At 35.7% G+C, this 72,089-nt stretch overlaps 1 protein-coding gene and 1 long non-coding RNA gene across 4 annotated transcripts; both read right to left on the reverse strand.

The window, feature by feature from the left end:
• Window positions 1–8,074: 8,074 nt before the first annotated feature.
• On the reverse strand, window positions 8,075–41,710 carry LOC141480182 (uncharacterized). Of its 3 annotated transcripts, XR_012464220.1 has the most exons (4): window positions 41,556–41,710; window positions 30,044–30,225; window positions 20,566–20,765; window positions 8,075–8,331 (listed from the first exon to the last, which is right to left on the reverse strand). It is a non-coding gene; the product is annotated as an uncharacterized lncRNA (long non-coding RNA). The 3 variants fall into 3 exon arrangements; XR_012464221.1 differs by lacking the exon at window positions 20,566–20,765 and having other exon boundaries at window positions 41,556–41,705; XR_012464222.1 differs by lacking the exons at window positions 8,075–8,331; window positions 20,566–20,765 and adding an exon at window positions 23,327–23,944 and having other exon boundaries at window positions 41,556–41,705.
• On the reverse strand, window positions 37,415–38,710 carry LOC111510519 (uncharacterized). Its single transcript, XM_023166442.2, has 2 exons — window positions 38,514–38,710; window positions 37,415–38,329 (listed from the first exon to the last, which is right to left on the reverse strand). The coding sequence occupies exon 2, from the start codon at window positions 38,285–38,287 to the stop codon at window positions 37,415–37,417; it is 873 nt and encodes a 290-aa protein (XP_023022210.2). The 5' UTR covers window positions 38,288–38,329; window positions 38,514–38,710.
• Window positions 41,711–72,089: the final 30,379 nt, after the last annotated feature.

Below are 72,089 nucleotides of genomic sequence, written 5' to 3' on the forward strand. Positions count from 1 at the left end.
ACGGGATGATCCGGAATCGAGTAGTCCTACTAAATTGATTCCCAGAATGTTTACATTAGGATAAGGTCTTTCATCTCCCTGAACATTAATCAACACGTAATCTAAAATGCATTTGACGTGAGAGGGACTCTCTGAATTGACCGACTGATTGATTCGCGAGTCTACGACGCGGTCTGTTCGCGACCCGATTCCTCGTTTCCCGATTCCTTTTTACATTTGTCACACGTACTGGCAGTTTTGTCTAACGTTCCGCAGCGATAACACCTCAGAATTTCAGGTGAATCGCAATCTTTTGCCATGTGACCAAAATGGCCACAATTGAAACACTTTACATTCTGGAATCTCGTACTATGGATTGCTGCCAGCGCTACTGAACCACTCGCTTCTTCTTGAAACTTCCCGCAGTGGTGATCTCTGTCGTATTCTACATGCACAGCGTCTGTTCGGTATCTTCTAGGATTGTACATAAATTCGGTTTCAGTAACAAGGTTTCTGTTCGTTGGAGGAGGTCTCCAGCGTTGAGTTCGCACATACAACTCTTCTGCCCTTCTGCCTAACTCCAATAATTCGGAAAAATGTAAAATTGGATCCAATGGCAGCCTAGACTGAATGTGGGGCAGCATGCGTTCTCGCATTAACTCGACTCTCTCAGCCTCTCTTGGTTTGGCTGTGAGTTTCCCAAATAAACTTTCCATATTTATCAGGTAGGTTGAGACATCCTCACGTTGACCCTGGGTACGACTTCGTATGTCATTCCAGATATCCTCATCGTAACTGGCAGACCTATGAAGCCGTTTCAAAATGTACGTAACATCATCCCAATAATTCAGTACTTCAGATGTATTTCTGTACTAGTGTAACGAGGTACCCTTCAGAAGGATAGGTATATATTTGAGTAACTGAGATTTTGGGATATTACAAGCCACTCTCAGTTCCTCTACACGCTCTATGAAATTGGAAATACTCATATTTTGATCATCAAAACTGAGGTTCCATTTGGAGATCGTGTTAAAATGTCGAGCTGACCCATCATCCCCATAAAAGCGGTCATGCTCCAGGTTTTCTTCCGAAAATCTGGGATAACGAAGATGACTCTCGTTTCTTATCCGAAAGTTGTTACCCCAGTCCCCATTGACTCTATTACCTAAATAAAGATTATCTGGCGTCGATCCAGATATATATGGGGACTTGTTATTCTCGTTTCTGTTCAAAAACAGTTGAGGATTGATATCCTTTGTAGACAGATGAGATGCCGAGAACGATACACGACGGTGTAGAGGAAATCTCAATAATGTATCAACCCTGACCCTGACCCAACAATGACCGTTGCGACATGTTAACAATATTATCGCCTTCGCCAGCATTATTGTGTTCCTTGTGTTGCGGATTGGTTTCTATATCGATGATTTCCTGATCAATCGTATCTAACTTTTCACATAACTCCACGCATCGAGCTATAAGCTCATTTTTCCGCTCCTGAACACCCTCAGCAGCTATCCTACTAAGTCTACCCGAAACGTGTAACAGTCTTGATAGAATGCGCGAACGTTCATTTCTCGCGTTTTCATGATCAAAGTTATCAAGTTGTATCTGTAGCTCATCTAATTTCTCAACACATTTCGCGATTTCTGTATCAGCATCTAAGTCATAGGAAAAAGAAGGCGTGTAACTGCCCCGTTTTTCTAGATAAATTCGTTGCCTTAACCGCATACGCAATTGAACGACCGTTCCCGATTCTGGTAACGCCCCTCTAACGCGAAGCTCATAGGCTAGTTCATCCGCTCGAAGTCTATTCACTTCCATGTCGATAAAGAAATGACGACAAGAAAAAAAACTCTTAAAGTTATCCTCTTATTCGCTTTTCAGAAGCGACTCTCCCCCTTCCCGAAAGAGAGAAGACAAACAAAAAGAAAAGACAACTCGACGCGAAACACCAACGGAGTCTATTGCTTTTCGATTAAAGTAATATAAAGAATTCAAAAATGAGAAAAAAAATCTTCCCTTAGTATTTATATTACCTTCTAGATGACCTTGTATATGCGTTAGTCTGAGTACTTACTTGTGGACCATCTGTAAGGGTCCGTACCCAAACAAAAAATAAATGCAATGTATAATGTAGAGGGATAGGTTTACCAATATGAAATTCCACCCTGTATATTCACCTATTACAAAGTAAACAAAATCTATCAATTTGCCAAAGAAAAGTAAAAGACAAGTTATGATCCACAATAACCGACAAACCTGAAAAAAACGTAGAATTAAAAAAACATTTAAATAAAAAAAAACAGACCACGATAAAAAACAATCTTCGCAAAATGTAACGTAGAATGCTTGCCTACACACTGATTTATATGAATAAACATTTGTCAGATACCATTACTCAACCGCACTAACAAGTAATAAAAAAAACACCCTTCCACTGTGGAGCTGTATGGGCTAGCCTTCTCTCCTCTTTTATCCCCCTCCTCTCATAACCTATTTCCGCCTTTCGAATTCCTATTTATTGAAATTCCTCATACAACACTCTTTCTTGCCTTTAGACTTTTTATAATTGATCAAGGTGATTGTTTGGATGTTCATAACGGTCACCTTTTACGTAACACAGCTGCAGCTATTTTATAATTCGCCTGAATCAAATTTTACCGCCAGGAAGTAAACCTGACTAGTTCGGTAGTCGATCTTTCTCGACCGGCTTGCGAACTACGACGGCAGCAAATGACACCTATGACAAAGGCAACATCTAGGTTTTGTTTACTTTTCCAAATGCGCCAATTGAATATCAAAACAGGAATGCCAAGTAAGTATTGACAATTGTAACATATTGGCCTTCCCTCTACACTCATTATTTTCATCTCTTTATATAAATGAATGAAGATATTTTGACTTTTCTTCCTTTTCTGGAGTACCAAGTTTGTTTATAATAATAAATTCCTATAAAATGTTCTTTATCAAAGGTAGACAACCAACCCTACTTGGCAGTTGTAGTGTGGGCTGCCTATCTGAACTGATATTCTATGTAAATACACTAATGTGTATTTACATAGAATAAAATAGCCCAATGTTACTTGGCGGGAAACCGGCACGTAACAATGGTTCAAAAATGAAATTAGGAGACCAAAACAAAAAAAAATATATTTTTGGGATTTTTTCTGTAATGTTTGCAACTGGAAGTGAAGTAAATATGAAATGAAATAATATGAAACTTAGATCGGATACACTGTCCAGTTCGAATTTCAACATCCTATTCATTCAAGTGTCCCCGAATGTGATAATCATTGCAAATATAAATTTCAGAGGTGAACTAGAAAAATGGCATTTCTGGCTGGAAATTTTCCTAAGGTGAACCTGATGTACTATTTTTACCTCTTCCAATACTTTTTGTAGCCCTGACGGCTACTACAATTATGATTAGTTTTGTTTGGCATGATAGAAACACTGTTTGAAAAACTCAAAAAACTTTGGTTTCTTGCTTGATTCATAATTCATTTGTCAATTCACAAAAATTCATGAAAATAATCGAAGATGCAAGGTTGCGAGATGGTGAGATTAATTTATCTTTCTCACTTTCAAGTGTTTCCATACTGAAAACAATCGAATATCTGTAGAATATTCGAGAGAGAAATGAACTGTGTGGTGAAGGAGTCGAGGAGAATATTCAGCTCACACAAATTTTTATGGGACAGAATTGCTTACAGTTCACTAATTGTTTTTACAAGCAGCATCTGGGTACGACTATGTACAACATATTGTCCGCTTCCATGCCTAATCTGTTCAAGAGCAGATTTGAAATTGAAGCAAAAGATGAGTTAGATTAAATTGATGGATGTAGCCGTAACTACGTGGTAGGAAATCATAATGAAGAGAAGAGAAATGAAACTTTCTATGTTTTTTACCACTTTCATTTGTATCTGATACAATATAAGTGCAAGTTTGAAAATGTCCGTATAGGACGAAACTGCAGTAACGTTAGTTACAAATAAAAGTGGTAATAACATAACATAAAAAACATTTCATTTCTCTTTTCTTCATGATGAGTTAGATTACTTTCCACGAACTTGGATCCGAAACGTGAATCACGTATTTGCTATTTTCGATAGGAATAGGAGTGACGTGAAGGATTTTGTGATTTGACTCAACAACAGATCCCCAAATATGAAGATCGAGTATGAAATTGGTAGTAACGAAGAGTTACCATTCTTGGATGTTCAAGTTATAAGAAACGTCGATAAGGGTTAGGAACTTTATGTATATAGAAAGTATACTAGCACTTTCAGATATTTCCCTCATAGCTCCCACCATTACCCATAACACAAATGGTGGGACTAAAATTTCTTGTCTATAGGTTGATCACGTTTCCCTTCTGCAAAGAAATATTTGATATCGAAAATTAGTATTTTTTGAACAGAGTGGATAAGTTGATTGAGAAGAGAAAATTTCAAGATTGTCTTCGTGAATCCTTAGCTTTTCAAAAAGACAAATAATGTTCTTTCATACGAACCATGATACACTAGTGAATTGGTTCAATATAAAAACATAGACACGACTATGGCCACGGCCAGAGTCATGATTGAAGAGAACTAAATCATGCTTGTTGGACTTGGTCAAAAGGAACCTGTAGCGCCAGACGTTTTTGTCTGCTACTACGGCAGACATCATCAGTTATATGTTCATTGACTGTGAAAATGAAAGTTATATTTAGAAATCAACGCACATACCAATGATGATGTCTATCGCATTGCTACTTCCATTTGACCATGGCCTTCAAGCCTGCAATTTGTTCGGATTGGTTAAATTTTTTGGAAAATGATATATAAAAGTGGTTTTAAAAACTGCTAGTATACTTCAAGGAGTATTGGGCAACGAAAAAAATAAGACGACGGAGAAAGCAGTCTGGCATTTACGAAATAAGCTGTTAGGATTGACATAAAAATATGTCGATGAAACTAAGCGGACTATAATAGCTTGCTACAGGAAACATGTGTCGCATATTCGGTTTCATATACCAAAGAAGCACAATGTTGCTAATATGCCGTAAAGAATGACCACAGAAAATAATCCTTGAAATTGTTGGGACAGTTGATGTTGACAACCCATTTTTAGATGCCTAGGAAAATGTGGAATAAGTTGTATAAACGGTAACGAAGGTTTCATACCTTTCAGACTGCATTTCGCACTCTCACGTAATCATAGGTAGAAAACAAGTACCTAAATAGTCAAGTAGTGAATAACAATAGGTAGTAGGAATAGGAAGTAGCAGTCCTAATCATCTCCCGATTATGCTTACTTGAGTAGAGAAACGCGTCAAAAGGCAGTATTTTTATTCTGGTGAGGATGCAGTGATTTCAATGAAATCAGAACGTTCATTAGTGAATTTCTGAAACTTACAGTTTGCTTTCTAGTAAAATATAATAAATAGTGACAGAAATAAAATAATAGATTTTCATAGAGAATCAACTTATGGTGCACTGTTTGGAACCTTTGGTGTAGTAATGAATATTACTGGAGTTTTTTTCCAACACCAAATCGTTATTTTTAACAACTCGACACGTGTTTCGATCACCAAGTGATCATCTTCAGAGAGGAAGATTAAGAGTTTTAGTCTTCCCAACACCAAATCGTTATTTTTAACACCTCGACACGTGTTTCGATCACCAAGTGATCATCTTCAGAGAGGAAGATTAAGAGTTTTAATCTTTCTCTTTGAAGATGATCACTTGGTGATCAAAACACGCGTCGAGGTGTAGAAAATAACGGTTTAGTGTTGGGAAAAAACTCCAGTAATATTCATTACTACACCAAAGGTTCCAAACAGTGCACCATAAGTACATAATGACGGCCAGGTCAACGGAACTGAATCTGTATCGTAAGTATTCAACTCAGTTTTAATCTTCCTCTTTGAAGATGATCACTTGGTGATCGAAACACGTGTCGAGGTGTTGAAAAATAACGATTTGGTGTTGGGAAAAAAACTCCAGTAATATTCATAGAGAATCAACATAATAATGATAACAATTTGTTTTATATCAGGGAAAAAACAATAATTCAAAAAAACATAACTAAGTACGAACAGAGCACACAAATAAAGATAAATTAGAACTGAAACTTGGAAAAAATATGAATATACATACATATACACACATATATACATACATATATGTTTGAATGTGATGAACATGATATGTCTATGCGAACAATAAATATTTTTTCAAATTAATCCGGAATTTTCGTTCATTAGATTTTTTTAAAGCATTCGGTAGTTCATTGTGAAATTTGATACCTTTATAATAAATTGAACTTTGCCCAATATTTATTTTTATTTTCATTAATATCAGATTGCCTGAATATCATGTCAAATGGTTGTGTTGGTCACCAATGATTTTGAAAGTCAAATTTGAATGTTTGAGCTTATTTTTGGCCAAATCAATGCAGGTACATAATGTTGAATTCATGTAAGGATGACGAATCTAATAGTTTTTTGGTTTATACAAGTTGACTATAGGCTCCTTGTAGTTGAATTTGTATGTACACGTTATAATTTTGTTCTGAAGTTTTTTAATTGGTTTCAATAAGGAATTTGTTGCCATTCCCTATACTGATATGAGATATTGAATTTTGGAATATACTATTGAAAAATAAATCAATTTAAGGTATTTTAGGGGTACATTTCTTATTTTGAATAAAATTCCAATTATTTCTTATTGTTTCAATATTTTTTCTCATGATACATTTTCATCTAGAATAAGAACAAGACATTCATCACTAGGAGAATGTGATATTTGCATTATTAAATTCAACTAGATCTTTTGAATCAATTGATATAGACCTTTTTGATATATTGACATATATTTGAAGATTTCTGAAAATTCAGTGTCATTTTATAGCATTGAAGCCACAAACATATTTAATTAAGCTCTTTTGAAATTTGTGATATACTGTTTGTAACCTTTGGTGTAGTAATGAATATTACTGGAGTTTTTTCCCAACACCAAATCGTTATTTTAAGACCTCGACACGTGTTTCGATCACCAAGTGATCATCTTCAAGAGGAAGATAAAACTGTTTCATCTTCCTCTTGAAGATGATCACTTGGGAAGATAAAACTGTTTTATCTTCCTCTTGAAGATGATCACTTGATGATCGAAACACGTGTCGAGGTGTAAAAATAACGATTTGGTGTTGGGAAAAAACTCCAGTAATATTCTTTTGAAATGAATAAATGAATGTATTCGAAACAAAACAGGTCCAAGTATTGATCCTTGCAGTACCCCACATTATTTTTCGCACTAATTATGTCGACGATATAGACGTTTTCATTAAACAATTTTAAAACCACTTATAAACTTAACCTCTGATACCAATATTATGCATTATTTTCAGGAGCATTTTATGGTCCATAGTATCAAATGCTTTTTTCAGGTCAAATGAAAGAACGCCATATTTTTTGTTTGAATCTAAATCTAGCTGTAATCACAATTTTTTTTAATCCGTATTGCCCATCATATAATAATTTTGTCTTTTTCAAATATTCAAACAATCTAGAGTGTACTGATTCATCAATAATTTAAGATAAAACTGGTTAAACTGAAATTGGTCTATATTTCGTCATTTGGTCTTTTTCACCTGTTTTAAATAAAGGTTTCACTTTGGCAATTTTAGCATTATCAGTGGTGCTAATTCTGATTCAACTTCTTGAACAATTTTTATTCCATCGAATCCTGGATTGAACATACTAATTTACTGGTGCGGTAGGCTTGAGATACATAGACGATAATTTTGATTGACTGCTGAACAATCTTGAGTAGAAATAGGAACACAAGATGATAAATATGCACCAACAGTAACAAAATTTTAAACTTTCACAAATATCTTGTAGATTTTCAATTTTTTCCATCATTGGATATATATTTGACTTCATCATTTCCATGATTTTTTTTATTATAAAGGATTTCGTTTATTGATTTCCATACGCACTTTGGAGCGAAGTTACTGAATTTTTATTCATAATAATATTTATTTTTGGAAATGAAAGAGGAATATTTCTGGGATCCTTCTGTAGTAATAATAAAAATAACAGTAAGCTATTTACTATAATATTTTAATAGAAATATCCCGCAACCACAATCAATATATATTAAACGCATTCTGTACGATCGACCATACCACACTCTCCAATTCCACTTGTCGCCTCGTAGCCTTTTTTCTCAGTTGTTATCAGTTCGTACTCGTGAATCAGCTACTTTTTATCCTTTGATATGCATTAGCGTAACAGGCAACTCTCCCAAAGGGTAGAAACACGGAATCGATCTACTAACACTTCATAGATTGATTATTCTGAAAATTTCGAAGTATAATGAGTTTAAAAAATGTTTTTATCGAACTGAAGCAAGTATCATAGGAACATCAGGAAAAGGCTTCTGTATGAAGAGGATAATGCTTGATATGTATGATGAATTCAAAAAATCACAGAGGGATCTGAAACATCAATCGTTTCTACAGACAGAATAACGACCCTTTTGAAATTTTGTGGGATAAAATGCATAAACAGTGTCCATATGATTCGACTCTATAGAAAATAAGGAAAATATGAACAATAACTACTGGGGGATATGAAAATTGTTATTCTACTGACAAATGAAAAACAAAATAGATTTTCTGTCATCAGTCTAGCGATACGCTTATCCTTTTCCACAAAAGACATAAAGCAATTTCCAACTGCCACTGAAACGAATATGTGCCAATGAATAATAGATGTTTGTGAATAAATAAACCGATGTGTTTCAACGAAACTTGAAATGGAAAATGCTCTTTTTCTAGCTGCAAAAAGGATGTGGCAATATATCGAAATTACTCTTTTCCCAGCTACAAAAAGGATGTGACATTATATCGACTATTTGATATTTGTATTCCATTCCCTTCCGTTGGAAGTTTACTGTTCAATCTTTCAACATTTTCAAATATTATTCTGGTGCCAACCAAAGCAAATTATATTTTTCCGCGGTATGTGTTTGTAGTTTATATATAGTATCGGAATGTCAAAATGACAATTGCTGTTGAGATTTTTTGAATTGAATTGGATTCATGGATTCATCAGATGCTTGAAAAAATCTTCAACACACAAACACAGGCATGAATTCTCAATTGGATATTAATTAATGCTTAATACCGTAACTGTATTTAGCATACCGTAACTGTATTCAGCATTACTAGTATATATGCCAGTTTTAATAAAACAGTTCCTTTTCAGAAAATGTGTAACCGATTCACAAAGAACAGAAGTGTATCAGAAAGTGTATCGAGCGGCTAAACAAGAAATTCAAATAATAGTCGAAATGAATTAAGCGTTAGTTGCTAAGTTTTGTAATAAATAAATCAGGTCGTAATTAGTAAAATATTGTTGCAAATAAATTTGGATTCATTAATTTGTCACAGTACAAACAATTTCAGGAAGCTAATTACTCACTCATGTAACAATTACTTCAGCAAACGTCATGGAATAACGTGTTGGAGTGTACTAATGTCAATAGGGCTGTTAATGAGTTAGGAAGGAACTTGTTTATTATTTTTGAAAAATCTCTCCCTCATAAAATAATTGATATGCGTAGGTACCCATCATGGTTTACAGATGATACCATAAGGACTTTTTCACATGGAGAGCTTCACGTCTCTCGCTTCTATACGAAAGCGTTCATCACCTACCTATTACCCATTCACACCGGGAGCTTTTTCAGTTCCTAGCCCCTTGAGGTCAGAAGTAGAATGGATCGCACGTGAGCTGTTGTTCTCTACCGTCGACACAAACTTCGATGACAGAAACGTCAATGATCAAGAATGGGATGGATAAAGTTGTGGAATCTACATTGGGCATCTTGCAGACTTCCACCCATCTTTGTACGACTTAATTCCTTACAAATGTCGAAACTTTTATCCAAAATATGTTTCTATTGATGTTTCCATGTGATCAACTATATTATTGGTGAATATTACTGAAAGTATGAATGAATATCTCAGAGACTTCCATATTGAAACAGTTAAAGTGAAAATACTAGTGTAGATATCAAAATACTTCACAGTAACAAAAGGAGCGTGAATAAGAATCTTGACCAAATGGAAGTATTACTAGAAAAAACCAAACATTTCTACTCTGTTTAAAAAAAATCTGTTTTTCCGTCAACCTGCTGTCGCACCCCTACGAATGACAACCCTCAGAAGTCGAAACTTGTGCGAGCTAAGGATTAACGAGGTCTTACCTTTCAACGTGTCATTTCTAACACGGGTTGGACGATAGCAAGTGAAGATCGATCGTTCAGACTAGGGCTTGAACCACCGACCAACACGGCAGTCAATTCGAGTGAGTGAACAAATCACCCACGCCGAACCGCTTGGCTACCGACCGACTACTCCATCTTGATACAAAAAAAAGGGATGAGGGAATTTTCCAATTTGAAAATAAGTAACTCTATACATGAATGTGTAGATCATGCAAAGAAGTAACTTCCAGACACAAACTGAAAGAAAGTCCTCCTGAAACAGCTACTTTCATATAAACATTGAATTACACGAAAGAAAAAAATTCTTTCGAAACAAATACTTCTATATGAACACTGAATTATACAGAAGATACTTTTTTCTACTCAGTTTGTATTTCAAACATTCGTTGTGGAATAAAAATCAGATATTCATATGAGTTCTACTTTGAATGAATGGTAATAAATTGCACTCACATGGAACACTGTCATCCTCACTGGTATACAACGATGTTTCGCCTTGAGACACTTGCCCCAAGGCTCTTCAGTACCAAATTGGATGACATTATAGAAAATACACACGATTCATTCATGAATTACGATTTTTTAATGTCACGAAATAAGCTTGATCTGCTTATGTCATCGATGACATCGTAATGACATTCATTCACCTATTTGATTTAATCCCAGCCAATAGGAATCTTATTTGAATTGAAGGGGTTATATTTTAAGGAGTGATTAATTTTTGGGAAGATTCCCTCATCCCTTTTTTTTGTATCAAGATGGAGTAGTAGAAAGCCAAAAACTTTCTTTCCCAAAAATTAATCACTCCTGAAAATATAACCCCTTCAATTCAAATAAGATTCCTCTTGGCTGGGATTAAATCGAATAGGTGAATGAATGTCATTACGATGTCATCGATGACATAAGCAGATCAAGCTTATTCCGTGACATTAAAAAATCGTAATTCATGAATGAATTGTGTGTATTTTCTATAATGTTATCTAATTTGGCACTGAAAAGCCTTGAAGTGTCTTGAGGCGAAACATCGGTGTATATCAGTGAGGGTGACAGTGTTCCATGTAAGTGCAATTTATTACCATTCAGTCAAAGTAGAACTCATATGAATGATATCTGATTTTTATTCCACAACGAATGTTTGAAATACAAACTGAGTAGAGAAAAGTATCTTTTGTATAATTCAGTGTTCATATAGAAGTATTTGTTCCGAAAGAATTTTTTTGTTTCGTGTAATTCATTGTTTATATGAAAGTAGCTGTTTCAGGAGGACTTTCTTCCAGTATACAACAGCGTGGTCAATCTACTACCCTGCATTTTGTGAACTGTACAAGCCTGTTTTCCGAAAGCACAAATGTATGACATGGACATTCCATCAGTCCGTATCGACTTCGGCAAAGGTGGGATCCACGTTATTCAACAGAAATCTGTGCAATTTCCAGCTAAATTTGGCCATGGTACAGCTGAACGTAGAATGTTGCCAATTGTTTTGTACTGGGCAGTTGACAAAATGCAGGGTAGTACGATTGACCACGCTGTTATGTACTTGGGTTCAAAGTTGTTCGTTGCCGGCCAAGCGTACGTGGTCACTTCAATAGAAGAATTAGACCGTTCGAAATTAACGAAGACGGCCATGTAATGATGACGCCATCAATGAAATTGATAGACTAAGAAATATAACAAGCTAATTCTTCTATTAGGTATGCCGGAGGAGTAGGTACCTACCTATTTCTGTAGAATATAGTTTATCCTAATTATAATATTTCCCCATTCCTTAAGTTTTTCAGTTGAAGGACTCTCCGTTTTACAGATGGAAGTAGATGTATACAGCCGAATTCCGGCCTCTCAGACCACTATGACGTATTAATTGCTTTTTTTGTTGTTGATTACTGAAGTCAAGGCGATCTGACCTTGAAGTGTCTGGTGCATGGATCGTTCAGAATTTTTTTTCATATGAGATTTTGTGTTTGTGTGTGTGAGAATGCACGGTACAGGATTTCATCATGTAATTGTCTATGTACAAACATACGTCTGCATACTTCGAAGATCCTCCAAGTAATGAATGCTCCATCGGTGTGAGGCCACCAAGTTAGTAGTGGTGTGACGTCACAGCAGCAGCAACCGTTCAACGGTAAGAGAGCAAGTTCACTGCACGACGTGTGGCTGAGTAATGCGTATTCATCGGTGTACCCTCACCTCTCTCGATGCAGTGAAGGCTGTGACGTAACGCATCGCTCTAGCCTCGCTATCGATGGTGACACGCAGGCGGTCGAGGATTGTGCTAACGTCTGCCCTCTCCGAACAACGACCACTGCCTGTTCGTATCGACATCTGTTATCGCATCCAGTTGGGAGGTGGGCTTGGCTGTGACGTCAGGCATCTCTAGTGGGTAGCAACTAGCAATGTGAACCTTTCACGGTTTCATGGTGGGGGTGACTCGCGCTGTTCAACATAAAAGAAATGCCTGGCACACTATGAAATCAGTAGACGAATATATCTGCAGCAGTAAGCAATTGGTAGAGTGTTATTCAGTTCGTAATAGAAGGAAGACGGTGAAAGTATTTTGCTGTTGGAATTTGTTTATATTTTCATACATATTTTCATCATGTCCGTTTCAAAAGTAGACTTAAATAAAATCAATAATTCAATTGTACAGGAGGTTGGAATACTAGAGCAGAAGACTTTATCATCATTATCAATTGATGAAGTATATATAATTAAGAATATGTCAACTTATTCTACAAGGTTTGGAAAATCAATTTTATTAACTTTGGAAGATGTGAGCAATGATAAATTATTTGAAACATGGCTACCAAAACGTATTTCGTTGCAATTCAGTGATGACGATATAACTTGTATCAACTCATCGGGAGGTAAATATACGATGGTGTATTCAGGTTAGAGTCCGCAAAGTTTTGCAGGTATGAAAACGCGATCTCTAGTCAAATTCAATATGATTGAATAATAATAGTAATTATGTATAGTGAATTTCTTTTTGTTTTAATAATATTCATATATTAGATAATTTAGATGATGATTATATGGAAATATAAACATTACTAACTTAGTTGAATACACTCACTTTATAAGTACAAATAGAATGTGGGTATTATATCATGGAAACAAGTTGGAGGTTGCTAATTGTTTTTTTTTATTTGATTTCAGTTCCACCATTCAAAGATGTGGATGCAATATGTAAGTCAAGATTGGGTCAATGTTGTAGATCTCAAATCATCGGTTCAACATTCCTCGTCTAAATTGAAAGTGTTGGGTGATGGAGCCGAACATGCAAGCGTTAATGATATGAGTTCATGCTATGATGAAAAACAAATTGAATTATGTCTTCGTGATGTTGAGAACTATCGGAGTGGTGCAGAAGTTTGTAACAAATGTTTGGATAATGAATTGGAACTATGGCAACTTTGTGACGTTATGATTGAACTGAACCTGAGAAGATTCCTGTATAGCCTCCAACCATACTTGCCAGAATGGATTATTCATCACTTTGAATTGAATGATGAAAATCGAGAGGAAATTGAAGATGGTCGCGAAAATGATAACTATGAGGAAGAAGTTATTTTAGATAGTCTGTATGTTCCTGTAAATCATAAATAATGTCAAATAAAAAACTTTGTATTATTTTTCATATTTTATTTATTCAAATCTTATTATATACAATGGAAAATGATTACAAAACAATAAATATGATATATATGGATTAGGAAAACATTACAATACATGATATAAGTCAGTTACAAATGAAAAAAAAATCATAAAACAGTACATGATAGAGTGGAAAAATGAAATAGTATCAATAATTTAAAGAGTGTCAATATCAGCTGTGAACTGAACCATCCAATGCATTGTATGTTAAAACTGTATCATGCAAAATTAATGCATATACTTTAGTGTTGTCTGGAAACTTGGTCTTTCTCGTCTCAAACTCAATCTTCATATCAATAGTTGATGATTTTGTTGCATTCGGTTGATGGGAACAATCGATGACGAATAGTGGATTCTCTCTAAATTGTCCAATGTCCATCAGAAGTTCACTCATATCTTCATCATAATAACTTCGCTGGAAACTCTCAAAAGCATAATAAGCAGAAGCATCAAGTTTTTTAACGAAATTCAAATTCCAACGCTCATATGGATAAACTTCAGAATTCAAGTATACTCGAATACTATTGATATCAGCAGTTGTGAATTTTGTAATATCCTGTGTTCTATCTTCAGATGTGGTAGTACTTTGGAATACGATGATGACAAAACGAGGAGTTTCCAGAGCGTTAGTTGTTTTGATGGCCCCTATGTCTGAAGAAGTCCCACGTAATGATGGTAGTTCAAAGAGGTCTCACATGCGATAAGCCAACTTGAATTTGGCATTCAGACCGCTTTTGTTTATTCTACTCATAAGTTTGAGCTTGTGTTTATCATCTGGTACAATATGTCTTATTTTCCATTCGATTTTATTTATTTCCAAATCAGCATCAACCTCACCTATATAAGAGTTTTTGAATGATCGAGCAATAATCAATTCCTGTTTGGCATTCAAGATGATTTTTTTGTAATCTCCAGCACTAAAATCGTGACTATTTGTATCCAAGATATCTTGTTTCAATTGTAAAAATCCCCAGCCAGGTGTCAATAATGTGTTAGCATGTGATTTTCCAAATGATATCAAGGTTTTCATTGTAGATGTTATCCCAGGTTTTTTAACAACAGCTACTTGTTCACCACCCATTTCGTATCGAATTTCATCAAAGAGAAATGCAATTGCATTATTCGAGAGATAGCATGTTTTCGCTACATCTTTCGGTGTGAATTCACCTTCTATGTAAATGAAGCTCTCGGCAATATCTAGTATAACATCTTGATTATTGATTGCAATTCTAATTTCATCCGAATTCCTGAATAGCGGTGATCCGTAGGGCTTATATATGTGTTAATGTGAACGTATGAGAGAATGATCGAGCACTGGTTCATCGAATATATTCAACTTTTCACTGTTTGTTTCGAGCACCATTGTTATTTTCACACTTTCAACCCAATCGATTCCAAAAATTTAAGATCACTCACAGACAGAGCGTTATGTGCTAACTGTTTAGCATACACTTGTGGAATGAGCTCCTTTTTATGCACACTTTTCTTTTTGATAGTGCAGCTTGTTTTGGTTTGGTTCAATACGATTTTGTCTATTGTAAATGAAACCCATAACAATAGTTATTCGATTTTCGTCAATTCCAAAATAATGAAAATCTCTTCTTCACTTCCAAAATCGATAGGGTTATTTTTTTCATCCAAAATACGCACCGTAATGTTGTGAATCAATTGACGACCTTCTGGACTGACAGGCATATATATAATACTGTGTGGTTCTTTAGTAAGATTGTAGCCAGGTTCAACATCAATATCGAATGAGAAAAGAATGTGGGATTCTTCACCATTTATATATGAACCAGATATTATATTGCAATGTAAGCGGATAAGTCTCACAGTTGTAATGTTTATTGGTAATGAGGATTCATGTATCTGATTTGGTGGAAATATGCCATGAGCGAACCCCATCATTTCTGCTATAGAATTTGGATGTGTCAGATCAATTGCATATTTGGATCGCATTTCACATTTGAATGTATTATTATTGGCGTGTAGATAGAAAATATCATCTGCAACGATATCAGTTGGTTTTTTATCATGAAATGATCTGAACATGATATGTTTCTGTATGACAGTATCGATCTCTTCTATTTCTTAAGCAACACATGGAATTTCAATTGTAAACTTTTGGGGTATCGATGAGTTGTCATTACTGATTCTAAAACTCACTGAATTATTAGCTTCAGTTATATTATTGATTGTATTGCATCCATAGAATCCCAAAAGTCCTAGTCCATAACGACTGTTCCTATCCAATTCAATTGGTGGAAAAAAATCCGCACTCAAGACACTTGTCCCGACAGCTCGAACTTTCGTGACATGACTGATGAATATTTTGAAGCACATTTCAATTTATTGTTGTACACAGCAACAGCACATTTGAGACAATTTACACTTTTTGGAAGGTGTTGAATTGTAATAAGTATCATTTTTATTGATACCAATATTCATATTCTCTATATTATAAATACAACACATAGATTTTCGAAGTATAGGATCATCATTAATATCCGAATCTGAATTTTGATCAGGGTGGTGTTCATAACAATATCTATGTTTCATTATATCGATGTCATCTTGTAGATGTTCAGGTAACTTTTCCCAAACATATGCAATCTCATGTGCAACACATGCAAGTATCACTTCCTTGAACATATGTGCAAGGATCACTTTATCCATTTTTTTCAAGGTACCATATTTTGAAAACATTCTAAGTGAAAACCCCATTCCCTTGATAGCCTCCCGATCCAGTTTTGGTGTTGTATCCATTTTTATTTAAAAAATTATTCAGAGTGAAACTGTCAGCAAAAGTGACAGAACTGTATTAAATTTCTGTTGACGATCATAGTTATATATGATTTTTACATTCGAACATTTTCGAAAGAATCGAGTCAATTCCAATGGTGGGGGTAGATCTCCAAAACTATCGAAATATGCGACTTCTTTCCCACATTTTTTATATGCCACCCAATGTGTTCCTGGTCCACTTATTCCATCTAAATTAACAATATCTGTCTCGTTTTGTTTTGGACCTGAAGATGGTAATCTGTCACGCATAAAAACACCACGAAAATGTGGAATTTTCATTTTTTGTGCATAATAACTGAGATCGAGATCAGTAAGAGGCCTCTGAGGTAGGGGTTCAATTAGTATTTTGTTTTGTTTGTGGCTTTGTATGGTTTTAAATATAGTCCTAAACCTTTATGGTATGGTTTGAGATATATTCCACTTCCGCGTTTGCCTAATGCTACCTAATGGTTTTATTGTGACGATTGGCTTCCATTAAATCCGCTCTGCTGGCTCTTGCCGAATTCACGGCCTTGGTAATACCAGCTGCGGCTCCCGCCAAACTTCCTAGTGCGGATAATCCAGCAAAAATTGGTATCAATGGCAAAAGTACACCGATTTTGGGAATAGGAATTATGCGTGGTGTGCGGATTTTCTTCTTTCCACCGGCAGCTTTGAGGTATCTACGTGCCGCCTGCAATGCCACAGTGATAGCTTTTTTGCTATTATTCGTCACAAATTGATTCCCAACAGCTTTCTTCAATACATTTCGCACTTTATGGACTATCCCAGCACCAAATGCAACTTTTCTAATTTTATTTTTCTTCGTTTGTTTCCTCTTACATTTTTTCTTATTGGTACTACAACCCATGCCCATATGTCTTTTTGCTTTCATAATGTTGGTGACAAGTAATGCAGCTGCTCTTTCCCCAATACTCGCGTCCTTCGATTTAACCCTATCCCAAGCGCTGTATTCAAGTTCTTAGTCGGCTAAATGTCTTACTGCAAGATCGGATGGATGCTTAGAATATTGAATATCGTGTTTTTTGCATTCAATATCTAATTTATTGATTTCAGGATCGTTGCGAGCTAAACGTTGTTTCAATTTTGTACCCGGTCCACAGTAATGATAACCTCCGGGTAGATGTAATTCTAAAAGAAGTTTGTTTATTAAATCATTAACAAAACCACAACCTCTTTCAATTTTACGATCACTTTCAATACGTCCGTATCGTTTGATGGTACACATTGAAATGAATAAGCTAATAACATTTATATAGTCTCCAACCACGGCACGATGCGCATTGTAAAACAAAAAAAAAGTTTGCTGTAGATAATCTAGATGAGAAATTTGGGTGTGGATTGAATGGACAAAGGGTATTCAGACATGGTCCACTACTTCCATCATCAGTTCGAGGACTCATTATAGGACCTTCAAATTGTGGAAAGACAAATGCAATAATATGACTATTAAAACATCCAGAAGTACTGAGATTTAGAAATGTGTATCTCTATTCGAAATCACTCAATCAACCTAAATATCAGTACTTGCGAAAGGTTTTGGAACCTATAAAAGGATTAGGTTTTTATACATTCAGCAATAATGCAGAAATAGTGGAACCCTCCGACGATAAGCCTAATTCTGTTTTCATTTTCGATGATGTGATATGTGAAAAGCAGGATATTATTAGATCATATGTCTGTGTGGGACGTCATAAGGACGTTGATTGTTTTTATCTCGCACATACATATTCACGGGTACTCGACCAATTAGTGCGTGACAATACCAATTTCATCATAATGTTCAAACAAGATGAGACGAATTTACATCATATTTATTCAGATCATGTATCATCCAATGTAACATTCAAACAATTCCAATTGATGTGTGTTAAATGCTGGGAAGACCAATATGGATTTCTAGTCATTGATAAGGACAGAAAAATAGATGAAGGTAGATATCGCAAAGGATTTGATAATAGTTTTATATATCCATGATCTTGTTATTCAAAATTATTCGATCACTGAATATTGTAGAGGTCACTTCATCAGCGAACTGAGCTATAATTTAAAAAGGGCAATGAATACAAAAAATGTCAACTAGTAGACACAACAGAAGCTGTCAGGCAGAAATTCGATTCTATCAAGAATGATAATATTGAAAATCGTACGACACTTGAAAGATTGTATGAGCCCATAATGAAACCATTGAATGTTGTATCATCAAACGCTACTTCTAAATCAGCAGTGTTATCATCAAACCGTGGAAATGTTCAATCTACTTCAAATTATCCCATGAGTACTCCAATAGGAAGAAATCAATCTTTTGATAGTGTATCATCTGTGAATAGTGACACGAGCACACTTCAAGACGATATGAAAACAACTCTATTCGAAACACCATCATCGTCCCACATCGATTCCTTGGATCCTGACACCTCACCTGATATGAATGAAAGTGGTGAAGATGTTTTGGTGAAACATTTGAATAATATAAAATCTAGAAATCCAGCATATGATGGAACATTTGGTGTACGTATGGATCCTATTACACAAAAGCTGAAAATGGAAAGTCTAGTGGTACATTTCAAAGATGGAAACATTTCATAGATGGAAACATTTCATTTTGGGATGCTAATAAAGTGAAAAATATGAATGCGCAGGTAGTCCAGAATTGTATGATATGATCTTTTTAAAGAATCCCCAATATGTTGATAATGAAGAAATTCGTCAAGTATATTCCAAAATATTGAAAATAATGAATGCTCCATATATACAATATCATCTGAAGAATGGTTTTAAAAATACAAGTTCTAAAAAATTTCGTGAAGTTATCAAACCTCCATTAGACTCACGACAATATTCAATAAGAAGTTAAAGTAAAACTGGTGGAGCACTCAAACGAGTGAAAATGGAGAAAACATATAATTCTAAACCTGTGAATTATGTGTACTGGAATTCACCGAAAGAGTTTGTTGCTCGCCTACGACTATTGGTATCTTCAAAGTCAGCTGGACATACCGGACATGATAATGGAATAATTTCAATAATTGAAGAATTACGTGAAGAAGGTATAATATATTGATATATCCACAAGTAATGATCTATGTCACATCATCATTCAGTGCAGTAACATTATCAATTTTTTTTCTCTTTTATCATATTGAAATAGAATGACTAATGAAATGAGTGATATCAAACGACAAGTTGTTAGTGAATTACATAGACCTGCAAGACGTAATTTCCGCAGAAGAATAAGCACCATCAAAGGTTTTGCAGATCTATGGCAAATAGATCTAGCTGATCTACAACCTTATGCAAAAAAAGTAATAAAGGATACCAATATATACTTGTAGTGATTGATTGTTACTCAAAATATCTGTGGACTGTGCCAGTTGAAGATAAAACAGGTAGTACAATAACTAATGCAATGAAATATGTACTGAAGGAAGCCAAATTTTCCCCCAAACATATACAAAGCGATCAAGAGAAAGAATTTTTTAATAGAAGCTTCTCATCTCTCATGCGAGAATATAATATCAATCATTATTCAACATTTAGCACAAAGAAGGCGGCCATAGCAGAAAGAGTGATTCGTACAATGAAGGCATGGCTCTACAAGGAATTTTCGATGAGAGGTCACCACAAATGGCTTGATATTCTTCCAATTATAACTAGTAGATATAAGAATAAAGTTCATCGTACAATAGGTATGGCACCCATCAATGTTGATTCAACAACAAAATTGAAATTCAAAGGTATCAATGGAATTGAAGGAAAACAAAGTATACCCAAATTCCAATTGAATGATATTGTAAGTATAAGCAAGTACAAAAATATTTTTGGAAAGTCTTACACTGCGAACTTCGTAGACTCGGCCCCGATTGAGCGAGACAGACAGCCAGGCATCCAACCGTGGTGTACCAGTGAAGAACAGTGACGTCACCAGCCAGGCTTACAACTAAATTGTCACGCGAGACAGGTTGTCAGGCATCCAATAGAGCGGCGAACCATTGTCACGCGCAGAGCGTGCATCATAGTGGCGGGAGATTTGATCTGTGGAATAATTCAGAATAAGCGGGTAGGTAAAACGTTATAAAAAAAAGATTTGTTAAGGAGTTGAACGCGGGACGTTTGGTATCGTAGCTTTTGAGTATAATCTCATCGCTAGCGAGGTATATTGAAAGTGAATGCGAATAGTTGGTAGATATGGGTTGTGGTTGATAAGCGCGTTCTGATGAGTTGGAAGAGTGTCTGTTATAAAAACAATGACATACTCACGAATCGGATTAAAGAAAAAAAACATGAGGCGGAAAAAACATGTCATACAGGGTGCAAATCAATGTTTATAGGGTGTAAAATGTCAGAGGGTGTATCGGTTCAGCGAACGATTCCCGTGTGTACAGGGTGTCTCAAATACGTCACAAGGTAGGGGGACTCTATCGTTTTTGCGTGCGACCGTATTTTTCGTGTGTTTTGACCGTTTTTGTGCGTTTTCGACCGTTTTCAACCGTTTTTCGTGCGTTTTCGATCGTTTTCCGTATTTTTCGGTCGTTTTTCGTTCGTTTTTGACCGTTTTTCGTGTTACCGTTTTCCGTACGTTTTTCGTGCGTTTTTGACTATTTCCCCAACATGTGTGTGTGTGTGTGTGTGTGTACAGGGTGTTTTATTTAAGGAACATGGTAGGGGGCTCTATCGTTTTAGCGTATTTCAATGTTTACAGGTTGTAAAATGTCAGGGAGTGTATCGTTTCAGCAAACGATTCCCGTGTGTACAGGGTATCTCAAATACGTCACAAGGCTGTATCGTTTTTGTGTGCGACCGTTTTTTTCGCGACCTTTTCGCGTGCGATTCCCCAACATATGTGTGTATAGGGTGTTTTATTTAAGGAACATGGCAATGGGGCTCTATCGTTTTAGCCTGTGATTCTTCAATGTGTACAGAGTGTCTCATCATTTAATAAAAAACTCCGTTTCTGACTCATTTATGCTTTGGAGCTTCAGACCTCATAGCGGAACCTTGTGGAATACCCCTGACTCTAGGAAGATGTGTGTAAAAGATGTAATATGAGAGGAAGGTGATGACATCAGTGTAGGTTAGAGAAAAAAGCAGTGCTTTTTGGGGAAAAAATAACGAATTAGCATTACATATGATTGACCCGCTGGGCACCGAATCAGGTTTTTAGAGTTAAGCATATCCATTCGAACATGTGAGCCACAATAAGTCCTTGCGGGTTGCGATGGGGACTCACTGTGGACTTAAACTAGTAGAGTGGAAGGGAGGTAACGATTCCATGTGTGTCAGAAAGACACAGAGTCTCGTCAACTAAGGTACCGTCAACAGCTTGAATAACTGTAGGTAAAAATGTATATAGGGTGTCGTTTGAGACAGAATGGTATTTAGCATACCCTTCGTATACGCTGTGTGTGCAGAAATTTAGTGGACGGCATAATGTTTTAAGTCGATTTGAGCCCCAAAAAAAAGATTTTGAAAAAATAAGACTCCCCCACTTCGTCATAAAAAAAAATATGGAATGTGTGTATGTGTAGAACCTGATATGGAAGCGAATTGTTGACCGTTGAAATGGAAAGTGAGTGACCGCAAAATATTATCGCAAACAACGAACGCTATCAGAATTTATAAATCGACTCGAATTGTAATTGACAGCAAAGAAGAATAACTATTCAGATAGCATTTGTCTGACATTTGCGAAAACAAAAATTTCGTACTCAAAAATACAAGGTGATATTTTTGCAAAAAAAAAAATTGATATAGAGTTTGGTTTTTTTTTGCAAAATGTTACAAAAAAAATTACGTGTGATAAATATTTATACAAAAGAAATTTTCCATAAAAATTTGTACGTAATTGTTTGAACTTTTGATATATTTGAAATACTTGGATTCATGGATGTGGTAGATACAGTTTTGAGCAAATTTTCCAGCATGTAATCGCTATATTTGAATACACTTATGAGTCATGGGATGTGGTAGATACAATTTCGCACCATTTTTTTTTTCAGCTGGGTGTGACACTTGTGGTGTCATTTCACATGATTGTCTATATAGAGGTCACTGACGGCTGTGAAAAGCCGGCCCAAAAACAAGGTTTTCACTAAAAACACAATCATAAAATGAAACGCGTGAACGAATTTTGATTTATTTCGTTCAGGAGCATAATTTTTGTTGATGTATGACAAATAAACTCGCTTTTATTTTTGATCGTATGATTCAGATGTCTAGGAAGGAATCCCAGCGGAAGTTTCTTTCTGTGATAATAATCGATAAACAGAAATGTGGTTACAGATAATTGTATTATTTGAGTGAACGCAAACTAGGAGTCATATCATTTTGATAAATCGATATTGAACGTTTCGGCAACGATTTGTCAAAGGGATTGAAAGAACTCACCGATTTGGTAAAAAACATCATTGAAAACAAACATGACGTCGAAGTGTACAGGGTACGTCAAAATATATCTGAGAAAACATGTCAGTTCAACAGAAGTCTAGCATTCCGCACAGTTGCCGGTTTTATGATACCTGTCAATACGGATCGGTGTTTGTGCAACTGTCAAATGTCAATGAGGGTGTGGAAAAATATTACAGAATAATGAGGTTGAATCGTTTCAAAGTGCTATAGACCACATCGAATTACATAAGATGACATGGGGAATGTCATCAATAGTAATTGGTATTCGTTTCGAGCAGGCATTTCGTACTGCATCAATGCTCTGTCTATTGCACCCAGAGTTTCGTTATAATCTTCACCATCACTATCACACATTACTTCGACTTCACTACCATAACCACTATCGAGAGACATTTTTCAAACTGAATATCCATGTGTATTTATATGTGTTCTTATACCTTCAGATCACGTGGTCGTATTCAGATATTGTGTTTGTTGAATACCATCTCTTCACAAAAGGCCCTCCCAATACCATGTCACTGTGCTTGTTTTCCATAATATTCTATACAAAATCAACATTTTCGATCCAACTGTTGTGTTTGTTATCCAAACCCAACCATTTAACATACATTCTTTTGCCTTTTTTCCTCAATACTCTCTCCACGAGATATATATCTGGATTTGCAGTTTTTTGCAATTCTTCCCCATAGAAAGCACTCTTGATAGGTGCACCCTGCAAATCTTCTAGCACAAAGGTGGCGGGGTTGGTAATGTTGACTTTGATAATTTTGAATAATTCCGTAGTCCAATTGGGTATGTAATTTCAACTGCAATAATAAACAAGGTTTGTATGTGAACGTACCAAAGGGTGTGAAATACATGACAATATGTGTGAAGCCTAATAATTTCGGTAATGGATGCAATAGAACACAATGGAAATTGATGAGTTCAACATTTGTCAATGACAACCAGTTGGCAGTTTTTGTAAGCAAAGTGCCAAAGAATACTCCATTCAAATATAAACTGAGGCTGACATTCCAAGATCTTCGTGAAGTTGATACGAAAACGGTGGAATTTGCTTCAGAGCATACAACGTTAAAGAAGTTTCATTATAGTGTGTACGATATTAGCATGTATTTTGATTAGAGTTGTACAAGAAATAATTATGGAATTTAATAAGAAATGGTCGATTTTGTTCAAATAATAAACATTTGAATATTCACGTTTTCATTTTATTACAAGTCGATGAAAATATATTAAACAGTTTCGCATATTCTCATTTTTAGCACGTATTATTGATAAAGTAGGAAATGTGATAAGCTACTTGACACCGTCGATACCAAGCACCAAAAATATGTTTGCCATCGAGATATACAGTGTGTCTCATCATTTAAAAACATCACTTCAATGTGTACAGGGTGTCTCCAAATTCATCAATAAAGAAAAACAAATATTGTTATCAATTAAGTTGCAGCTAAGTGCTTCATGTTTTTTCTGTAACCCCATGCTGGCGTCATTACCATCTCACCCACACATACTCACAACTACCATACATAAAAGTGAAAAAATGACTTTGGAATTCAGTATTGTTTCAAAATGTTGTGGTGGCCACTCATATTTTTTCCGTACCTCACTACTTGTGAAAATGTAACGAATAAAGAAGAAATGTTGCAGGATCTATTTCGATATGGTTACATCGAAAGCAATAATTCTCTCACAGATTTTGAATCGACTATGATTAGTTTTCAAGAGAAATATAATCTTCTCATAGATGGTACATTGAATTCTGATACTCTGAGTTTGCTTCAAAGACCGAGATGTGTAATTGCTGAAAACGCTTTCACGATTCAAGGTAAATGGAACAAAACATATATCAAATGGTCTTTCCCGCAAGCATCTGTCAAAATGAGGCTTGATGCTGAAAAAGCCTTCAGTTTATGGGAGAATATTTCTAATTTAAAATTCAAGTATGTTCGTTTGACGAATACCGAAAAACCTGATATAACTATATCAGTGGTGAAAAGAAGGCATTCATTCTGCCGAGACTGCATGGGTAATGGAATGTGTCAATCTGAATTTGATGGTCCCGGGAGAATTTTAGCTCATGCTTACCCACCTTCGAATGATGCATGTTCTGAAATTCATTTAGACAAGGACGAATCGTGGGATCTTGATGGAAACGAAGGTACAAATTTTCTCATGACCCTAACTCACGAAATTGGGCATGTACTTGGATTGGGGCATAGCAGCCAAGAAACTTCCATTATGTTTCCTTGGTACCAACAAAAAACAATTCAATTAGGAATAGATGATGGAAATGCCATTGAATCTTTATATGGTCGACGTAATACCACCACAGTAAAAACAACTCAGCTTTCTACTTCAAGAAAAAAAACTCCAACGACAAATAACCCCCAAATAATGAAAAAAACGTCAACGACAAATACTCCCCAAATAACGAAGAAAACATCAACGACAAATACTCCGCAAATAACGAAGAAAACATCCAACACTCTTGAGACTGAAATAAAAAACCTTTGCAATGTGAAAATCCCCGATTTTATGTTTTTGGCAAAAGCTCCAGAATTTCCAAATCATAGACTATATGTAGGTTACAACAAATATTTATGGAAGCTGGATTTGAATGAGATGTTGATACCTGCGAAACCAGAGAACATTGCTGATTATATGAGTGAAAACGTTTCTGTTAACCAAATTTTTCAAAATTCAGCAGGCGACATAATTGCACTCAATAAAAATAAACGTAAATATTATGTGGCACTATTTCCTAGCCTAGAAATCAAAGAAAATCTTTCAATTCGTGTTACATCCGATATAAATGTGATATTCCAAAGTAATAGTGGAAAAGGTTACATACTGTATGACAATGAATCATACGTGGAATTTTTTGAAACGCCTAGTGTAATAACAACCAGAGGACGGATTTCCGATATATTTCCGGGAATTCCAGGAGACATCACAGGTGCTTTTCGATACATTGATGGACACATGTACTTTTATAGAGAGAACACGTATTTTAAATACAACGAGTTCACAAGACGTATTGTTGAAGCAGGAAAATTCAATTGGAATATGTTTGGTGTTCCATGCCCTGCAGAAGGACTTTTACACCAGCTAAAAGAACTCCTGAAGAAAATTACATCTATTTATTATTAATATTTTACTTAACGTAATCAATAAATACTTATGTAACAGCTCGAAGTTTTTTCTATTTCACAACAATTACACCACCGAGCTTTTTATTGTTGTATCTTGGAGGCAGAGAGATTTTGGATAAAGAAAAAAACAAATATATTTTTATGTGTTTTATTTATGAAGTATGTGATTGTATTCGTACAAATGAGGATTGTTGCGACAAGGATTGTTGAGCGACAAAAAAGTAAATATTTTCTCATCTATTACATAAATCATACACTAGTTTTTGTTTATAATAAAATGGATATTCACGTGAAGCATTAGCATACAGACTATCTAAAGATGAGGCCTGACAGAAACCTTCTGTAATTTCTTCCAAAGTTAAATTAGTTTTCGGTAGAAACTACATTGACTTTGATAAACGTGGTAATATTACAACTGAAGGACTCGCATTCAAAGGAACTCCAGGGCTATATAATTTGATCTTTCTCGATGAACCTGAAGACTTCAATAAGGAGGATCAAGCCTCTAATAAATGTTTGTTGGAAGTAACACAATCCCACCTGAATGCCAGAGGATTCATGAAGGGAACTCAAAAATGGAAATGGTTCGGCATAATGAGACCTATGTTTCGAACTCTACAAACGAAAGCCATCGATACTCATCGTTGGATATATAATGAGAAGCCCTTCGAGTATGTGTATTGGGATGATCCGAACGAGTTATGCGATAGATTAAAGCTGCTTATAGCTTCGAAAGATGCCGGAAATACGCCACATGACAATGAAATTACAGCTATATTAGATGAACTCAGAGAAGTCGACATTATTCAGTAATAAATCATACATAAATGACATGTATTTTATTTCAAAAATATAATGCGATGAATGAAGCAGAATTGACGTGAAAATCGCATAAAAAATGTCAGAAATTTGATACGTTTAAATGTACAGTTTTGTCAAAGCAATCGCAATGAAAAAAACGTATTCTTCAAACCATCATTTCGTGCAAAAACCCATATGATTTGCATTGTAACACGCTATGAAAAATAATGCAGAAACGACGCGAAAATCGTGTCAGAAAAATGCCAAAAATTTGATGCGATAAAACGCTCATTTTCTTCCCAAAAAACGTATCAAAAAAATGACAAAAATTTGATGCGATAAAACGTTCATTTTTGAACACCTTGATCACGTTGAAAAAAAGCACATATTATTGAAATCATATTGATGTGTGTCATATTTGCATCATGACTATTGGCAAGTTCGAACGTTGCTCAAATAGGAAGCGAAAGCATTCTACGACATCAGCTGTAGGCAGAAGTGGAGGTTTGATACATACACCCGAAGGCAACATTGATTTTGATTATTTAAAATTGTTTAATGTGAAGAGACCTATAAATGCATCAGATGCGGTCAACAAAGAGTACATGGATGAAGTTGAGAAAAAATTGATGCAACTATACAGAATCAAAGCGGCCGACATCGAAAACAAATGGCCCAAGTAAATGAAAATCTGGCAAAAATGCGAAAACAAATTGAACAATATCAACATCAAATAACTCAAGTTAATGATAAAGTAACAAAAATGAGTAATGACATTCAAAAAAACAGGAGAATGTAAACAAACGATTCGACACTGAATTTCAAACACTCAATACCAATTTAGATTAAATGGTACAAACAAATATGGTACGCAATAACGAGGTGGTGGCGCGTTTCAAAAAATTCAATCAGCAATTTGTAAGAAATATTGAAAATATTCGAGCAAATTTGATAGGGAAAATTTGCTAGAGAAAATAACAGAAATCACCGATTTGGTTTATTCGCATAACGAAATGTTGAAAATTGAACAAAACGACATGATGGAGCATTTTCACGGTGATATTTCCAAACAAATTTCCAAAATAAATTCGGATTTAGCGAAGATACAAGCTGATATCATGAAAATCAACAAGATGTAGTTTTCGCATCACCATAATAAAATAACAAGTTTGATAATCTCATCCATCAGTCTTCATATGGCTTCCAAAGACAAGATTCAACTTGTCCGTGAGCTGCAGTTGGCTTCCAAAGACAAGATTCAACTTTGTCCGTGAACTGCATAAACCAATTAGAAAAAAATTTCCTCGACGTCGTACAATTATCAAAGGACTGGATGATCTGTGGCAGATGGACTTGGCTGAGATGGGATCTTACTCTCACCAAAATCGAAATTTCAAATTCATTCTCCCGTTTTCGATTTCAACGGTCGTGTCCAAGCGAGAAAACAATCGATTGGACAATTTTTTACAGCATCATGAAGGCTTCAATGGCTGAACGTGTCATGATACGTGACACTATTTATTTCCACAAATCCTCACACATTTTCTACCACGCCACCATCTCCCACGCTGACTACGTCACTTTCAAAGTTTTAATGTTTTATCACTATCATTATTATTTTTCGACCCACATTCCCCAGTTCAATATCATCTAACACAATTATTCGACCGATATTTGATTCCTCCATTCTGATTGGCTGACCGACACCACTCTGTAACACAATTTGAGTTTTAATGTTTTATCACTATTATTATTATTATTCGACCCACATTCTTCACATCAATTTCATCCAGCACCATCATTCTACTGATATTTGATTTCTCCATTCTGATTGGCTGACGACACCACTCTGTAACACAAGTTAGGCTGATTGTTCCACAAGGTTCGGTTCAGGAGTCTGAAAATTCGCAAAACGAACCTTCATATGACAAATCGTGAACTTTAGTCATTTCCTGATGATACATACTTCGTTAGCGAAACGCGTTAAGTGATAAATGACTATCATATTGAAATAGGAAAAAAAAAACGACAATAACGACGAAATGATAACGAATGAAGGCACGTAAAACGGTCGAAAACGCACGCAAAACCGTCGCACGCAAAACTGTTGAATACTTCACTTTCCCCAATTTCGAACGTTAACTCCACAATACGACTCAGCATTATTTCTGCCAAATTTCGAGAGAGAGAGAATGGTTATGAGGGGTTCCAAACGACGTATTTCAAATATTGATTCACTCTGTATATATGCGCTTATATTTCGTAGAATTTTCAATACGATTTTCACCACACTATGGCAAAATTTCCATCATGTGTGGGCTATTATTTCTCCAAACTGAAACTCACTTTCCAAATGTAACTGATATATCAATCGCAAACGTGTTATGATTTCGATATATTTTGAAGTAATAATATTTAATATTGAACGAATAGTCATGAAGAAAATTATTTGCATTGTATTCCGAAAGCTTTGGACACCGAATTCCTCAATACCTGTTGATGATCTTGACCTTCCCTAATATTTATAAACATTCATATTATGCTGAAGTTGTAACTTTGCCCACGGTCACCGTACTACGACAAAATGCTTGATGTGCATTCATGCAACTGTATTTGAAGATAGTTTTATATTCCTATATATATTATAATCGTATCAATTTTGATGACTATGAACTTGGAATAACGAAAGATGGAATTGTGAAAACTGTGTGTCAACTTTCGATGTGACCACGCCCTACTTGATAAATTCGTCCTGAATGTAGTTTTAGTTTCTGAAATTTATAATCGAGATAAAAGACCCAATATTATTCATGAGAATATTTATCGCTTTAAACCACACACGATAACTCGATTCACCGAGTATTGTGAAGTGGTTTCACAACAGATGAAAACTTTGATATGAAAAAATCGAAAAAATAGGTCACACAGAAATAGCAAAATATTTACCTTGAACTTGTCAAAACCTGTAATCCGTGTCGTCATATCCAACTTTTTGATGCGACCACACCTCGTGTAAAATGAATTCGTCGTATTTACTGGAACTTTGACAGAAACCCCCCTCATAATGGACTAAGCCAACGCTCAACTTTCGATGTGGCCACACCCTGCGTAATAAACTCGTCCAGAATCTAAAAACCACAACACAAAATGAATTTCTGAAATTTATAATCAAGTACACATAACATGCATAATATTTTTCCGGAATGAATTCTAAAGGATATTTATAGCTGTAAAACGACAAGTGATAACTCGAACAAAGTTGCCTGTCTACACCCGAGAATCATTTTAAGAGAGCGATAATATATATATATATATATATATATATATATATATATATATATATATATATATATATATATATATATATATATATATACATATATATATATATATATATATACAGGGTGTTCCTGGACTTCCTCTTTTCCTCTCGGGAATGTATAGATGGGGTCAAAATATCACCAGTACTTCATATAACTTTTTTTCCTGAAATCCTTCGTTACCAAGTAACGGGCCCTCGAAGTTACAAAATGAAAAATGTTTTTCTTTGATAACTTTTCAAGTGAATATTCAAATTCATCCAAATTTTGGTAATTGACTAAACAAATGAATTCCTTCGATGAGCTTTCATGCAGGAGTCAGTTGTTTTGCTACAAAATCAGGAACGGACTACCCCCGATGGTCCACACCCCAAAACTTTGAAATGACAGATATTTTTCAATATTTTTCAACAAATTAAGGTTACTTGGACAATTTTATGAATAAAAGTACTCGTGTGGAAAGTCGATCGGAGCAACGAGCCTTGATAAAAATGTAGTTTCACTCGACGACATCAAACCCGCTCGTCCACCATTATTTGAAATGAATAATTATCAAAGCAGAAATAATAATGATAACGTTAATTCAACAACATTTATCCTGAGATGTCTACCATTATTCGAAAATATTAGTTTTTAAGGAAAATGGAAATGATAGGTAAAATGTTCATAACGAATTTTTATAATGCAAACACGTTTAACTAACGAAACTCAAGAGCCTCAAGAGCAAACAGAAATGAAAAATCCGCTACAGAAACTGCTCGATATGACCACCTTCTCTCTCTATACATTTTCTTAGTCTGCGAAGACACCCTCTCTGTACTTGAAATAGCATTCCAGGGTCGTTTCGTATGGCTTCACAATGTAATGTTATTCTATTCAACAATGCATCTCTTGTGTGAATAGGTGTAGCGTAAACAAGGCTTTTTAGATGCCCCCACAGAAAGAAATCCAATGGATTTAAATCCGGAGACCGCGATGGCCATGAATATGGCCCACCTCTACCAATCCATCTATTGTGGAAAATATGGTTCAGATGGTCACGCACAATCAAACTAAAATGAGGAGGAGCGCCATTATGCATAAACCACATATCTCTTCGGGTTTGCAATGGAACATGTTCCAAAAGTCCATTCAAATCGTTCTGAATGAACTCCAAATAACGTTCTCCATTCAATCGGTCCTGTAGAACGAATGGTCCTATAAGATGGTTTTCTATGATACCAGCCCAAACATTCACGTTGAATTTCCGTTGGTGTTTGGTTTGCAATATCCCATGGGGATTTTCTTCGGCCCATATATGGAGATTATGAGAGTTGATAACTCCATCTCTACTGAAACCTGCTTCATCAGTGAATAAAACTCGATTAATAAAAGTCATATCCTCTCTTTGCCTATCCATGAACCAATTGGCATATTCCAGTCGTGCTGGAAAATCTTGAGGTGTCATGGCATGTACCTTCTGGATGTGAAATGGGTGGAGCAGTTGTTCCCTAATTATTCTATGAATAGTGGACTTGGATGTATGGAACTGTTCTGATAGATTTCTGATGCTCATTGAAGGATCATCAGCGACGGCTTCCAAAATATTTTCCTCCAATACAACGGTACGTACAGTCCTAGGAGCGCCCTCACCACCTCGTTTTGGCAAAACTGTACCTACAATAATATCGAAATAAAACAACGTGCTCAAATTAATTATCAATTATTACATACCTATCTCCCTCAAGCTGCGATCGACACGCTCGAATGTTTCTCTTGACGGTACCGTTCGATTGGGAAAATGCTCGGAATACAGACGACGAGCTTCTGCAGCATTACAAAATGCTCGTCCATAAAATACATGCATATCTGCATATTCATTGAATGTAAACTGTTCGGCCATATCAAAAAAATTCAAAATATCCTATAGAATATTGACAATACAATGATAGTCATATGACAACGCACCACTCAACAAAACAAAATCGCATTCCAGTTTCTCATTTTTTATCAAAACTTTCTAAAAGGTTTTTTTGTCAACATCTGTGAAAGAAATGGAACATAATTATTCCCTGGATATTTTTCACCTGATCATGTTCAGCCGTTTTTGTAGTTCATTCGTATGCTTTTTATTAGTATAGTAAATATTTTTTCCGATGTGCGTTTTTTCAGCTAAATTTAGAGTCGTGTTAAAGAATTTCTCCCATAAAATTATAATTATCAGTGAAACTCCTCAACAGTTTAGCTGTGAAGAAGAATTTGAAACATTCGAATGTTGAGTTTCATGAGATTCAGATTACTGATCAACACGAAACGTGATTATTCCACACGTATTATGTACATACAAAATATGGAATGAATTCGATATTTCATAGTAGAGTAGCTTGTTAGTTTAAAAACACCACGAATCTACAGAACTAGATATTTCTTTTGAAAAAATATCTGCTATCACAATTGTGACTTAAACTTCCATATAGGTACTGTACTTTTTGTTTACGACTTCATTTTAGCATACTTTGTATTATTCCTGTTATAAATGTTGTTGAATTAACGTTATCATTATTATTTCTGCTTTGATAATTATTCATTTCAAATAATGGTGGACGAGCGGGTTTGATGTCGTCGAGTAGAACTACATTTTTATCAAGACTCGTTGCTCCGATCGACTTTCCACACGAGTACTTTTATTCATAAAATTTTCCAAGTAACCTTATTTTGTTGAAAAATATTGAAAAATATCTGTCATTTCAAAGTTTTGGGGTGTGGACCATCGGGGGTAGTCCGTTCCTGACTTTGTAGCAAAACAACTGACTCCTGCATGAAAGCTCATCGACGGAATTCATTTGTTTAGTCAATTACCAAAATTTGGATGATTTTGAATATTCACTTGAAAAGTTATCAAAGAAAAACATTTTTCATTTTGTAACTTCGAGGGCCCGTAACTTGGTTACGAAGACTTTTAGGAAAAAAAGTTATATGAAGTACTGGTGATATTTTGACCCCATCTATATATATACATATATATATATATATATATATATATATATATATATATATATATATATATATATATATATATATATATATATATATATATATATATATATATATATATATATACTAATATTCGGTAATTTAGGTTAAAACACTTTCGAGAAAATAATCACATGACATCTTTAGACCACGCCCACTTTTTATCTTCATGAAAATGATAGCGCGCTAGGGATGAGCTCATTGTGCTCTTACAGTATCTTCTGATAAGATCGCGCTTCGAGTAGAATTTTAAATTTCTCAAAAATTTTCAAAAATGGAGAAATTTTTAATTGTTAAAGATACGGTGAAGAAAATTCGTAAATTCAATTTGGTTGGTAGAACTTTAGAGTTCAAACTCAAACCCGCACCCAAGGGTGTAGACCCTCTTATTTGTACGAAAAATAGCATAAAAGAGATTGTACAAGAAGTAACACAAGATGCAGAAGTTACGGACCAAGTCGGTTTTACATTTTGCTCGAAAGAGTTTAGCCGTGGTGAAGGATGGTTACAATTCAAGCCCGTTTCCGAAGTATCGTATGAGGACATATGGAATATGATATGCTCTGTTTATCAGTCGAACTCGACAGGTTTAGACACTGAGACTTTTTGTCTTGGGGCTACTACTATGAAAATACCCAAAGGTCAAGGAAAATATAATACATTCGACGAAGAATGTGCCAAACGCCAGGGAATTATAGTGATTAAAAATAATGACCATCTTTGTCTTGCTAGAGCTTTGGTGGTTGCTAAAGCATATGCAGACAAAGCCACAGATAAGAAAAAAATCCGAGAGGTCATGAATGTGCAAACGTGTCTTACCCTAGATTTGTTGAAGAAGAGTGGTGTGGATATACCTAAAGAGGGTGGCGGCATAAGCGAACTCAAAAAATTCCAGGATTATTTGTCAGATTACACAATCACAGTATATGAATATGGAAATAAAGGTCGCACTGTTATTTACGAGGGTGTTGGCGGGACTAAAAAAATCAACCTCTTACATCACAATAACCACTACAATGTAATAGTTTCGCTGACTGCTGCATTCTGTTGTAAGAATTACTGTGAAGCATGCCACGTACCCTTCGATCATAAGGAGAAACACAAGTGTAACCAAACTTGTCCAGCATGTCAGCAAAGCCCACCCTGCCACAACGAAAAGAAAATATTATGTACCGCTTGTAACAGAGGTTTTAGGGGCCAAGAATGTTTTGACAATCATAAAACTGCCAAGATCTGTGAACAGATAAGGTGTTGTGAAAAGTGCCTTAAAACTGTTCCTAAAAACAGACAACATGTTTGTGGGGAAGTTTTTTGTAAACTATGTAAAGAATTCAAAGCTACTCCACACAAATGCTTCATGTCTGTGGATAATGGCAAACCATCAATGTCAAGAGTACTTTTCATATTTTACGACCTGGAAAGTACTCAAGAAGAAATATTATCAGATGGATCTTTACGACATAAACCCAATCTGTGTGTATATCAACAACACTGTGAAAATTGTCTGGGTACAAACATAAAAGTATGCTGTTGTGGTGTCAGGAAACAAGTTTTGAAGATACAACCTGTGGACCGGTTCATGGAGTACGTAATGAATCAACGTGTACAATTCAAACAAATTATTGTTGTTGGACATGCTTCAGGTCTATATGACAACCAATTCCTTCTGAACTATTTCCTGACATCAACAAATCTGAAACCAGAGTTGATAACCCAGGGAACGAAACTGTTGTTGATGTCTGTAGAAAATGTGAGATTTATCGACTCGCTCAATTATTTCCCGATGCCTTTAGCTAAATTACCCAAGGCTTTTGGGCTGGATGGTGTAAAGAAGGGTTACTTCCCACACCTTTTCAATAAAGCTGAAAACTGGATTTATGTTGGACCACTACCTGCTCTAGGATATTATGACCCAGAATCAATCAAATATACAACCAATCTCGGAGAAGACAAGGACACTAAAAAACAACTCATTGAATGGCATAAACAATTATCTGAACTAGGCTATGTCTTTGACTTTCAGAAAGAACTGGTGGAATATTGTCAAAGTTATGTGGATATATTGTCTCGAGCATGTGTCAAGTTCAGAGAACTGATGACACAAGAAGGCGGCGTAGATCCTTTCACAGAGGCCATTACATTACCAGGGACGTGTAACAAAATATTCAGGAGAAACTTTTTGAAACCCAATACCATAGGTCTTATACCTAAAAATGGATAAAGATGGTGTAACAATCAGTCGAAAATAGCCGTCCAATGGCTGCTGTGGGAAGAAAGACAAAGAGGTATTAAGATTCAGCATGCTGGTCGAGGGTCTGAAGCATCCATATTCAATATGAAAGTGGATGGTTTCTGTGAGAAAACAAAACAAATTTTCGAGTTTCATGGTTGTTATTTCCACGGATGTCCTAAATGTATGAAATACAAACGCAATGACCATACTTTCGAAGACCCTACTGTTACTATAGAAATGCGTTTTGAGGCAACCTTGGCGAAAACTGCACGTTTGCGACAACTTGACTATGAAGTCATAGAAAAATGGGAGTGTTCTTTTCGAAAAGAGCTTTTGGAAAATCCAGAATTGTGTATTTTCACCGAAAAACACCCCCTACTCGCTCAATTACCTTTGAATCCCCGTGATGCTTTCTATGTTGGCCGAACTGATGCTACGAAATTATATTACAAATGCAAAGAAGGTGAAAAAATCAAGTACGTCGATGTGTGCAGCCTATATGGGGCCATCCATAAAGTACGTCACACGAATTTTAGGACTTTTGAACCCCTTCCCCCGTCCTTGTCACAGGTTGTCACATTTTTATAACCCCCCCCCTCCTGATGTGACGTCACACATTTTTTAAATTTATGTATGTATTTAAAAATAATCGAGAGAAAACAGCTATTTTCATTTTTTACTTATTTTTATTAAATAATAATCTAATAAAATCAATATAAAGTCCAACATTTCATAAAACCGAAAAAACAAACGACTAGTGAGAAAATGATAAACGATTAATTATATTAATTAAAGATAAAAAATTTAATTATCGAGTGTCCATGGACTTTGGATCCACTCTTTTATATCATATTACTGGTAAATCATTTTCGTTCTGAATTTGAACGTCAGGAACATCCTTAGTGTCGACATCATTCTCTTCCATCCATAAAGCATCATCATCATTCATTAAACAGAGAATTTCTCGGGCACGTCTAGCCGCAATTCTTTGAGGACGAATTTTCGCTATAGGTAACATTTCTTGTTTTTTATGTGATTGTTTGTGTTGATTAGCGGCTTTATATGAGGAAAAATATAAACTACATACGCTACACGATCTTTTAAATATGTATGACTCGACACTAGGGCAATAACTATCGTATGGAACTTGTTTCAGATAGGATGATGCTCGGAGATTTAATGACAATTGTAGTAATAATGGAGCAAACTTAGCCTCGTTGTCATCACTTCCTGCGACTACATAACCATTTGATTTTTGTTTAATCAACACAGGTGGTGGTAAGAATCCTCCTTTTAATAATTGCCAAAGACTAGAACGTCGTACTGGGCAACATGTGATAGTCTCGCATTTTACAATTTGTAAAAAATATTGTGACTCACGTACGTGATTAGCATACCAAGTAGCATTATTTTTCAACGTCATAGCAAGATTAGCTTCGAGTCTGGTATCAGTTGGTACAACATATTCGGCAACTACAGGAAATTCATCAATGACTAATTTGCTCCAAATATCAGCTAACACATTTCCTGCACTTTCAAAGTTCCGTTTTTCTAGCTCCAAATCAATAGTTCGATTACTTGAATCGAGATGTGACCCAAAATCATCATGATTTAATATTACACCAGTAAGTTCACGACTAAGAGGTGCCATGCGTCGTTCGACTCTGTTAAATGCACTTCTTCCTGGGGCATTTGTAGCTATAAAAATTGCATCTAAATCAAAATCTTTAAAATGTTTTATAGCTGAAATTTTTATTCTTTTTTCATTAGAATGCCCGCATAAACAGATGGAATAAGTTTATGTTTCTCGGCGACTACAAAATCATGATCTGGCAATTGGACACGGTAATCAAGATGCATTAACATTGGTGCTTGAGCGTTAGCTGCTGTAATGCCTAAAGGTACACGTGCTTTATCATCCATCGATAAAAAAAAAACTTGATCTGGACCCAAAATTGAAGCTACAGATTCAAGATTTCGTATAGTAGCGGTACAAAATTTGCCATCTTTATGCTTTGAATGTATCGTAGAGTCTGGTTTACAAAGCTTGACAGGAACGGTTACGACATGTTTTTTACCTTCCTCTGAATTTACTCGCTTGGGAAAAAGTCTCAAATACAATCCTGAGCGACTGATAGTATAGCCTTGCTTAAATAGTTCAGCTTGCAAGTCGTCTAATGTCTTACAACATCTTATAACTTCAGTACGACGGCGATCATCAGCTGCGCCACCAAAAAGAGCAATTGATTTTATTACTTCAAGTAAACCGGATTGATTTTCCTCAACTCTAGGCCGACCAAAAGTATTTCGAAGTTTAAGAGCAGTTGCTACATCAGGATTATTTTCACACAGTTCTAAAATTTTTTGTTTTTTAGTATCACGACTTTTTTTTTGGCGTTTCGCTGCGTCGATTTTTCTTTTCAATGAGGTCTTTTCTGCTTGAATATCTTTTCGTAATGTTGTTATTTTTTTGGTAGCATCATCTGTCGCTATACCAGCATCACGTGCTAATACTAAGCTATTGAGCTCAGATTCGAGTACAATAATTTTATTCTTCGAAGCGTGTTGACTAGGTGTTGGTTTAGCTACTATTTGAAGTGATTGACATCTACTTGGTTCTGTCATAACATTTTTAATTTCTTCTGAATTACTCAGTTCAGTGTCCTCCTGTAATTAAAAGTAAACATGTAATATATTAAATAAAATGAACAACCGCGAGTATTAAATGTCAAGCGAAATTCCGAACAAACAGAGATAGAAAGATGTAATTACGGACTATTTTATAATAATCTAAATTAAAGATGTTTAACTGATTTAGCCTAATTAGTTGTATTATAAATTTTGAACTTACTTTACTGTCTTGTGGCTTTACTAGTGCTAATGCCTTTGATGAAGAAGGATTCTTTGAGAAAAAACTCAAAAGTGTCCCCCTTTTTTTGGTCAATTTCACTTGTAATTCTTTAATTTTTGATTCTGTCTCATCTTCAATGTTATCATTATTTTTTAAATTTTTCCATAAGGCGTTAACTTCTTCTTGTATGATTTGTTTTTTTTGTCAGCATAAGCTGCACTATAGGCATCGAATAATCTGCGGTAAAGACTACCTAAATCAATCTTTTTGTTCATTTTAAAATAATTTAATAAATTAAAATTGTTAAAACAATTAAACTGAGAAAACTATCACTGTCACTCGGCAAAAGTCAATCGCGAAATAAACAATAGGAATGTATTGAAGTCACTGCGCCAGAGCGTGAGGTAGCACTTGGTCGAAGGTCTCGCAAACAACCGACGGGCGGAACGATAGAAAAGCGAGCGAGCACTCGCCGACGACTTAAACCTATTTAAATCCTTACCATTCAAAATTCTCGTGAATTTGAGAATCTCACTTGTATTACAACGCCGCTCTAGAAGTTAAATGACGTTGCATGAGAGATTATCTCATAGCAAGAATGCTAACTTATTAATAAATATATATCAAGTTCGTAAATTTTTAAAATTTTCAATTCACATCCAAACTTTGCGTTTTAGTATTTTAAATTTTAACATGTGACGTCACAAAACTATTGACCCCCCATACCCCTTGTCACACGATGTCACACTTCGGTGATACCCTCCCTCCCCATTAACGTGTGACGTACTTTATGGATGGCCCCTATCCATTCATAAATAAATACGGAAAGTACCCTGTAGGACACCCGAAAGTTTTTGTTGGGGAAGAATGTAATACTTTAAATTTAAATAACGTTGATGGAATTATAAAATGTAAAGTTCTTCCTCCTCAAAACCTATATCACCCCGTATTACCGGTGAAAATGAATGGCAAATTGATGTTTCCCCTTTGTCGATCGTGTTGTGAACATATGGCTGTTGAATGTACTCACATATGTGAAGAAGAACGGGCTCCCTCCGGTACTTGGGTGATAGATGAGGTTTTAAAAGCTTTGGAAAAAGGGTACAAACTCATGGAAATCTATGAAATCTGGAAATACAAAGTTGTACAATATGACCCTGCTATCAAGTCAGGCGGTCTATTTTCTGAATATATTTCCAAGTTTTTGAAAATCAAACAACAAGCTTCAGGTTGGCCCTCCGATTGTATATCAGAACAACAAAAAAATAAATATATTCAAGATTACTATGACAAAGAGGGTGTTACCTTGTGTGCCAAAGAAATTGAATTCAATCCAGGACGTCGACAAATTGGCGAAAGTGTTATAACAAGTTTTTGGGGAAAATTAGGTCAAAGGGAAAACCAACAAAAAACTTCCATAGTTTTTGAGGCTGCTGAACTTTTTGACATGTTATCAAAACCATTCATTGAAGTGAACAGCATTTTTCCAATGAATGAAAACACTTTAATTGTCAATTGGACTTTCAAAGATGAAGCTTATAAGCCTTTTCCAACTGTTAACGTTGTGCTGGCTGCATATACTACAGCCCAAGCAAGACTAGAATTATATAAATATTTGGAAAAACTAGATATAAGAGTTTTGTATCACGACACAGATATTTATATTTCACGTCCCGGAATGTATGATGTACCTTCAGGTAGTTTTTTAGATGAAATGACTGATGAATTGTCTGAATATGGAAATGGTAGCTACATAACAGACTTTGTCTCTGGTGGTCCAAAATTATACGCATATTGTGTATATTCCCCAATGCGAAATAAAACATTTGATATAATCAAAGTCGAAGGGATCACCTTGAATTATAACACGTATAAGCAAGTTAATTTTGAAAAACTCAGAGACATGGTTATCAACGAAAACGCTTCCGACGAGTATATAACAACAAAAAATATTTTAAGAAATCCTGATCACTCTGTCATCACAAAAGATGTAACAAAAGTCTTTAGAACCAACTTTACCAAACGAAAACGTGTTAAAAATTTCGATTCTGTACCTTATGGATCAAAAAAATAAAAAATTTTAATTGAAATTACCAATATTTGAATAAAAACTCGCCATGTAGCTGAAAACACTATTTATTATCCATTTAAAGATTGATGGTGGCCAATAAAAACACTATTATGTTTTGTTTTATTCAAATATTATCAATTCTTCATCAAGGTGTACAGTGTTAACAAATACACCCACATATATGCACACCTTTCTTCGTATGACTCAAATATCTACAATATTAACATTTCGAAATCACTCATTCTCAATATGTTGGTGATTTTTTCAATTTTCAGACATAATGGGATTTCCAAAAAAAAAATTTTTACAAACCTATTTTTGTCACTCTGTATAATTTTTATATTGATGTTATGAATTTTATAGTGGAGTTCAAAAACTGATGTACAAGGTTTGTTGTGTCACTCTGTATTATTTTGTTGAGGAGTTATTGAAAAATGTTGTTAATTGTACACTCTAACATTTTTTGTGGTTCTTTAAACTGATTTACAAGACTTGTTGGTGTCATTACGAAACTTGTTGGTGTCACTCTGTATAATTTTGTAGTGAAATTATTGAAAAAAAAATGTACACCTCGACATTTTCGTTGTGTAATTTTTAAAAACCGATTTATAAGACTTGTTGTTGTTGACACTCTGTGTTGAAATTATTGTAACTGGAAATATAAAAAATGTTTTAATTTGTAGTGTGTGATTTTGAATACCTTCACCTTTTATTATTACTATCACCCAAATTCAAATGAACCAATCAAAAAGACTAATTATTATTATCATGAAAACTCCTTTCAGTTGGTTGTTTTTCATAGTTTTTTGTTGTTTTTCAACAACTTTTCAATTATTATCCACTCTTGGAATACAAAAAATGCTACTTATAATTTCAATCAATCAATTTAAATATTTATGTTCAGAATATTCCTATACCTCAATTTATGTCACGAACCTTGGTAATATAATTAAAATAAAAATCTAACTCACCTCAAATTATCCTCTGTGTTTTTCACTTCTACCAAATGAATACTTTACTTCACCAAACTCGCGCACAAATGAATTTCATATTATCACACATACACAGCAACAGGAAGTTATACGAGATAACTCGCTACCCGACGGATTTCTTATCAAAAGCTAACACGTAAATAACAATACATGGTCCGGCATCAGGACTTTGTACGAAATCCATTTTCCGGATTCAAATTTCTGCACACACAGCGTATACGAAGGGTATGCTAAATACCATTCTGTTTCAAACGACACCCTATATACATTTTTACCTACAGTTATTCAAGCTGTTGATGGTACCTCAGTTGACGAAACTCTGTGTCCTTCTGACACACATGGAATCGTTACCTCCCTTCCACTCTACTAGTTTAAGTCCACAGTGAGTCCCCATCGCAACCCGCAAGGACTTATTGTGGCTCACATGTTCGAATGGATATGCTTAACTCTAAAAACCTGATTCGGTGCCCAGCGGGTCAATCATATGTAATGCTGTTTCGTTATTTTTTCCCCAAAAAGCACTAATTTTTTCTCTACTCTATACTGATGTCATCACCTCCTTCTCATATTACATATTTTACACACATCTACCTCTAGTCAGGGGTATTCCACAAGGTTCCGCTATGAGGTCTGAAGCTTCAAAGCATAAATGAGTCAGAAACGGAGTTTTTTATTAAATGATGAGACACCCTGTACACATTAAAGAATCACAGGCTAAAACGATAGAGCTCCATTGCCATGTTCCTTAAATAAAACACCCTATACACACACATGTTGGGGAATCGCACGCGAAAAGGTCGCACGAAAAATGGTCAAAAACGAAAAACGATCGAAAACATACGGAAAACGATCGAAATCGCACGAAAAACGGTTGAAAAGGGTCGAAAACGATAGAAAACATACGAAAAAAACGGTCGCACACAAAAACGATACAGCCTTGTGACGTATTTGATACACCCTGTACACACGGGAATCGTTCGCTGAAACGATACACTCCCTGACATTTCACAACCTGTAAACATTGAAATATGCTAAAACGATAGAGCCCCCTACCATGTTCCTTAAATAAAACACCCTGTACTCACACACACACACACACACACACACACACACACACACACACACACACACACACACACACACACACACACACACACACACACACACATGTTGGGTAAATAGTCAAAAACGCACGAAAAACGTACGGAAAACGGTAACACGTAAAACGGTCACACGAAAAACGAACGAAAAACGGTCGAAAACATATGGAAAACGTTCGAAAACATACGGAAAACGTTCGAAAACGCACGAAAAACGGTTGAAAATGGACGAAAACGGACGAAAACGGTCGAAAACGCACAAAAACGGTCAAAACACACGAAAAATACGGTCGCACGCAAAAACGATACAGCCTTGTGACGTATTTGAGACACCCTGTACACACGGGAATCGTTCGCTGAACCGATACACCCTCTGACATTTTACACCCTATAAACATTGATTTGCACCCTGTATGACATGTTTTTTCCGCCTCATGTTTTTTTCTTTAATCCGATTCGTGAGTATGTCATTGTTTTTATAACAGACACTCTTCCAACTTATCAGAACGCGCTTATCAACCACAACCCATATCTACCAACTATTCGCATTCACTTTTAAATATACCTCGCTAGCGATGAGATTATACTCAAAAGCTACGATACCAAACGTCCCGCGTTCAACTCCTCAACAAAACTTTTTTTTCATAACTTATTACCTACCCGCTTATTCTGAATTATTCCACAGATCAAATCTCCCGCCACTATGATGCACGCTCTGCGCGTGACAATGGTTCGCCGCTCTATTGGATGCCTGACAACCTGTCTCGCGTGACAATTTAGTTGTAAGCCTGGCTGGTGACGTCACTGTTCGTCACTGGTACACCACAGTTGGATGCCTGGGTGTCTGTCTCGCTCAATCGGGGCCGAGTCTACTGAACTTTATCACGGAGCTCTTCAAAATTGTTAAAATTAATAAAACCACCCCAACGACCTATAATCTTGAAGATACAAATGAACAACTGATTAGAGGATGTTTTTACGAAAAAGAGTTACTACGAACCGAGAATTCTGACGTATATCTGATTGAGAAGGTGTTGAAGAGAAGAAAAAATAAAGTATATGTAAAGTGGTTATGCCTTCCTAGCGAACAAAATTCTTGGATTGATGAATCAAATATGGTTTGAATGTATCTACTATTGTATTCATGAATAAAGTAATGTTGAAGTTCATTATTGTTTTCATTTCAATTATAAGTATGTGAATTGAAAAATATTGCAGCGGTTAACGTTGCCCCAGCCATTCGCAACGTTCTGTGTATACCAAAACAAATTAATTGTATACTCCATTCCCGCTTATATTTTTCAACTCACGATATTGAAAACACATTATCATTCCCAAAACTAATCGCCGTCACTTTGAAATGCAGTCTCCAACTCTTTTCGCCAATTATCTCTCATTGATAATGCCGTCTCATAAAGTTGAGTCGACTCCTCAAGCTCAGCCTGAGCTTGCATTCTCGAACGTTGATTGAATTGATTATCTTTAACAATTTTTGAACGGAGTTCATCTGCATCCGTACACATTTTAGCCAATTCAACCTTCGTTAATGCAATCTTAGCATCTAATGCTTGAAGAGTTTCCTTATTAGCATTTATAGCCCGCTCATTCTTTTCAAGTTCAGCAATAGCCATCTGCGCCTTTACAAGGCGGAATTTTGCTTTCTTTCTCATATCTCCAAACCGATTTAGAGGACTGAAAGAAGATAGCGATTCAGCTTTAGGTGAACCTTTTGGCTTCCTCTTCGATCTGTCACTTTTCGTTGTGGGTTTTTTCTCTCGCACAACACTTTTCGATTGTTTCTTTTCTCTGAAGTCAGTGACAATCGATGAAGATGCATTAGTAACCTTCCTCTTGATTGTTCTAGATTTCTTATCAACACCAAGAGGAAGGGTAGATGAAGGGTGTTTGAGTGGTGATGATTGCGAAACGATTGGATTTTCAATAACAATTTGCTCATTTGGTTCCGACACATTTGCAAAGTTAACAAAGTCGTTAATATCAAAATTACTTATCGAATCTTGACTCGATGAATTTAATACTGGTATATTTTCAAAACCAGTGTGATCGATATCAACAAGTGGTGAACCATCTTCAGCAATCAACAACGGCATAGAGCTAATGGTAATGATTATTTAGGTCTGAGGAATGATATGTGATAGCAATAGAATGTGAATAGGAAAGGTGATGATGTTACTGATACTTCACCTTTTATAGAAGAAAATAAACTAACGCATGCGCTCTTCTATCAACTAGCTCACTCTTTCATTGACTAGCACATACGCTTTTGCATGCACTCTTCCATCAACTAGCCCACTCTTTCATTGACTAGCAAATGCGCTCTTTCACTAAACTGTTCACGCATGCGACGATCTTTGTCATTCAAGAGGAACACTTTGTTGCATGCATTTCAAAATGTGAGAAAATAACACAAATAGATTCAAAATAATATATTCATTAATAACAGAAGACAATGACATTGATAAAACAAAAAAATCGAAAGTGTTGATGTGTCTCTGTCGTTGTAGAATGTTCTTTGATTCTTGTCCTCAATATTTGTTGATCATGTGTCAGACAGCAACATTGAAGGAAATGAATTCTCCTATTGGGGTAGAGTTGACCAACCTTCTCAAACAGATCCCAAGTACTTCTACATGAAGTGCATACATGATTCCAACAAGTCGTTGTGTATGTATCACAACGCAAACAACGTAGCAGCGGAGCTGGAATAGCAGCATAGGTAGCACAAATATCTCTACAAATACCCATATTATTGGATATTATAGGTTCGGAACACTTCAGACACTGTAACTGTTGCTGACGATATTCTATTTTTGGCCGCTTCGGTGGATGAGATGGAGGGACAGCTGAATCCGCGACATACAATCATTGCACATACCAGTGTAAAGATTAATTTTTTCCTTAGGTCTACTTATTAGGCAAAAGTAGCACACAATAGCCCCCACTATCATCATTGGGTAGACACACACTTTTGGTTTTTCATCCCACTCTTTTGGAAACGGCATTTTTACTAATTCGTTTAGAAATAATAAGAGATGACTTATAGAAACTCTGACTGCTCTCTCTCACAACGACATTCTCTATTTATACAAATTAACATCATGTGAAAGTATAGTGGGGAAACTTATCCCACTCAAAACGGGTCAAGTGGTAGGTGGGAGTCGTACCATTTCCACTTCGTATTCAATCATATGAGTCGACTTACCATCCTGAAGTTCATTCATTCACTCTACAACTGTGAGCAAACAAGTGTTAGCAAACAACATGATGAATTCTGAAAAAATAGCTGCTGCATTAAATAACATATCTGCTATTGCTGAAAATAATTGGATAGACGAGTCAGATGATGAGGATGTCAACATTCCACTAGAGAAAGTGATAGTTGAAGAAGAGGATATTGGAGTCGATGAAGATGTGATAGATGAAGTTGAAAATGAGGCCAATGAAGATGATGACGTGGTGGAGTTTGAGGGGGTTGTGGATGGAGAAGAAGACGATGAAGGGATTGTAGCTGATTCATCTGAAGGTGATGGTGCTTTGAGGATCGGTATGCGAATGCTCGATGTCAGTGAGACATTAGAAGATCCATTGGACTTATATTGTGCAATGGATTCATACGTGTTGATCAGCACAGTTGATGGTGGTAACAAGAAACTATGTTGGTGCTGTTTTCGTTTTTATTCACACAGAAATAACAATGGAGGCTGGTATCATCATGTCAACACCCACAACACCGTTTCTAACTCCGTCTCTATTATGGAAATGGAGCAGAATTGGTGTGATGCTTGCGAGAGGCCCCTAACAAACTTCACCCGAGTGTCGACATGCATTATATGTAACAATGTCAAACCTGTGGCACAATAACCGTGGACCTACTGGTCAAAAAAAAAACAACAGCCCTCTTCAGGGCTACATAATTCACACAAACAGTAGTAGTAGAAATCACAGATTATGTGACAAATGACTACTTTGACTAAAAAAGACGAAGTTAGGATTTTGTCAATCATTGAATATCTGTGCATATGAGGAGTACTTCTTTGACTGAAAAGTCGGAGTTGGGAATTTGATAGTCATTGACTATCTATGCATATGATGAGTACTACTTCAAATGAAAGTTGAAGTTGGCATTTTGTCAATCATTGAATGCATATAATGATAAGTACTACAGAGTGGGATGATGATACTTTTACATGCATTTTGTTTGTTTGAGACTATAATGTTAACATAATGTTAACAATGGTATGAACCTGTTTCTGTTTGAAAGTATAATGATAGCTCTGAAAAGAGCTGTTTTTTACGTTTCAGTCTTCAATTGTAGCTCTGAAAATGGCTGTTTTTTATTAATCCATGCAATGATATGGACTAACGCTCCTCATCATCAGAAACAATAATGATGGTGTCGTCATCTGAATCATCTGAATCAGATGATATACTAATGATATCGTCCTCATAATCATCTGAATCAGATGATATACTCATGATGTCGTCGTCATAATCATCTGAATCAGATGATATACTAATCACATCGTCCGCATAATCACCTAGATTGTTGTCATCAACAGCCATCTCAAATTCTATATCTACTTCCTCCTGCATACCTTGTTCTACTCGTTCTGGGAAATCATCAGGAAGATCATAGATTTGCTGCAGAAATTGAGCGAAGGTTGTACTGAAATGATCGGACGTTGAATTTATTTCATGTACCTGGACGGGTCCTGTACTAGACATTGTGGAAGAATGATGTAGAACTCGGATAGATACTATATTTATATTGGAAAAAATAAAACGGAGGGGGTGAAGTGTAAATGTACAACAATTCAGTGTTTGATATTCGGAAACATAAAGAATGACGATCTTCATGAAACTCTGAGCGATTATTATGAGAAATTCTGAGTGATTGTTATGAAAAAACTAATAAGGGAGAGGGAGAAAGACACTGCCTCAGACTCGTCATCGTCGTCATCATCATCATCGCTGTCCCCAGGCACTAGGTCATCCCAATCGGGATCCCGCCAATCGTTTGGATCCGGATATTCATTGTCTGAAAGGTGCGCCTCATCACTGCCGGTAACAAATTGCACCTGAAGTCTATAATCGTATATTATGTTATCATACGCAATCCTGTAAGGTGCCGTCGTCGAGTGGACTAAGGGCTGATGAATCGGCATCCAAAATGGTGTCTGAGGCTCCTGAACGCTATATGGTTCACTACTTGAGTCAGGTTCCATATTGGAGGTGAGTGATCAACTGAATATTCCAACAGATAATTCCTACTTTCATACTTTTGAAAGGGAGTGGGCAAGGAGTGGGGAGGAGTGGGGATTAAGTGGGAATGAATTGCGAAATGACATAAGCTATATTTATTGAAATAGATAATTGAATGGATGGAATACAATATGAATTATATGAAATTATATGAATTGAAGGGGTTATATTTTTAGGAGTGATTAATTTTATGGGAAAGAAAGTTTTTGGCTTTCTACTACTCCATCAGATACAAATCTGTTGATTTCATTATGGAACATATCTTTTTTTTAAATTTTTTTCTCAAGAGATTATTTACAAGTGATTTGAGAACGCAAAATTGATGAGAGGTATTTGCCTAGAAGAGCTTGGAATTGAAATAAAAAAAAGAAAATAATAATAAGACGAATATATCTAACTAACCTAAACCTAATCTTTTATTTACACTTAATCTACATTATTATTCACAAAAAATGTTCCTAATAAAGTTTTTAAATTTGTACATCGCTCTACCGAAGAGGTCTCTGCTTTATCGCTTTCCTCCAGAGATGTATGCTCTCGATCTAGTTCGGCCAATCGTTTGAAAAGATCATTTCGTTGGCTAACAATTTCAGCCCGTCGGCGGGAATTGCTAGCCAACTTGGCCAAACTAGCTCGGGAAGCAAGATCAACTTCTCTACACCTCTATAGGAAAGACTCCATCTCTTCACTCACCTCTCCGATAGGTTGTCGCACTGGCACTTGTGGCACTAACACTCCAGGATTCGCCGGTGATGCCAGCATCGGCGAAAGCGGCACCGTCAACGGGGTCAATACGACGGGAGCCTCCTCCGATGAGGTCAATACGACTGGAGGCTCCTCCGGAGAAGGCGCCCTGGGTTGTTCCACTACTGCTGCTGCGGGTAGCGTGGAGGGTCTCAAGCTCTTACGAGCGGTCGTCCAACTACCTGCATAAGGATTAGTCTCATTGCAAGCAACTCTATACTTCCCAATAGGACCAGACCTAGCTGCAGGTTGTCGACAGACCTTCTTAACAACCCTGTCTTCCTCCTCAAATAAGTCAGGGCTGAGAGATCGGCCCTTACCGGCCTTCACCACCGGCCTAGATTGTCCGCCTGTCCGCCTGTCCGCCTGGAATAACTCAGGGCTGAGAGAGCGGTCCCTAGCGCTTGGAAATGCTGCCTTCTCCTTCTCCTGATCGACCACTTGAATGATGGATGCCACGGCGTTGTTGATTTCCTGTGTGGATACCATTTAGAAAAGTAAAATAATACAAAGTTAGTTGATAGAAAGAAAGGAAAATAACAATTTTAACCTACTCAAAATTCTGCTTCTTCACCGGACCGAACTGAGCTGGAGTGGACTGGACTGCTCTGTTTGACTTGAGTCGTCGTACTGATTGTTGAGGAGTGCTCTCCTTGGGGTATAGGCATGCATGCGCGAGTTGTGGGAATGTGGAGGAGGCGCGCATGCGCGCGACGGCTCATAAAAATATCAGGCTCATAAAAATATCAATGAGTGATATCAATAAAAATGAAGAAAAGCAATATATACTTGGTTAGTGTGTTTAATATGAAATACCGTAAAAAAACGAGCAAAATGGTACGAAAAAAATAGAGTCATAAAACTTCAAACCCTAAAATTGTTACTTCAAGATTATCGGTATTTAAATACTTATTGAACTTTTTCCTTAAGGTTTACTACCTTTTTAAAATTCCTTAAATACTTATGAGTTTCAGTTTACTTAGTAAACTTAGTAAACCTAACCTAACGTAACCTAACCTAACCTAACGCGGGAGTAGATTCACCATGTTCGTTCAATTAATACATCATCTGTTGGTTTTGGTTTTGGTTCTATTATTCTAACATTTGGATTAATGTCCAGTCCTGGATATCCCAGTCCACCTGATGGCCTGACTTTATGTTTTTCCTCCAAAACTTCAACTCTCTGTTCCAGTACATCATATTTTTTCATTGTAGTCGCTGTTATGTTAGACATAGCATCATATTTCTTCATTGTAGACGCTGTTATGTCAGACACTTTCATTTCTACATCACTTGTAAGTTTGTCAAATTTACGAGTGAAAGTTATCTGAGCCTCTGCAATTTTATCATCGAATGCTTGACGGGCATCGCGAGTAACATTGCCTATTGTGGATTGTATTGCAGCTTGTAGGGCTAGAAGTATAACCTCCTTTGTTTCATTAATTTTCCCCTCAAGATATGATACAGTTACACAATCACTCTTGTCAATTGGTTCACTTGTATTTTTCAATATTTTTCTTTGCATGTCATAATGACCATCTTTTATTAATTTAAATCCATTCCCGGGAGGACCTCGAATGACATTACCACCCCATTTTCTTTTTCTACCAAACTTATCGATTGTTTTAGACATTGTGCACTCTACGATGATTCTTTTCAAACTGATATTTCTATCATTTATATTATGCTATATACTTTGCAGTAATTGGTTAGGAAAATAGAAATAAAACAAATAAAATTTCTATCATTTTTATATTCATTAAAGTAATACATATATATTGATATCACATTAAAGTTTTATTTATGAATACCTACATGAACATCAATATTGTATTTTCCGGTTTTAAAGACATTGAATGATATTTCAGTCATTGATCTCGGCAGACAATAAATTAATTAATTGATCCAATGGACTCTCCTGAGATTGTGATTGTTGAATAATATCATTTATCCAACGAATGTTATCATTCGGATCGTTTTGATAAAATTCAATATCATTATGACCCCAAGGAAGCGTGTGGGTAGTATTCGGAATGATAATTCGTTCATCGTTGTGGTATGATAATGCAACTTTATTCTTCAATTCAGTATACATATCATGTAACACGCTTCTAAATGAATTCATCTTTCTGAATATCATGCCACCTTGTTCGACGATTTGTTGATAATCTTCACATGTCAATTCATTCTTTATAACCGATCGTTTCAAGCCTTTAGCTTTTATAAATTCACCATCAACAGATTTCACATAATAAGCTTTTGCACCTGTACCATAAAAGCTCATGATTGGATCATTCGGAAATTCGTCTTTGAAGTTACCCAAGATTGATCTCGTTACTGGAATATTGAATTGGTTAACTATACTTCAATTGGATGTATCAAACCTACTTATGTTAGTTTTCATGAATTCATAAAAATTGTCTGTATTTACTTTCAGAATGAGCGAGTCAGTATCTGTGTAAAGTAAAGAGACATTTTCATCAAAGTGTTGTTTGATGCATCCATAGAAAAAGTCATATATGACTGTTTTAGATAATTCTAATATAGAAAATCCCAAATAAAATGGTTTATTATAGTGTACTTTAACATTACCCATTTGAATAGCAACGAAATTAGCTGTGAAAATTGAACAATTTTTGAAATTTGGTCTGGATATGAGAGTGCTGGCACCTATATTTTTCTTTATATTTTCTCAATGTGTAACGAGTCTAACATCAATTCGATCATCGACATTTTCCATTGTCTTTCCATATACCGCATTATTTATTAGTTTATAGAAATCTTTAACAGATTTGTTGTTAGACCTATTACGCATTTCAATATTAAGATCTATATAGGGTTTCATCCAACGTGATTGTTTGAATTGCAATACTCTATGTGTATTCATTACAATCAACCCATTTTTGATGGCTTGCTGTAGATTTCTATAATGAACAATATATTTTCTTTTATCATTCAAATTTGGAATTAATTTGGGAATTTTCGATTGTGTACGAGGTGGTATTATTTTTTCAACTAAAAATGGAAGATCAGAATGTTTATCATGCAACTCTTGTGGATAATGAATGCCCACTTCAAACACATACCCATACGGACTATCAACACTCACATTCATCACATCAAGATTGAGAATTTCATTAGGTGTCAATCATGTAAATTCACTTGTTAGTAGAGGTTGTGACATACTATGACCGTATAGATTTGTTGCATCTAAATATGTAATGAAAATGGAAGGTTCATTGGGATTATAATTTGGTAAAAATGTATTATTTGCTACATGTTTTCTCTCGTTACACTGACTAATTCCACCTCGTATACCTTTTTGAAAAAAGTGAATCATATCAATGTCAGTTAGTAATTCCAATTCAATATTCGTATACTTCAACATGGCATCCCAAGATAATCCAGGTGCAGTGTAATATTGTGCTGGATCTAAGTTATATATCTCTAAGCTTGTGGTGTGAATGTTTTCAAAAATATCACATAATAGCAATACATCCAACTTCAAATACAAATCAGAGTATTCACCCAAATTCTGGCACTCGAATGAATTCCACACATTTCTAGCCCTATCATAATCAGTTTCCGATATATGTTCACAATTGAGTGTGTCGTAAAACTGATTTTTTGTCGGAAGTGATGGATAATTCAATTTGTCGATGTCATCAACGAAACTATATGGAAATACAACTTTCTGTCTCATCAAATTGAATTTCTCAATTCGTGGGAAATGTTTATGGATCTCCCAACGAATTAGTCATAAATTTATAACTATCAATAAATCTCATTTTGAGATAATTCTTCTTAACCTTATCATCTTTATCGGTAAAAATGTGTGTAAAGAGATGCTTCGTGAAAGATATATATTTCTGTTTAGTTGGCGGGATAAACATCAACTTTCTTTTGATTCCTATACAATTTTTTTATGAATAAATAACAATCATAACCACTTAAACTATGAAAAATAATAGGTATAAAATTAGGCATTTTGAAATTCAAATTACATTTTGAATGAGCGGCATATGATCTTTTCTTCCCTGTGACATGACAATGATCTCTAACTTTGACTTCACCATCAATAAATGGTTTATTACATATAACCATCGCTATGTATTTGTAGACTTGAAAAAAGCATTTGATACAGTTAGCCATGATCAACTTCTAGAGGTACTTGAGAGTATTGGATTCAGAAGAACATCCCACCAACTTCTCTATAGTTATCTCCATGAAAGGAACCAATGTGTGAAAATCAAAGACACTCTCAGTGAAACTCAAATAGTACAATATGGTGTACCTCATGGGACAGTTCTGGGTGCAATTCTCTCCAATATCTACCTAAACGATCTTTTTATGCTAGATGTGCAAGGGGACATAATAAGCTTCGCAGATGACACAGTAGTCATTTACAAATTGGAAACGTGGAGCTGTCTGAAAGAAGAAGTTGAAGAAAATGTCATAGCTATAATTCAATGGTTTGAAAGTTAACTATTGAGTATTGATATGGCCAAAACATTTTACATTACCTTTACAACTTATGCTAGCCATTTACCAAGTTTCAAATCGCTACTTATAAAATATGATATATATATATATATATATATATATATATATATATATATATATATATAAATGCCCATTTGAAATGGGATGCACATATTGACTATTTGGTGAAAAAATTACGTAGTGTTACATACAGATTGAAATACATGTTATATCGTGAGTAGGACGATCTCACCGGTAACAGATTACCAAGATAACGACTTCCAAGACTTTGAGTCAGCAGAGTCAGCAGAACGTGATACTTTTGTTATTCCCATCGTCTCCTGCTGACACCGCTGTCTACACATTATAAATGGACCCTGCGAGGTCAAATCATTGTCAGTAACTATTTGTAGTTGGTCAGAACTAATTTAGAATCAGTGTAGTATCAACTTAGATTCTGTTCCATTTTTCATTGTAGTTTTTGTAACGATATTTTTTGTTGTTATTCAGAAAAGTCTGTAATTGAAAATAAAGTGTTTTTAAAAAGTCGTATTCAAAAGAGTGAATATGACAATTGGCGCAGTCGTTGTAGGATCTGACAACGTTGCTAGAACAAGGAAACCCTAACTATTAGCGGCGGATTCTAATCCCTCAACAGAGAAAGAACCAACAACCCCTGAGGAGTCATCACTCGAGGAAGCAGCGGAAGGAACACCTAGTGAAGCCCCTGGCTGGACGACTTCGAGAACACGACGAATCGGAATGAAGATTGTAATACTGTAAGTCGATATTGAATTGTCTCGATTTATTTTGCAATCTATTTACCATCACTTCAATTCTTTTCAAAATCAATAATCATACTGATTGATTATTGTAAATAGTAAATAAGTACTGTTCGATCATTCAAATTTTGACACCAAAAATTTGTTAAGATAAATCAAAATGCCTCAAAACCAACCAGAACCAGAAGCAATCGAACCATACAAGTTATCAGAAATATTTTCAATAGTGCCTGAATTCGAAGGTGATCAAATATTTTTGAACACTTTCTTAAATGCTTGTGATTGTGCATATCGCATGTCAACAGCAGACCAACGCGATCTATTAGTGATTCACATCAAAAACAAACTCAGAGGTAGAGCAGCACAATTGATAAGTTCAAGGAATCCTGGAACTTATCCCGAAATCAAACATTTATTAAATTTATATTTTGGAGACTCTAGAGATCTAACATCATTGATTCATGATCTCCAGCGTATCAAACAACTTCCAAATGAAACACCTTTAATATTTTTCAATCGCCTTCAAGTCCACAATGCCAAAATGCACGCATGTGTACAAAAATCCGTCCTTTCTGCGGAACAGAAACACGCGCAATCCGCACTTATTGAAACAATGGCATTAAACACGCTTTTAACCGGACTAGAACCGCGAATAGGTCAAGTAATTCGTGCCTCAAATCCGGCAGATCTACTTGAAGCCCATGTTAGAATCAGGAGAGAAATGCAACTATCCTATTTCGAACATCAAAAAAATGAAAGACCAAACCAAACACGTCCTCAACAAACAATCAGACGAAACCCCCAACCAACATCCCAAAGAACCTGTCACACTTGTGGTCAGATAGGTCACATTTCCACAGAATGTCGAATGAGACAACAAAGACCCCAAAATAATTATCAATATTCCAACCAAAGGTTTGCGAGACCGAACCCTCAACCCAACCAAAATTTTTCGAGTCAAACAAACCCTCAACCCAATCAGAATTTTCCAAGACCAAACTTTCAAACAAATTCTCAACCAAACAGGCCCCAGACTAATCAAAACCAAACTCGACCTCAATCTCAAAACCAATTCAGACCACCCGTAATTCAAAGAAATCCGAATTACCCTGTCAATTTTAACCAAAACCAAAGAGCTCATTTTATGACATACGAATCTCAAGATTATCATACAGGTGATAATCAAGACTATCATACAGCTGATAGCTATAACTATCAATACAACGATTATTACCACACCGATAATGACTTCGATTACTATACCCCTAGTGATCAAGATTACCAATACAACCAAATTCAAACACCTGAAGATCCTTCAATATACCAGGATTTTCTTTCACTCCCGAATACGAACCATCCACCTATTCAACCCCAGACAACGAACAACCGATCGATCGACCCTATATCAGAAGTCCAATCCCAAATTCAGTCCCTGAATATACAAGACTTCAACCCGAACGCGAACTTCCCGGAACAAATTTTCATGTAAGCCCTATGCTTTCTATGAATTCGAAGAATCTGTACTACATCAAAGACTCTTCCAATACTCTTAAAATCCTCATCGATACAGGTGCAGGAATATCCATTTTCAAACCCAAAACATGCGAAAAATACCCTCTTAGATTCCCTGAAAACGTCACTATACAAGGTATCACTGACCAGAAAATTGTCGTGAATGAATCCACTCTAATAAATTTCACACAAAACGATTCACACAAAGTCTTTATCTACGACTTAGACATCGACTTTGACGGTTTACTCGGATCTGACTTTCTCGAACATTACAATTGTATAATTGACCTGAAAAATAAACAACTTATAACAAACTTTAAAACGGTCACTTTGTTCAAAGTTTCAGACATAAATGACCATATACTCACTGAAAAACTGAACCAAATTCAAATAGAACCCCGAATGGAGAAAATATTCAAATTACATTGCAACCTCAAAAACCCTGAAGCTATACTGCTAGCTGAAGAAAGAGAAAAAGTAAGAATTCCCAACGACATAGTCTAAATTGATGAAAACGGTATGTTCTACACTACTATCGTAAATACAAACGCGATCCCAAAACAAATTGATTTTTCTGAAATAAAACTCGAACCCCTTTCAACACATGAAACAATTTTGAATATTAATGAATCGTTTTCCCAAAACCAACCCCATGTTGACCATATCCAAGAAATCAAAGCGCAACTAAGAACCGAACATTTGAACGAAGAGGAACATCAATCAATAACTGATTTATGCCTCCAATTCGAAGATATCTTCTATTTAGAAGGAGATAATCTCACTTTTACCAACGAAATAAAGCATACCATTGATACCAAGGATGCTAGACCCGTCTTTACGAAATCCTACAGGTACCCACAGGTACACAAGGAGGAAGTAAAAACACAAATATCGAAAATGCTAAATCAAGGCATTATTCAGCCATCAATATCCCCATGGTCATCTCCAGTTTGGGTTGTACCCAAAAAGAAGGATGCCTCCGGTAAACAGAAATGGAGAGTTGTCATCGATTACCGAAAACTCAACGAGCTAACGGTTGACGACAAATACCCATTACCCAACATCTCTGACCTCCTAGACCAGCTTGGTAAATGTGAATATTTCACCACGCTTGATCTCGCCTCCGGATTTCATGAAATTGAAATCGAACCCAAAGATATTCCCAAAACGGCTTTCTCCGTAGACCATGGTCACTACGAATTTGTTCGTATGCCATTTGGCTTAAAGAATGCTCCAAGTACGTTCCAGAGAGTTATGGATAATGTTCTTCTAGGTATACAGAACGAAAGATGTCTCGTATACATGGATGACATCATCGTATATTCTCCTACCATCTATGAGCACATAGCAAGGTTGACTGAAGTATTTAAAAGACTTCGAAAAGCGAATCTGAAAATCCAACCGGATAAGTGCGAATTCTTGAGAAAAGAAGTCGCCTATCTCGGACATGTCATTACCCAAAACGGAGTCAAACCCAATCCAACGAAAATTGAATGTATCCAAAATTTCCCCGAACCAAAAACCCAAAAAGAAATAAAATCATTTCTAGGTTTAGCTGGATACTATCGACGATTCATTTGCAATTTCGCCAAAATTTCGAAACCATTGACCAAACTACTTCAAAAAGATACCCTCTTCAACTTTGACGCAGAATGCAGACAAGCATTCGAACAACTTAAAAATGCACTCATAACGAGCCCTATTCTCATTTATCCTAATTTTGAGGAACCATTTTTGCTCACCACTGACGCCAGTGCAATTGGTGCCATTTTATCACAAGGTCCCATTGGCAAAGATCTCCCAATAGCATATGCGTCTAGAACCCTTTGTAGTGCAGAATCGAAGTACTCTACAATAGAAAGAGAACTTCTTGCCATCGTTTGGGCAGTAAAGCATTTTCGCCCATATCTTTTCGGACGAAAATTCCGACTAATTACTGATAATAGACCCCTCACCTGGCTTTTTTCAATAAAAGACCCTGGTAGTAGGCTGGCACGCTGGCGACTCAAACTCGAAGAGTATGATTACCAGATAGAATACAAACCCGGTAAAATCAACAAAAATGCAGATGCACTATCCCGAATCAAAGTTAACTACTTCAGAGAATGCGCGAATTTCCAACACAAAATTTCCATACACGCATCTAACGAAAACGAAACCGAAGTAAAAGCGGACCCCGAAATAAGTGATAACCCTAACGAAAAAATCCCTGAAGAGAGAAATAACCCCGAAGGAAACGACACCCCTGAAAACGAAATACCCGTAGAAACCATTCAAGAAGAATTTAATACATTTGTTAATTTATATAAATCAAAATATCTAATCGATTATTCTAAAATAGAGTTCGATAATTCTCAACTTCTTGACAAACATCATAAAAACATTGTTAGTTTCTTTTGGCAAAACAAACTAGAACCGTTACATTATGAAATCATCGAAGACCTCTCCGAAGAACATCCAGAGTTTTACAATGATAGAATCAACATACTTTCTAGTAAATCAGTAAAAGATCGTAAATACTACATCATACCCCTTCCTTTTGATCCTGAATCCGTCATAGAACACATGTTCTATATTATTTATAAATCCCAAAATGAGTTCGATCTTAGAAAAACTTTTTCAATCGAAAACAACCTAGAACTACCCATACTAGAAATATTTTCATTTATTTTTGCCGACAAGGAAATCAAACTAAAAGTCTGTCAAAACTTAACGACAACTCCTGACCCCGATCAAATTCCCATAATCATTGATCAGTGCCATTCAGGAAAAACAAATTTACACCGTGGCATTATTGAAACCATCAGAAGAGTAAAACAGAAATACAACTGGCAAGGTCTCATTAAAGACGTCGAAAATTTCGTGAAAAAATGCGAAATTTGTCAAAAAGTCAAAATTTGTCGAAAAAATCACCTCTCGTCATAACCGAAACACCAAAAACCCCTTTTGAACGTATCAATGTAGACATTTTCGAAATTCCCACAAAATACTACGCTTTGACAATAAGAGACGAACTGACTAAATTCACACAAGCGTACGCCATAGAAGACAAATCCTCGAAATCAGTCGTGAATACCCTTCTTCTTTACTTTCAACACTACGGTACACCACTTAGGATACATTGCGACTACGATCGAGAATTTACAAGTCAACTTATAAAAGAGACTTATGCTTTTTGTATGACATTAAATTAACATATTCAAGTGTAAATCACCCACAATCGAACGGATCAATCGAAAGATTCCACGCCACATTTGCTGAAATGATTCGTCGCGCCCATAAAGCCGAAAATCCCGATGAACACCCCATGAACGTCTTACCATATGTAGTTATTTGTTATAATAATACGAGAAACAAAACAACAGGTTTCACACCGTACGAATTAATATTCGGACATACAGCTAGTCGATCCCCAGAAACGCTCTATAACCAAAAAGACCTAATTTCTATAAATTGGCCAGAGCAAAAACCGAAAGACAAAAAGAAAAGTCCAAAATCAGATTTGATAGGACAGTTTCCGAAAACGTCCCTAAATATAAAGTAGGAGACAAGGTTTGTGTGAAAGAGTCACAAATTTCAAATAAACTCGAAAATAAATTTAATGGACCATTCGAAATATTAGAAATTTATCCCAACTCCGCGATGTTAGTGTATTGGAAAACGCGAAATAAAACTAAAGTAAATTTCGACCGCTTGAAACCTTTTCATGAATAATAATCTTTTTCAGGACACTCCTGCTGTCATCAACAGCCAGTGCCCAATACAACTTAGAGTCAATCAATAACTCAATCGGTGTTTTCTTCCATCAAGAAGGAACCCTCAAAATAATGAACGGAAAATGGACCCTTTTGGTCTACAAAGATTTATCATCCATCAAAGACGCTCTATACAATAATGATAAAATCCTAGAAAACCTCATTTATTTTCTTGACAGAGACGAGCCTAGAATACTAGCTTTTAAAGCTCAAATAAAAACACATACCAGTCTTTCAACCCAAATATCAGACTCACTACAAGTAAAGTTTAGAGATATCTTCACGGACACAGAAGAATTCGAAAAAAGAACAAAACGTGGTTTAATAAATGGTGCAGGAACATTTTGGAAAGCAATAACCGGAAACCTTGACGCATCCGATGGAGAATATTTCACAGATTGTATCAATAAAATAAGCCAAGACGAACATCAAATTGAAAATCTATCAAAAAATCAAATATCTGTAACCACCTCGGTGATCAAAAACTTCAATTCAACAATTCAAAAGCTACAAGTTGATGAAGAGACTTTCAATCAAGATATAAAAGAAATAGAAAAATCATTAATGGAAATATCAGACGATATGGCATTTTACGAAGCTCAAATAAAAACTCTAGAGATATGCGAATCACTCATGGAAAGCTACCTATTCCTTGAAACTTTTATTGGCGATATTATCAATTCAATCACTTTCGCTCGATTGAAAATAATTCATGGTTCAATCATAACATCAAGAGATTTACTTTATTCACTTCAAGAAATATCACAAACATTGAACAAAAATAATTTACCATTATACGTCAGTTTTGGAAATATCCCCCAATACCTAGACCTTATCGAATTGCAAGCATATCAAACAGACAATAAAGTAGTATTTGTTTTAAATATTCTCCTAGTAGAGCCTGAAACGTACACACGTTTTCATTTATATCCAATACCAATCTTGGATGCTCGAACAGGACTTCACCATATATTATTAACATTTCAAAAATTTATTGCGCGAGACGACGATTCAATGTTGTACACTTCTTTTCAAAATTTAGATAATTGTAAAGTGATCAAAACCGACTTGAAAATTTGTGCAGAAGTGCTTCCATACCCGATAGACAGCAACGCTATTTGTGAAGCCCAGCTCCTCAAACAAACTCTGCAATTGCCTGAAAATTGTGAATCAACAGTGATCTACGCAAAAGACTACAACGTTCAAGTGATTTCTCAAAATCTGTGGCTGATATCAATATCCGATCCTCTACCAGTCACCATAAACTGTATTGGCAGAGAAGTAATCACAAAAATCATCGAAACCAATACTCTACTGAAACTTCAGCCTGAATGCAACGCCTTCAATGGAAACACGAGAGTTCATTCCAAATATTTTGTTGAAAGATACCAGAACGTAACTTACAACAAACATGCAGTCCAGATACCATATCGATGCTGTGACCACCTCCCGGAAAAATCAAAACTCCCGGAGCTGAAACCCCTGAAATTAAATAAAATAAATGTCGACGATCTCAACATTGCCGAACACAAGTTGAACCAATACTCAGATGAATTGGACAAACTCATCAACGAACCGTTCGTGAACAAACATATTTCTTGGTTCACGTATTTTACAATTGCTCTCATCATCGCACTAGTGATTTTGTATATTTTCTGCAAGTGCCGTCGCAAGAAGTCAATTGCGATCGGAATCACCTCTTCAAGCAATGACAACCCACCGAGACCACCAAGAACGAGAATAGTACCCAGAACCCTGGGTACTATTCTCGAGTTTGAATGAAAAAACTTTTTCTTAATAAAAGTTGCTGCAAAGCACCAACTTTTCTTTGATAAGGGGAGTTGTTATATCGTGAGTAGGACGATCTCACCGGTATCAGATTACCAAGATAACGACTTCCAAGACTTTGAGTCAGCAGAGTCAGCAGAACGTGATACTTTTGTTATTCCCATCGTCTCCTGCTGACACCGCTGTCTACACATTATAAATGGCCTTGCGAGGTCAAATCATTGTCAGTAACTATTTAGAGTTGGTCAGAACTAATTTAGAATTCGTGTAGTATCAACTTAGATTCTGTTCCATTTTTCATTGTAGTTTTTGTAACGATATTTTTTGTTGTTATTCAGAAAAGTCTGTAATTGAAAATAAAGTGTTTTTAAAAAGTCGTATTCAAAAGAGTGAATATAACATACATGACACCCTACCTAGATATAACTCAAATGCTCTTGCTTGTTTGAAACCCACCTCTCCTATGGGATAGTTGCCTGGGAAGCAGTAAGTAATTCTCATATAAAAATCCTAGAACAAATTCAAAAATTAATTCTGCAAATAACCACAAATAAAAAAAGAATTTACCCCACAGAGGCGCTATATAAGGAAACATTGACTTTAGACATAAGGCAACTTTACTTCTTCAAAACTGTTATAAGGCAACACAAAAATAAACATGAACTTAGAAAAATTTAACACCATATGCAACTCACCACAAAATGTACCAACCTATGTACCAAAATCAGAAAAATAATTTACAAAAGTGTTCAAAAATAAGCTTAAAGCTTCAATCTCAGGTTTGCCTAGAGTACAAATACACCAATATGTTGATGTGAAAAATATATATTACTACAATGTAATTATGTCTGTAGAGGATGTATGTGATTAGAGTTGTGTAATCTCTAGGTCAACTTCTCCATGGTTTGTTTATTTATTTCATTTAAAAAAAATTGGGTATTTGCTTGATTGATGTGTGAGTGATGTTCGATGTACCTATTGTGATTGTTTCATTATATAACCTAAATATTTCTATTTATATTTATCATATGTAATTTTGATGTGAAATTGGTATACAATTTTCCTAGTGCTTTTTTTTTGTTCATGCCAAAAGTTTTTATTTATATTGACTATATATGATCTTGTGTATTTCAAATTGAATGGCAAATAAATATTATTATTATTATTATAAATATATATTGTATTATTATACAATCTTGAATCGTTTGACCCAAATGAGCGACATTGGCCGACTATTCGACGAAAATATGCCTCAAAGTACCGTGTCTTCAGCTAATGAAATGTTAGGCTTCATATCAACAAATGGTAGGGAATTTTCAGATCCATCAACTCTCACATTTATATTCCACTGTCAAGTACACAGAAAATCAGAAAATGGCCCTTATTCTAATTCACCCCATATTTCATGGGGTATTGATATGGTATCCCAATCACGCAACCCAAATGAGTTGCATAGAACGTGTAAAAAAAATTGAATTATTTATCTGTCTGTCTGTTTTTCCGTTAATCAGCTGTCGCTCCCATACGAACGACAACTCTCAGAAGTTGAGAAACTTATGCAATCTGAGGACGAATGAGGTCTTACCTTTCAACGTGTGATTGAAATTATGTTGACCTAGACAGGTTTGGGCCTCTGAAACGTTAAGATGAGTATCTATATATTTATTCAGCGGTTTTATGATAGCAAGAACTGTCAAATACTAGTTACTGATTATTGGAACATTGTTCAATGTGAGAAATACTTTGAATTCACGAAGTATCTTATTGGGGTGGAGAAAAACCTTTTCCCTATCTACACCTATACAGTGTGTAGAAAAGCCTAATGGAATAAATTCATTATTTCGGTTACTGTACATATTTACAAAAAAACCGAAACATGTCGAATTCAAATTATAATTTGACATTCTTCAATGTAGAAATGCCACCCACCCTTACCATCAACCCCCTTCGAATGACAGGTACAACCCCCAATTTTTTAAATAGGAAGTATAGGTTTGTGATATATCGTTTGAAAGGTATCTTCATTCTTTATTCAAAAATGTTATTGCTTTCAAGATTATTGTAACAATTAAGATAAAATAAATTAAAATGATATGGTCACCGATATTCGTAGAAATACACTAAAAATATAAAATGTAATGCAAAACATAATGAAATATATATGTAGAATACGAAAAAGAACTATGGAAGTTAACGAAGTAGATGTTCGAAATGTTCACCGCGAATGGTGACAAGGTTGATAAGGCGTTTTAAACTAACGATGCCACGGAAATAATTTACAGTTTTTTAAAGAATATATACCATCTAAAAAAAACATTGCTATAATTTTTGCTATCTTTCTTATTATCAATACCTCAACATGAAATAATTTTTGAGTATATTGCAATAAGTTTTGAGTGTATTTTATCGAATTTCGGTAAACACATGATTTTAATTTATTTTATCTTGATTGTTGGAATCAACTTGAAAGCGATAACATTTTTCCTGAGAAAATGAAGAGACCTTTCAAACGATATATCACAAGCGTATACTTCCTATTCAAAAAATTTGGGGTTGTACCTGTTCTTTGAAAACAGTTTAGTACAGCAAGTGTTTTAGTTACTTGATAATTAATTAGAACATAATTCCATAGGCAAATACGCAGACAGAGAATGGGAGTTTGTGTTAACTATTTTCTTCTTCCCATTCTCCTTTATCAGCAGCTACTTCATTATTATAATTAGTCAGATTGATATAATTGTTACACAAAGCATACGACAATTGTTTTTCTGTAACCTCGGGAATTTTTGCACAACCGGCAACTCCATTCGAGGTAGCAGCTTCATTAATCGGAGCACTTGTTTGCTGTGTTTTTTCAGCGTAGGATACCTTTTCCATAAAGTTTTTGGATTCAGCAGTATTGTTTGTGTTTACTTTTTCCACGTTCTCCAGTTGATCGATTTTATCATACAACATTTTGATTTTTTTGGCGTAATTCATCAATTAACAAGTCTTTTTGTTCAACCATGTAGTTGAAAATACTTATGTCTACTTATTTTTCGGGCGATAGGTGTTCGATAGCATCAAAAAAGGCCTGGTCATTATCAGATTCAAAATTACTCACAGTTTTCACGGATGATAAACAACAGGTGATTAAATCTTCACTGATCGAAACTACAACGCCATATGTTCTATGTGCATGAAAAATTGCAGAATACGTACTTTTTAGACTTTCAGCTGTAACATACGATTTGAGCTGACGACAAGGCGCTCGAAAGATTTTGCTTCAGTTGCTCTATTTTATGGTTCCAGTGTTAGGAATCACACGTTAAAAGGTAAGACCTCGTTAATCCTCAGCTCGCACAAGTTTCGACTTCTGAGGGTTGTCGTTCGTAGGGGTGCGACAGCTGGTTAACGGAAGAACAGATTTTTTTTTAAACAGTTTAGTATGTCATCGATTGTCAAACCCAGCAGCTTGATGTTCTTCTCTATGCTCGATGTTTTTCCCTGTCAGCAAATAACTGAATGATATCAGAAACCGTCAGTTTTGGTATCATCGTTCATCTTTGATGTGCATGGTTTGAGTTTTCTGTCAATCGATTCGCAAATGAAGCCGTTGGTATGTAGTTCTGTAAAGAAATAAATATAGTTATGATGTACTGTTTGAAACCTTTGGTGTAGTAATGAATATTACTGGGGTTTTTACCCAACAAATAAATATAGGTTTGATATAACATGTGACTTTGGTAAAATATTTATTCAAATCTAACGTTCTTATTCTATCTCAAACGATAAAATCTAGGAAATGCTGTGATTGGGAAACTAGTAGAAAGTATCAATATTGTTTATGTTTCTCTTAGTGACGATTTGGTCATTAGTTTGCAATTATGATGATCGTACAGAAACATTCACTACAGAATTCAATCACATATTTTATCCAAAACGAGCACTTCTCCCAAATACCAGAACTGCAATACTCTTCTCCACGCGTCCTCAGGAGATGGAGTGAACCAATTTGTTTACTACTGAATATTGAAATCGTTTGAAACTGATTGATCATTTGTGTAGATTCTGTAGCACTAGTTTGATTTTAACAAGGAATCTGCTCTCATATGAAGTAATCTCCCACGGGAGATCTTCAGGAAGACCATTGGCAAACAGGAAATCAGTTAGTAAAGACACGCTCGAAGAAGCCATTTTGTGGCGAAACACGTGTAACGTTTTTGTAAAACTGTTTAGTGAATATCTCACAATAAAGTGTTTCTTGAATACGTTATGGATTTTCATCAAATATCGGCCGATTCCATCAAATATCTTGAAAAAAATTCGTCTTCACCATTTGATTTCATTCTTTATAAAAAACAACTATCGGAGAGAAATTGCATTGGCGGGAATGAAAGGAATAGTTTCTGAAGTCAAACCATAAAAATGCTAGTAGTAAAGCATGTTTGAACTCACCAATACGAAATATAGCGTTTCCAAACCAAAGTCATTTGTAGACAACAGGTTTGAAAGAAAAATGAAGTAGTTGCATACATACCGAACATTCGGCATTGACAATAAGAAAAGTATGGAAATTGAATTATGGGAGAAAGCTTCATTAACCTAGAAATAGGCCCGGAAAAATCGATAGAAACCAATCTATAAATGATCTCACATCATTAAAATGAGTTAGTATCCACCTGAAGTCGATAATATAGCCATCACCCCAAAATAACCATGAGAGGCCAAACTTCGACATGGAGCACTGTGCCAAATAGAGAAGCTTTATATCTCTCTATGTTTTTGCCTGTAAGCAGACAACTGAATGATATTCTAGTAGCATAGACTCTAGTCTGTCAGCTTTGGGACCCTCATTTATTTTTGATGTGTCTGGTTTGGATTTTCTGTAGATCGATTCGCATAAAAAGCCGTTGTGTCTATCGAGTTCAAACGTTACCTTGTACTGCTGGTGAGCTGATTTATGCTATATCAAAACATGGATCATTTCTCAATCTAATCTATTTTAATTTATAGTTGATGGAATTGGCCTCGGTAGTAGTGCGCCCGACTCACGATCGGAAGGCCGTGGGTTCGACCCGCCTCGACCAGATATTTTTCTCGAGAGAATTTATCTGGTTGAAGCTGAAATTATTCTGCAACCGTGTTAGGAATCACACGTTAAAAGGTAAGACCTCGTTAGTCCTTAGCTCACACAAGTTTTTCAAATTCTGAGAGTTGTCGTTCTTATGGGGGCGACAGCTGATTAACGGAAAAACATATTTTTTAAACCAGTGATTAATTGAATAACCCATGTCAAAATCATTTTGGAACTGGTTACATTCATCTCAGCTTTATAATTCATTTCCTTTTCAGTCTCATTGTACACTTCGTAATTTCACGTTTACATATCAGTTGACAGTAATTTTTCTCCTTCGCATAGAAGCTTTTGATTTCATGAGTTATGTAATCACTTTTCTAATTTGATTTATTGAAGTTATTGAACCTAAATCATCTGAATTTTTGAATTTTTGTCTCCTTACTCTTAGGATTCCGAACATCTAAAATTATTTTCAGATCTTTTATTCTTTTCTTACACTAGCACTGATCGAAAGTAGTTTTGAACAATTCCACCTGAAAGTCTATTTTATTGGTTTATTTCAATATAGAATTTTCATTTTACAAGGTTTTCAGCATATCACGTTATTGTTATGATATTATATTATTATAAGAATGCTTTCAATATGCTGAATGGAGACTTCATCTTCAAATCGGTTCAAAATACTGTTCTAGGGTTATATACAGGGTGTCCCTGGACTTCCTCTTTTCCTCTCGGGAATGTATAGATGGGGTCAAAATATCACCAGTACTTCATATAACTTTTTTTCCTAAAAGTCTTCGTAACCAAGTTACGGGCCCTCGAAGTTACAAAATGAAAAATGTTTTTCTTTGATAACTTTTCAAGTGAATATTCAAAATCATCCAAATTTTGGTAATTGACTAAACAAATGAATTCCGTCGATGAGCTTTCATGCAGGAGTCAGTTGTTTTGCTACAAAGTCAGGAACGGACTACCCCCGATGGTCCACACCCCAAAACTTTGAAATGACAGATGTTTTTCAATATTTTTCAACAAAATAAGGTTACTTGGACAATTTTATGAATAAAAGTACTCGTGTGGAAAGTCGATCGGAGCAACGAGTCTTGATAAAAATGTAGTTCTACTCGACGACATCAAACCCGCTCGTCCACCATTATTTGAAATGAATAATTATCAAAGCAGAAATAATAATGATAACGTTAATTCAACAACATTTATAACAGGAATAATACAAAGTATGCTAAAATGAAGTCGTAAACAAAAAGTACAGTACCTATATGGAAGTTTAAGTCACAATTGTGATGGCAGATATTTTTTCAAAAGAAATATCAAGTTCTGTAGATTCGTGGTGTTTTTAAACTAACAAGCTACTCTACTATGAAATATCGAATTCATTCCATATTTTGTATGTACATAATACGTGTGGAATAATCACGTTTCGTGTTGATCAGTTATCTGAATCTCATGAAACTCAACATTCGAATGTTTCAAATTCTTCTTCACAGCTAAACTGTTGAGGAGTTTCACTGATAATTATAATTTTATGGGAGAAATTCTTTAACACGAATCTAAATTTAGCTGAAAAAACGCACATCGGAAAAAATATTTACTATACTAATAAAAAGCAAACGAATGAACTACAAAAACGGCTGCACATGATCAGGTGAAAAATATCCAGGGAATAATTATGTTCCATTTCTTTCACAGATGTTGACAAAAAACCTTTTAGAAAGTTTTGATAAAAAATGAGAAACTGGAATGCGATTTTGTTTTGTTGAGTGGTGCGTTGTCATATGACTATCATTGTATTGTCAATATTCTATAGGATATTTTGAATTTTTTTGATATGGCCGAACAGTTTACATTCAATGAATATGCAGATATGCATGTATTTTATGGACGAGCATTTTGTAATGCTGCAGAAGCTCGTCGTCTGTATTCCGAGCATTTTCCCAATCGAACGGTACCGTCAAGAGAAACATTCGAGCGTGTCGATCGCAGCTTGAGGGAGACAGGTATGTAATAATTGATAATTAATTTGAGCACGTTGTTTTCTTTCGATATTATTGTAGGTACAGTTTTGCCAAAACGAGGTGGTGAGGGCGCTCCTAGGACTGTACGTACCGTTGTATTGGAGGAAAATATTTTGGAAGCCATCGCTGATGATCCTTCAATGAGCATCAGAAATCTATCAGAACAGTTCCATACATCCAAGTCCACTATTCATAGAATAATTAGGGAACAACTGCTCCACCCATTTCACATCCAGAAGGTACATGCCATGACACCTCAAGATTTTCCAGCACGACTGGAATATGCCAATTGGTTCATGGATAGGCAAAGAGAGGATATGACTTTTATTAATCGAGTTTTATTCACTGATGAAGCAGGTTTCAGTAGAGATGGAGTTATCAACTCTCATAATCTCCATATATGGGCCGAAGAAAATCCCCATGGGATATTGCAAACCAAACACCAACGGAAATTCAACGTGAATGTTTGGGCTGGTATCATAGGAAACCATCTTATAGGACCATTCGTTCTACAGGACCGATTGAATGGAGAACGTTATTTGGAGTTCATTCAGAACGATTTGAATGGATTTTTGGAACATGTTCCATTGCAAACCCGAAGAGATATGTGGTTCATGCATGATGGCGCTCCTCCTCATTTTAGTTTGATTGTGCGTGACCATCTGAACCATATTTTCCACAATAGATGGATTGGTAGAGGTGGGCCATTATCATGGCCATCGCGGTCTCCGGATTTAAATCCATTGGATTTCTTTCTGTGGGGGCATCTAAAAAGCCTTGTTTACGCTACACCTATTCACACAAGAGATGCATTGTTGAATAGAATAACATTACATTGTGAAGCCATACGAAACGACCCTGGAATGCTATTTCAAGTACAGAGAGGGTGTCTTCGCAGACTAAGAAAATGTATAGAGAGAGAAGGTGGTCATATCGAGCAGTTTCTGTAGCGGATTTTTCATTTCTGTCAGCTCTTGAGGCTCTTGAGTTTCGTTAGTTAAACGTGTTTGCATTATAAAAATTCGTTATGAACATTTTACTTATCATTTCCATTTTCCTTAAAAACTAATATTTTCGAATAATGGTAGACATCTCAGGATAAATGTTGTTGAATTAACGTTATCATTATTATTTCTGCTTTGATAATTATTCATTTCAAATAATGGTGGACGAGCGGGTTTGATGTCGTCGAGTGAAACTACATTTTTATCAAGACTCGTTGCTCCGATCGACTTTCCACACGAGTACTTTTATTCATAAAATTGTCCAAGTAACCTTAATTTGTTGAAAAATATTGAAAAATATCTGTCATTTCAAAGTTTTGGGGTGTGGACCATCGGGGGTAGTCCGTTCCTGACTTTGTAGCGAAACAACTGACTCCTGCATGAAAGCTCATCGAAGGAATTCATTTGTTTAGTCAATTACCAAAATTTGGATGATTTTGAATATTCACTTGAAAAGTTATCAAAGAAAAACATTTTTCATTTTGTAACTTCGAGGGCCCGTTACTTGGTAACGAAGGATTTTAGGAAAAAAAGTTATATGAAGTACTGGTGATATTTTGACCCCATCTATACATTCCCGAGAGGAAAAGAGGAAGTCCAGGGACACCCTGTATATCCTTTTGTGTTTCAATGCTACTCCAGCCTTCTATACTGTCATATGATGAAAACACAATATCATCAGAGTGTCAAGTACAGAAAAGAGATCCATTAGGACCATTTCTGCCTGTCTATAGATAATTTGATTGCAAATTCAAAAACAGAGTTCAATGCTTGATATTTAGATGACGGACTATAAGGAAAATCTCAATGCTCTTTCATCTGTTATTAAAAAGTCAAAGGACATTGGGCTTGAACTAAACTTCCATAAATGAGAACTTCATTTTTCAAGTGAACCTGATTTGGATATTTCGAAAAAATTCAATGACATCGATCCTGGAATCAAAATAATTGACAGAAATGATTTAATTGATCATTCTTGGTTTCCCTCCCACAAAAGAATCATTCATTGCTTTTTTTGAGAAAAAATTATATAATTTCTCAGGAACTGTTTGACTATTCCAAAGCTCATCCATCTCATGAGATGTTTTCCAATCTGGCATCACCAAACATATCCGACCGAAATTCGTAACACTCTTGGACTTTTATTGAATGATCAATTGGAGAGCAATGCATGGCATCAGGGTACTTTTCCTGTATCTTATGAAGATTTAGGCATTCGTACAATCACTGATCTCCAACTACCTTCCTTCCTCTCTTTTAGTCATAGTGTGATCAATATGATAGATTCAATTTTACCACACTTTTTTCCATCGGATAACAATTTGAGCTAGGCCGAACAACTATGAATCTGACGAACTGGTCTAGAAGTACCAAGTACCAGAAGGAATGTTCAACAAATCTGGAATTTTCCTCTGGTGAAAAATGCCTTGAATAATTTGTTAGACTTGGCTAAATATCCAATAGAAAAAGCACGTATAAAAGCAGGGTCGTTAAAACATGCAGTCGTTTGGTTGAATGCCTTATCAGTTTCATCCCTTGATAAATTATTGGACAATTAATCTTTCAGAGTTGCTGTAGGTCTACGACTAGTTTCCAATATTTTTGTTCAACACAAATGCAAATGTGTAGTGGAAGTAGACACCCGAGGTTATCATGGATTGAGTTGTAGATATAGCACTGAGCGCTTTTCCCGTCATCAAGCTGTAAATGATGTCATCGAACGTGCGTTAGGTTCGGCAAATATACCTTCCATCTTAGAACCCCCAGGCACTTGCGTCGATGATGGGAACCGACCAGATGGCATGACTCTCATTCCTCGGCGGAGTGGAAAACCGGTTGTCTCGGATTCTACCTGCGTCGATACTCTGGCTCCTTGTCACGTTCTTTCGACTTTTGTCTCCAGCGATGCGACAGCTTCATTAGCGAAATTGACATGACATGAAATCGGCATTCGGATTTAAATGGTTGAAACATATTGGAAACATATGTTTCATGAACAGTGTAATCCTATGTTTATCAAACACCAGATGGTTGAATATTCAAAAAAGGATACATACATGGAAGATATTAATACTAGTTTTTCTAGTATGGAAGTTGTTAATCAAAGCATTAGCAGAAGTTATCAAGGAATTGTGGTCAGAAAATTCATCTGGTAAAGTAATCAACACAGTCTACTTTGAAAGTCAGATTCAAAAATTTGCCCCTCGATTCATCAAGACGCCCAGAAATTCCTTCGATATCTTTTAGAACAGGGGTTCCCAACTGGTGGTACGCAAACCACCAGTGGTACGCGGGAACGTTTCAGGAGGTACGCGTGAGTGATGTGAGCAACATGCTGTTAATAGCAAACATGACTCAGCTCACGGGTCGCTATAAAAACGAAATACCCATAACCCAGTGAACGACCTGACATCTTTGTTTTTCTGTTACATTGGAATTCATATATCCTCGGTAATGAAACTATAAAACACTTTAGGAATTTTACCTAGAAATCCCCAGATAGTACAACTGGTAAACAAAGGGTGTTTCATTTTTTCCCTCTGGTTCTTTAAAAGGATTGTCTTTCACTTTCACTTGGCATTACAGTTTCATTGTGGGTGTTGTAATTATTAATTCTGATTTCGTATAAGAAAACTGAACTATGAAACGATTTCTGACGCCCTCTTCTACTTCAAACAGTTGTGCTAAGAAACCTAAATCACCGGCCAATCGTAAATACGATGAAAGCTACTTACAGAACGGTTTCATAGTGAATCCAGAGACTGAAACCAGTGACATTCCTAATTTTTTAAGAAAGAAATCTAATGTTTGACGAAGTTTGTCAATATTGATACTAACTAGATAAAGGCGTCATACCTTGCTAGTTTAGGAATTGCAAAAGATGGGAAGCCTCACACAATAGGTGAGACGCTTTTGCTGCCGACCGCTGTGGATATGGTTCAAGCCGTGTTAGGAGAAGAAACAGCAAAAT

Source organism: Leptinotarsa decemlineata, unplaced genomic scaffold, assembly GCF_025532065.1.
Source record: "Leptinotarsa decemlineata unplaced genomic scaffold, Ldec_3_MD MMD2_P_RNA_scaffold_6, whole genome shotgun sequence".
In the NCBI taxonomy this organism is placed as follows: Eukaryota; Metazoa; Arthropoda; class Insecta; order Coleoptera; family Chrysomelidae; genus Leptinotarsa; species Leptinotarsa decemlineata.

What these genes read in the sequence shown, in the direction of transcription:
- LOC111510519 (XM_023166442.2), bottom strand. Translation starts at nt 38,287, where the DNA reads ATGACAGAACCAAGTAGATGTCAATCACTTCAAATAGTAGCTAAACCA.